The sequence below is a fragment of the Daldinia loculata genome (assembly GCF_022478755.1).
Source record: "Daldinia loculata strain CBS 113971 unplaced genomic scaffold F4817scaffold_64, whole genome shotgun sequence".
In the NCBI taxonomy this organism is placed as follows: Eukaryota; Fungi; Ascomycota; class Sordariomycetes; order Xylariales; family Hypoxylaceae; genus Daldinia; species Daldinia loculata.
In genome coordinates, this window is record NW_026054918.1 from 1 (window position 1) to 61312 (window position 61312).

The window sequence follows — 61312 nt, forward strand, 5'->3', positions numbered from 1 at the left end:
AAAATAATAAAAAATTATTTATAATAAAAGTTATAAAAGGTTTAAAATATAATTAAAATTATTAATAATTTTTTAAAGTTTTAAAATCTTTAATTCTTTTTTTTTTTAAAAAAAAAAATCTTAACTTATTTATAAATAATTTAAAATACGTATCTTTCGGTTTAACCAAATTTTTATCGATATATTAACTCCGTTTACATATAATTACATAGTTTTATAATATTTTTTATCTAATAAATCTTAAAATAATTATCTTATATTTTTTATTAATTATTTTCTTTAACCAATAATTTCTTGGCATTATTATCCGTATGACAAATATACCGTAAGCAGATTTTGCTTTATTTAGCTCCATCTTAAAGATGCTGTTTAGTATATCTTCGTACATGCCATAAATTTCTTCCAGTGGATTGTAGGCCTTTTCTTCTAGAGTATTAAAATGCCCTAATCTGACATACGAATGGGGGTTATTAGGGACACAAAAAGGATATAAGGGCGGTCAAACTGTAACACTATCTTTACCAGTAGAACACAGATGGCTGATTAAGACACTCGTTAATATAACCCGTTTCCTTTAGGTATTCGGTTAAAAGATAGCCAATGTCGTTCTATAATTTCGTTAGTGTTCCGGTACCTTAAGTAGTTTATCTACTGTTAGTTAGTCCATTATAAAACTACCTCCTAGTATACGAGCACTTGGCTGCCCAATAATTCTTGCTAGGTTAGGTTAGGTAGTCATCTCAAATTGAGCAGTTCCTAGGTTCATCTATATCTCCTAATTTTACAATTCTGATTCATGTAAGCTTGATCATAGTCTTCTCTTAGATAAGGATTACTAGGTAACTAGATTAGGTACCTAAGTCAGATGATTCTTAATTTCCCTCAAATTTCTACGCCCTTGGCACTTAACAGCTTTACCCTACGTCAAAATAACATTTTCTGACAGGCTAGGAAATTTTATAATAAATGTTGAAACTGCGCCCAGGGTTAGTAGAGCCGGGGAACCGTTACATTGCATGTGAATGTATGGGTCTACGTCTTAAATTGTCAATATCGGTACCGGGTTAGCTTACACTACGAGGAAATCCATATGCCCAACTAATTATCTCGTTACAACATCATTCTACCGCGCCACGGTTGCTATTTTAATGTCTAGAACTTCTAGCTTGTTCCTTTTGTCGGGCCCAAAAGGTCACTTTGAAAACAACCGATATCGTATGCTAGAAGACTATAAGAGCGTATTCACGCTTATGGATGCACATATTTCAGGGTCCTCTTATGCCGAAATACGCTGCGGACTCCACTATGGCCTAGCCCTGTCTGATATTGCTATTCCGTAGACGTCCAGTGCTAGGATCGATCGCCCTCGGGAAATTCCATCGAAAGTACATATCCTTGCTTGGCGATGATACCCTACGGTATTGAAACATGGGTAAGGTCTTGGTCCCTTGATTAGACCAGCCATACCTCGAGCCATCCTTCTCGTCGAGAAAGGTCAAGAATCCGATGATCTACGGCATGGGGCTGGGACAAATCCCGGATTGGATGAGAGCAGACCACGTCTCAAACCATATGCCGCGTATGCATATGAACGAACTCCTCCTAGTTCGAGACATATACGAACCTCGAACTCTTCAACTGTTGTCTGGACCTACCCTGGCAGCCCTAGCGAAGACGTGCCGGCGCGGCAGAGTTGTCTTCTATCCGCATATCCTTTATATCCCTGCTCATTGACTCCCGAAAGGGAATACCCTGGGAAAGGGGACTTTACAATCGGATGGGCTTACTAAGGAAACCGAGTTACCGAGTGGTAAGAAGAATGATCCATGCTCTCTTCTTAATTGTGGTCTATTCCCTAAAATAATATTTCCAACTTTCCTATTCCAAGGTTCATATTGAATAATTACCTCATAGGGTTATATATAGCTCACCGCTCCAGTCGAGTGTCCGTATCAACTGGTTCATACCTAACCGAGATGACACCACGTCCGTCGGCAGCAGCCGAAGTCGATAAACGGACCGCCGAAAGCACTTCACCCGAACCCGTTCCGACTACAACCGGCCCGTTATCGTCAAGCCCTTCGGCTACGGACACCGACTCATATTGGACATTTTCACAGGCACGACACCCATCTAAGACTTCAGGAATCCCATTGTCACTATGTCGGCCAAGAACTTATTAACTCCCGAACTCCAGGAAGACGAGTATGAAGATGATAAAGATTCGTCGCTGGGCGAGGACGAGTAAGTAAACAGCTAAGGCCCTAGGCGACGTTAAAGGCATACCCTTACTTAAAACTGTAAAATAGCTCGAGTTCGACTGCTTCGCTATCAAGCAGCATCTTAGAGTACCGCACGATCCACGGGCGAAGGTATCACAGCAAAAGTTGGGGAGATACCGACTATTGGTATGACCGTTCCTCATTGTGTAACAATACCATAACTTTATATTAACCAACCTAGGACGCCTAACGATGAAATACAAGCAAATTCCATGGACCTTACGTTAGTAGTATCCATCTGGGTCATAAGATACAAGAACCTAGTACTTACGTCTGAACAGCCATCACACGCTCACACTACTACTACACGACAGGATATTCCTAGCCCCCATCGGCGACGACCCTAGGAAAGTCCTAGAAGTCGGATGTGGAACAGGTAAGCCTCTCTACCTTCCCCCCCACAGCTACTATACTAACAAACGGTTGACCCGGTACAGGAATCTGGGCAATGTAAATTCCACCCTTGCCTCTCAACCTACTCACCTTTCTCTTATACTCTTCTTTTCTCCCCTCTCCCCTCCCCCTCTTAACACCATCCAGATTCTAACCCCACCCATCCAGCGACTTCGCAGACGCCTTCCCGCACTGCGAAGTAATCGGCACCGACATATCACCAACCCAACCATCCTGGGTCCCGGGCAACCTGCGTTTCGAAATGGACGACTTCAACCTAACCCCATGGACCTTCCAGCCCGCCTCCTTCGACTTCGTACACATGCGGTATCTCTGCGGGGCAGTCCGAAACTGGGACGCGGTATACGCCGAAGCCTTCCGGGCAGTGCGCCCCGGCACAGGCTGGGTCGAAACCCTAGAACCCGCTCTGCGCATCCGCAGCGACGACGGCAGTGTCTGTGAAGGCGACGGGTCGGCGCTCGCGGCCTGGGGCCCGTTATTCGAGGAGGGCGCTAGGCGGTACGAGAACAGGAACAGGGTCCCGGGGAGTGCGAACTCGGGGCCCTCGAGGCCGATGAATTTCGTCGAAGACGGGACGATGGAGGGCGCGTTCCGGCGCGCGGGGTTCGTCGATATCGTTACGCATACGATCAAGTGTCCGCTTACGCCGAATTCGAATGATCCGCATCTGAGAGAGGTAGGGTTGTATGCGCATGCCACGATGGAGGAGGGCATGGAGGGTATGCGTTCCCTATTTTCCATGTTCAGAATCCTTATACATGTGTATAAGTATAGACACTGACGAAGAATTACCCATTCTATAGGTTTTCTACTTTATCTCTTCACGCAAGGTTTGGGCTGGACCCACGAGCAAGTCATCCTCTATCTAAGCCGCGTACGCAAGGAGCTGCGCGACAGGCGGAAATCGCCATATTCACTAGTCAAGGTCATATACGGCCGGAGGCCCGAGGGTAGTTAATTGATCATTTTCAACTTGAAGATAATATAGGAAAGGAATATGGGCGTATGCATGATATACCTCGGGTTATTCGATGGTAATACAATCCCCTTTGTCCAGCATCTAGCATAGCGTATTTATAAAGACAGATGTATAGTAGAGGCGCCCAGCATATTTAGACGCGGTATGTATAATATAAATCGCAAGGAAATGCGTTCCGTTACATAAAAATCGGAGCAATCTAGCTACGATCTGCACATTATACGGCGAAGTCCTGCTGCAGAATAGTCATAATCCAGTCTTCTCATTTTAATACATCTAGTTAGTACAAAACTATATCACTTTCCTCCCAATTTCAGCGATTAGTCCTCTAGCAAGGTCAGCTCAGCAATGCACTTAATATCCATCAATCCACCCCTTCCATGCCTAAATTATATGCCGTTCGTGTTCATGATGCGTACATACTTTACCCCATGTCATATGGAGTTACTGTGTCGCTCTAGACTAATTATATCCCGGTTTGCTGTCGATCCCAAAAGGGGTCAACGCGTCTGATCACCGAACCCATAAAAAACGCGTATTCCCCAGATGCCCAAGCTCCAAAAACCCCATGATTCTCGTACCAAGAAAATTACCGAACACGGCTTAGTGGCCAACCTATAGCAACAACGTGCCGCCGAGGGTGAAGAGACCAACAATGCCAGTAAGGACGAAAATACTCATATCCATTGGAGGAGCTAGTTGGCCAGCGGCGTTGCCGTTATCACCGGATGCAGTTGCAGTTACAGATCCAGCACCAGGTGAAGCGGTCCCAGTCGAAGTACCTTCGGCATCCTGAGAGCCAGAGCCTTTGAGGCCTGGTCCCTTACCAGCTTTCTCGGTCATGTACTAGAGTATTGTTAGCCCCTTTTTCGATCCAGTGAAAATTGAGGTGAGATGTATACCTTCTCAGCTCCCGGGGGAATTGCGGGAAGTGCACTTGCGTCCCATCCACCAAGATCCCAAACTTTATCGACCGTTGGACACGCAGCAGAAGTGGTGGTGGAAGTGAAACCACCATCGCCAGTCGGAGCTGGATACTTGGACAAAGCTGACGCTAGCTTGTCGAAGTCGGGTTCTTCCTTGACTGAGTCGGACTTTCCAGAGACCTCAACAATGCCGAACCCATTGCCTTCTCTGCTATACTCGTACACGAGACCACCCGAGTAGACAGCAGACATCTGATCGCTCATCAATGCATCTAACTCCCCGAAGTCGCGGTCGCCTTTTATGCAACCCCACTCCGACAGGAAGATAGGCAGACCATATCCGGTGAAGTTCTTCACCTTCTGGTCCCAACCAGATTGCTGGAAGGAGGACGGAGCACACCAAGAATAGTCGTTCTTAGACGGGTTGTTAGTTTCTGATGTCTCGGTTGGCATTAGAAGAGACTTACAAAAGCGAAAAAGTCGCTTCGCTCGTCATCGGTACCGCAATTGAAATACTGCGCAGTCTGCATTCGGTTGTCGCTGACATCGGCAGCCGAGTAACCAACAGGAATCTTGCGGTAGCCGTGAGAGCCGATATACTGCCTCATATCACGAGTAGTAGCCTTAACGTAAGGAGCCGATTTTACGGAATCGGGTTTGTCGTTGATGACTTCATTGCCCGAGAAGAAAGCAAGCGTGTTGTCATATTTTGCGAACTCGTCAATGGTAGCAAAAACACTTTGGAGATAAACATCGTTATACGACTGCCCTGGCTTGTCTCGGTTTATAGAGTATTGAGGGTTGTTGACGTCGAGCACTAGGTAAATCTTTGCGTCGCTCAAAGCTTGCATACACTCATCGTGGTCGGCCGAATTGTCGACGGAGTAAACACGAACTGTGTTCACACCAAGTTCCTTGAACTTAGCGATATCCCTCTTGCAAAGGTCGGTATCAGAAAGAGGATCGATATTAGCGGAAGAACCACCAGGCTGGTAGTCGATACCTCGAATATAGAATCGTTCGTCACCGGCCCAGAAAGCTGTTATCCGTCATTAGTCTCCGGCCATTGCCTGCAAAGCGGATGTGGGTATCATACCATTCCCAGACGCGGTTACCGTAGGCAGAGAATCAGCACGCCTAGGTAACTCCTCTTCAGTGGGAGTAGGCCCTGCGTGAACCATGCTCGCCGCTGCCAGAGCGGACGCGAAGGCGAACGAGCGCATTATGATATCGTTATTGTTCCAGGTGGTCAATTGCTTTTGGTTTAGTCTTGATAGGGTGTTCCGTCAAAAAAAAAAAAGATGAAAACACGTGGTATATCGCAATCCCAAGCGAGTGAGGGACGTTTAAGAACCAGCAGCAGATCCAAGATCAGGGGCGTGAACTATCAAAACGATTGAATTGGAAGACGAGATGCCAACAATAACGAATGAGTTGCCAGAAAGAAAGGGGATGGAGTCAGGAAGTTAAACAACAAGTGAAGGGAGAAAAACTGCGGATGTGGAATGAGAAAAGGAGAGTGGAACGAGGTAAGAAGTCGTTTCCTTGGCTTGGAGATATTTACGCCGCCCAGAAGTCAAGAACCAAGGAAAGGGGGAGTGTAGCAAAAGCAGGCGTGAGCCACCTTGGCTACATAACAGGGAAAGAGGGTGTTATGGTGGACCATTAGTGCAATTGTGCCAAAATCAAAAAAGTTGGTTGGGGCCTTTTAAAAAGGGTAATAATAGCATAATTACGCACCAGCCATATATTTTATAAATTATATATTAATATTTATATATTATATAAATATTTAATTAATTATAGATAAATATAATTGAGGGGTATATTTAAAACATTAAGTTATATTATATATATTAATTGTTTTTATTTATATTTTTTTTTTTTTTTTTATATAATATTTTTATTAAAATAAAAAGAAAACTTATTAATTTTAAACCGTATAAGCGTTAAATTACCGTTTAATTTTACAAAAACTTTATTATTAAATAAATTTTAAATAAATTTAAATGAAAATATTAATAAAAATTATTATGTAAAACGTTAAATTGTATAATAAAAAATTAAAGATTATAAAAGTAATATTATATATAAAAAAATAAATTTATATTAAAAAATTTAAAAAAAAATATTTTTTTATTATTTTATTAATTTAATTTATTTGATTAAAATATATATAATTAATTAAATAATAAAGGGTATAATATTATTTAATAATAGTTTTAATAGATTTGATAAAATTTTAGTTTAAAATGTTGTTTAAAAATAATAACTAAAAAATAAAAAAAAATAAATGTTATAAAAGTTGTTTTAAAAGAAAAGTTTTTTAAATTTAATTGGTTAAGTAAATTAAAACGATAATATATATATAATGGTGTAAAAGATAAAAATGGAAATTATTTTTTTGGTTTATATAAATATTATTATTATTTTTATTTTATTTTAATATTATATAAAAATATATTATATAAAATTTATAAGGAATTTTTTTTTATTGTAATTTATTATTATACGTAATATATTTAAAGGTAAAAAAGAAAGTTTATTATATATAAATTTAATTAAGTTTAAAATATTAACGGTTATAATAAATTTAAATGTTAAGAATTTTATATATATGGTATAATTAATAGTTATTTAAGATTTATTATTTAATATTAAGTTTTTTGGTTTAAAAATATTGTTATTAATATTTTAAAATAATATTTGCGTATTATGCAAAAGTTAAAATATGTATTTTATATAATTTGTGTAAATAAAGGTAAAAAATTATTTTTATTATTAAGTGTTTATTAAACTTTTTTATAAGAAAAATATTTAAATAAAAATGGAATTGTAATAATATTTAACAATTATTTTTATTATAATTAAAGTATAAATAATATTTGCATAAAATTTTAATGGTTATAATTTAAAATATTTTGTTTAATATGTTAAAAGGTAAATTTATATTTAAAAATTAAAATATAAATATTAATAATGTTATAAAGTTTATTTAAACGATTAAAATATTAAAGATTTTAAATTTTTAATAATTTTATTTTTTAAATTATTTTTTTAGTTATGTATATATTAGTTATAAAAAATAAAATTAATATTTTTATTATTAAGTAAAATTAATATAAAATTTACTTATAATAAAATTATAAAAATATTATATAAGGTTGGTTTTAAGAAAATTTTTTTTTTTTAATCTTGATTTTGTTTTATAATAAAGATTTAATATTAATATAAAATTTTTAATTAAAATTAAAATTATTATTAAAAATAATAATATTAATTAATATTTTTTTAAAAATATTTTTAAATGGTGTAAAAATTATCTTATAAAAATTAGTTTAGATTATATAAAAAAAGATAATCATATTTAGTTATTTATTAAAATTTATAATAAATTTTAAATAATAATTTAAATAGAATTTAATAATAAAAATTTTTATGGTTTAAATTTAATATTATTTTTTTTATAAAATGGTTTAATTAAATTAAAAAAAAAGTTGGAAAAGATTTAAAATTTTTTAATTAAAAATGAATTTAATTAAGTTATGTGAAAAATAAATTGGCGTAAAAAATAGGTTTATAAAAAAATAAATTTTTTGGAAATTATATTAAATATAAATATATATAAAGTTAATAAAGATAATGAAAATTATTTAGATTTTAAAAATTAACAACGTTTTTAAAAAAAATTGGATAATGAAAATAATGTAAAAAATAATATGGAAAATAATAATAAAAATGATAATAAAAATAATAATAAAATATAATATAAATAATATAATAAAAGTTATAATAGGATTTAATTATAATTATTAATTTAATTAATTTAATTAATATATAAAAATTGCGGGAATATTTTTTAAGTTATTTAATTAAATTTATTAAATTTGGTTAATTATTTTATTTATTTATTTATTTTTTATTATTTTTTAATATTTTAATAAAAATACGGTATTATTATATGATTGTAATATTATTAAATTGGTTTTTTTTAAATTGATTTAATTTATATAAGTAATTATTATTAAATATATTATTATGGTTAAAAAATATAAAATAAATATTATTATTTATAAATTAATTAATTTTATTTATAAATTATATGTTATTATTTATAAATTATATTTTTTTATTTATAAATTATTTTTATAATAATTTAATTATATACGGTTATATTTTAATAAAATTTATATTAATTAATTTGTTTTAATTATAAAATTTTAAATATATAAAAATATATTATTATATTTATTAATATTGTTAATAAATTTAAATTTTTTATAAAATTAATAAAGTAAAAAGTGATTATATTATTTTATTAGTAATTTTAATAATTAAATATATATATTTATTTTATGGGGTAATTTATATAAAAGGTTTGGTAAAATAATTTATAAATAGTATTATTTTATAAAAATTATTATTTATTTTTTATATAAATTATTTATTAATTTAAATTATTTATATAAATTATTAATTTATTTTATTAAAATAATGTATATTATTATAATTATTTTAAATTATTATTTTTTAAATTAAAGATAAGGTATAATTTTATTTATATAAAAAGAAATTTAAATAAAAGTTGTTTTTTTAAAAGTATTTTTAAAATTATTAAAATTACCATTGAAAATGTTAATAATATTGGTAGGTTTAAAAGTTGGTAATATTATTAGATTTTTTTTAATATTTTTAATTATAAAGTTTATATAATAAATTAATTAAAGAATAGGTAATTTTAATAGTTTAAAAGGTAATAAAAATAAATAACGATATAAAAATCTAATATATTTTAAGGTTAATGGTTATAACGGAAGTGTTGCACAAGGTAATAAACTTAAAATTACTTTAATAAAAATAAATAACTTTTTATTTTTATATATTAATTAAAAAGGTTAAAAAGGTTTAAGGTAATGATTAAAATTAATTAATATAAAAATAAATATTTTATGTTTTTTTCATTATTTTAAATTTATATAAAATGGCCTTCGTTTTAAAGCTTAAATTTAATGGGAAAAAAAAGTCTTTTTATTTTAATTTATATACTATTTTTATCTTTATCTTATAACTTAAGTTTAATAAAAAAGGAAAATCTTTTTATTTTAATGTTAAAAAAAAGTTATTTATTTTTAATAATTTTAAAAATTATTTAAATATTTTAATATATAATAAAAATCTTTTAATATTTTTTACTATTTTATAATTTAATTAGAAAAAAATTATTTTATATTATATAAATATTATTTACTTTTTACATTTTAATATTTAAATTAATAAAATTTTTATTAATAAAAATTTTATAAAAAGTAAAAAAATATTTTTTATCCAAATCTTTTTTACGTTTAAAATTTTAATTGGTAAGTTTTTTTTATTAATTATTAATATTAATAACTTATTTTAATTATATAATAATATTATAATTATAAAATATTTTTAAAAAATTAAAAATAAAAAAAGGTAAAAAAAAATTATTGTTTTTATTTAAAATTTATTTAATAAAGTATATATTAATATTAAAATAATATTATATATAAATTATAAAAAGATTTTTTTTTATTAATTTATTTTACATAATATTAAAATATCTTGTTACTTTTAAAAAAAAATTAATAATTAACCGTTTAACTATTTTAAATAAAATAAATATTTATATTATAAAAGTAAAAATATATTTATTTTTTAATATAAAAAGATAAGGAATAAAGTATTAATAAATAAAAATATTTTAATTAGTTAAAGTAAAATTATTAGAATTTTTATATAATTTAAAATTAAAAATCTTTTTAATTAACTTTTTTAAAAAAATAATAATAATATTATTATTATTATTAATAATAATAATAGTTTAATTTATAAATAAGGTTTAAAAATGTTTTATATAAAAAAGATTAATATTATAAAATTAATAAAATCTTATATTAATTTATAATATATTAATATAAAAAATACTATATATTTTTAAAAAAAGATAAATATTAATTATTTTATTAAAATAATAAATATATATATTGTTTATAATTAAAATAAAAAAGGAAAAAAAAAGGAAAGGAAATTATAACCAAAATTATAATAATATATTAACATTTTTTTCCTACCTTTCTTTTTTATTTTAAATATTTTTTTTAAAAATTTTAAATCTTTTAAACAGTTAAAGTAAAAAAAAAATAACAAATAAATTTTGTATTTAAAAACTATAAAATAATAATAAATTAAATAAATTGATTAATAGTTTAATTTAATTTAAAATATATATAATTTATTTAACTTAAATAAGTTATTTTATAAGATATTTATTTAATTTAAATAATAATTTTATTTTTTTTATTTAATAATTAAGTAAAAATAAAAATATATATATAAATATATATTTATATATTTATTTTATTAGTGTAAATTTTATAAAATTATTATTATTATTATTATTTATTAAAATAATAAAATTTTAAAAAAAAAAGGAAAAACGGTAAAAATAAATTTTAATAATTATAATAAATAAGTTTTTATTTTATTTAATAATTTTTATATTTAAATATTTATTTAAAAAAATTTTATTTATATATTTTATTTTAATATTTTTTTTATTAATATAAAATTTAGATTAATTATATGTTAATTTATATGGCTTATATATGTAAATATATTAATATATTTAAAGTTTTAAAAATGTAATTTTAAATATATATATTTATAAATTATAAAATTATTAAAATTTATAATTTAATATTAAAATTTATTAATAAATTTAATAATAATATTAATAAGTTGGTTATAACGTTATATATAATATATTGTAATATATTATAATATTAATAAATATTTACTTTATAATTATAATTTTATTTTTAATTATAATTTTATTATAATATTTAATGTAATATAAATTATATTATTAAAATTATTAAATTTTTTTTATTTTTTTAATATATATTATATTTAATTAAAAATTATTAAAATTATATAATAAAGATAATTTTAAAACGTTAAAAAAGATATTTTAAAATATTATATTTTTAAAATTAAAAATATAATTAATAATATTATTTAATAATATATAATTTAAACGTATCTTTTATTTAATAAAATTTATATTATTAAATAGTTTTAAAAAAGATAATTTTAATATAATATTTTATTTATTTTTTATATTTAAATTAATTTAATAAATATAATATATTTAATATTATATTATTTTTAATTTTATTAATTTTATAACGTTATGGCTTATAATATTTAATATTTTTTTTTACTGTTTTTAAATATAAGAATCTTTATATAATTTATATATAATAATTTATAATTTTAAATAATTTTTAAAAGATAATAATATTATTTTTAATTAAATAAAATAAAGGTTCTTTTTTTTTTTATATTTAATTATATTTCCAATCTTTTTATCCTTTAAAATATTATTAATAAAGCTTTTATTAAAATTTTAAATAAAATATTTAAAATAAAAAAACTATTTAATATATATAAATAATAAATTTTTATAAGTAATTTAAAATTTTTTATAAAATAATAAAGTTATTTTTATATTATTTTATTTTATTTTATAATAATTTTCGAATTAATTAAATTTAATATTTATTTAAAATAAAATTTAAAATAAAACCTTTAAAATAAAACCTTTAAAATAAAACTTAAAATAAAACCATAATAAATTTAAATATTTTATAACTTATTATAAAATAAAATTATTACAGTTAAAAATTATATAATTATTTGGTTTTATTAAATATTTATATAATTTAATCTTAAATTAAACATTTTAATTATATATATATATATAAGTTTTATAGTTTATTATAAAGTTTTTAATATTTTAAATTTTTTAAAAAATTATTATCTTTTTTACCAATCTTTTAATTTTATAATAATAGGTAAAAGTAACTTTATATTAAATTACATTTATTAATTATTTTTTAATTTACGTTAATTTATGTAATTTACATATATATATATATTTATTAATTTTTAATAAATATATTATATTAATATATAAAAGAATTTTTTTATAAATATATTTAATTAATTTAAATTTTAAATTAATATATAAAAAAAAAAAATATATTTTAAATAATATAATTAATAAATGGCAATAAGTTTACAATAAGAAATTTAATATAATTAATATAATTAAATGTAATTTTATAAGATTTTTTAAACTAGTTTAATAATATGGCTATATATAATAAACTTTAAAAATTAATATATTTAATTTAATTTATAAATAATTAAATTTTATATAATTATTTAATTTTATTTAATTTATAAAATTTATTAAATTATTATATAATAATAATATAATATATTATAATTAATTTTTATAAATATAATATTTATTTATTATTAAAATTCCATAAATTTTATTTTAATATAATTTAATAATTTTTTTAAAAATTATTTAAAGGATTTATTAAATAAAAATATATTTATTTATTTATTTAATTTACTTTATTTTATAATATTAATTAATATATATTAATATTTTATAAATATATAATATTATATTTAATATATTATATCGGAATTTAAAAGATTTCTTTTTAATAATATTTTAAATTTATTTGCTTTTATTTATACCTTTTAAAATATTTTTATTTTAAATTTTTTTTTAAATCCTTCCAAAATAAATTTATTATATTTTCTAATAAATATTTTATTAATTTTTTTTATTAAACTTATATTTTTTAATATTATATAACTTTTTTATTGTTTATATAAAAGGTTATATATTTCCGATCTTTATTTTCTTTAATATATTTACATTTATTATTTATATTATCTTTTTATAACCAATTATAACTTAATATTATAATTTCCAATAATAAATAATAATATATAATATTTAATAATATATTATATTTATTATATTTTAATAAACAATTTTATAAAAAATAATAAAAATAAAGATTTTATAAATTTAAATAACCTTTTCTTATTTAAAACCACAAATATAAAAGATTATATTACCATACTTAATAATAATATTTTCAAAATTAAAATTTATTTTTTTATTATTTTTTTAATTTTGTTTTTATCTTTGCCAATTTATGGAAAATATTATATTATTACTTTAATTTTTAATAATTAAATATTATTTAAAAATATACTATTATTTTAGCGTTAAATAAAAATTTTTATAAATCCAAATAATTTAATATCTGTTAAAACTTAAAAAATTAAACTATATTATATTTTAAATAATTTAAATAACGTTAAATTAATTTATATTATTTTAAAATAAAAAATATTTTAAGTAAAATAAAATAAAATAAATAATATTTTTATTAATATAAATAAAAATATCTTTAATAATTAAAAAAATAAAATTTTATTTTAAAACAATTTCTATTATTTATAAAATTATAATTTTTTAATTTTTTTTTTAAATTTATTACTTATATTTTATTTAAAATATATTAATTTATAATATATGTTAATTATATAAACTTTAATAATAATAAAGTTTATAAAATTATTATAAAATATTAAAATATTAAAATTAAAAATTTATAAAATATTTCTGTTAAATATTTATTTATTTATTTTATATAATTAATCTTTAATAAAAATATTATATATTTTTTCTTAAAGAAATTTTAATATAAAATTAAGATTTTAATTTTAAATAAAAATAGTAAAATTAATAAAAAATACAAAAAGATATTTAATTTAAATATATTTAAATGTTAACTTAATTTTTCGCGTATTTATTTACCTTAATTTAATAAAAGTATTAATTTTAATAATAAAAAATTGCGTTTAAATAATAATAATAATAAAAATAAAAATTACCTTTTATCTTATAAAATTAAAGATGGTAAATATTTTTTATTTAATAAAATTAAAAATAAAAAATATTTATTTTTAATAGATTTTTTTTTTTTTATATACCGTATATAATTAAACTTTTAATAAAATTTTAAAATATAATAATATAAATAAAACCTTTAACCTAAATATTATAAATTTTTATTTTAATAAAAAAGCTTATAACCAACTTTAAATTAAAAAAATTAAATTTAATATCTTTAACATTTATTCCTTAATTAAAAAATAATAATTATTTACCTTTAATATTAATATTAAAAATTTTACCGGTATAACTTTTAAATTTACATATATAAAAAATAATAATTTTTTATTTAACTTAAAATATAAACGTATATCCAATTTATTTAAATTTATTAAAATAATAAAAATAAATAAAAACGTTATAAAAAATGCAAATAATTATTTACAATTAAACCTTAAACCTTTATTACCAACCATTTAAAATAAAATTTATAATTTAATACATTTATTTAAAAAAAATAAACATTTCCATCTTTTTTTAAATTATTAATATATTATCAATTTTTAAAAAAAAAACTATTTAATTAATAAAATATTATATAAAATAAATAAATTATAATTTATTAATTAAAGTTAATATTTTTAAAATTTTTAAAATTAAATTAAATATATTAATTAATAATATTATAACTTTTTTATTTATATCATTTTTATTTTTATTAAAAATAATAGGATAAATATAATATGTTTTATATTACAATTAATTATTAATATATATAAATTTAAAATTACTTTTTAAATATTATAAAAGTTTAAATTTATTATTATAACTATATAAATTATACATTTATTTATTTATAATTATAATAAAAAGATTAAATATTACTATTATAACCTAAAATTAATTTAAATAATCAAAAAATATTATTATAAATAATAATATTATTTATCAACCAATTTAAATACTTAAATATTATAATAACTTTTTTTAATCTTTTTTAAAAAAACCTTTAAAAAAGAAAATTAATTTTAAACCACTTTTAAAAAAATATAATAAAATATAATAATCTTTAATTTAATAATATAAATAATAAGATTTAAATAATAATCCTTAAATTTATTATATTTTATATTTTAAAATTAAAATAAACAAGTTTTAATCCAAAAAAAAAAATTAATTAAAAATTTATCCCTTTTTAATTTTCCTTTTTTTAAATATATTATTAATTTTATTACAATTAAATATTATAATATATTTAACATTATATAATTTTATATATATTTTTTATTTTATAATAAATTATATATAAGAAAAAAAAAAAGATAAAAATAAAATTATTTCGAAAATAAATTATTATTTAAATTTAAAAAGTATTAAATATATACCAAAATTATTATTTAAAAATTAAATAACTTAATTAATAAACGTTTACTTTATAAATTAAAATATTAATTATTTACTTATTTAATTTTAAAAAATATATACTTTAATAAATAATTATAATTATAATATTTAACTATTATATTTATATATATAATATAATTTTTTTTTTTTTTAATAATATTATTTATAAATTACTCCATAAAATAAATACATATACTTACCCACCAAATTTATTAATATAATAATATAACCACTTTTTATTTTATTAATTTTATAAAAAATCTAATTTTATAAACAACTATAATAATTATATTAAAATCTTTTTACATATATAAAATTACTTAATTAAATTTAATTAATTAATATCTTTTTTATTAAAATATAACCGTATATATTTAAATTAACTATTATAAAAATAATTTATAAAATTTAAATTTTTTTTAAACAATATATTATTTTATATAATAAATATATACCAATTATTAAAAAATATTTATTTAAATTATATAAAACGTAAATATTTATTATTAATTTTTAAAATATATAAATTTTAATAACTATAATATACTTAATTATATTAAACATAATACAACCGACTTTTTTGATTTTAACACAGTTGCACTAATGGTCCACCATAGGTATATCTGCAACATATTAGATCTTGCAGTTTTGTGGTGGCATAGTTACAAAGTACATTAGTAGTTACCGTCGAATACGAATATTGAAACTAAATAGCACACTAAGCACGTATACGCATATGTATAGTATATGTATCCCTCAGGTCTTAAGCCGAGACATTGCGAGAGGGCTATGCATTCTGTAGCGTGCATTGTGTAAATTACCTAGGTTACCTTTGTGCAATAGAAATCTGAAAACTGTTCAATATAACTATTATAATTTATAAATATCCATATCTGGCTCATAGGAAGAAGTATTCGAATTATATAATTTTCATATACAAGCATAGAGAAAATCTAAGTAAGCGTCTTCATCTGTCTACATGCGCATACCCGCGGACGCCTCCGTTGCACGTAGGTATGTGTTGAGAAAATGAGGAAGCATCAAGTAAGATAGGTAGTGGGTTGATCTTGGCTTGATTGGCCGACGTCACCGCCAAACCCGCCAATGCTGCATTTTCTCCGGGAAAGGATCCACCCTGTTTTACAGGTCCACTTTCTTAAATGGACGCCCGAAGAAAAAGAATGGCGATGCGAAGAGCGCGTGCATGTACGAGGTAATGGTGTGTCTGTATAGCATTATTGTTCTTGTCATTTTTCAATCTTGAAAGCTTGTCACACCACCCGGCAGGTCCGTGATCCACGTGGGATTCGTATCCGAAATTGGCTAGTTCGTGATGGTTCTGCTGCCTGAGTGAAGACCGTAATTTCTACGTATCAAATCGGAGTCCCGTAAATATATATCAAAAGACGTTGCAGCACCAGACACTTTATTTCGGAAAATGAATGCAAACCAACTTCCAAATGTAAAACGTCCCAGGTTGGCATTATGTAGCGTTCGATTTTAGCTCTCGGGCTACTGCATCAGGGTGGGTTCATGCCGTCATCTTGGTCAGCCACTACCGGCAGGCCAAGTTTAAGCTCAGCTACTTGGCTAGATGAAACAAAGCCAGTATTAAGCGAATACATGTTTTAGATGCCGATCGTTATATAGTCAGGATATTGTTGCCTTAGATCACCTATCCGGGTGGGGGGGGTCCCAGGACAGTATGACTCTAGAATGTTGAAATATACTATAATGTCAATTCGGGGAAAGCCTGTTAACAGAGCTGTACTATAATTGTATGAAAAAATGCTAACGTTGCTTCCGATCCTTTCCGTAAGAATACAAATTCTTATTAGCCACGCATTCTCGCACGGGCCCCCCTTACAAGAATAATACGTTGATCAAAATAGCCTCAATATCGTCAACTTTATACTATTGCAGTAGGTGCTACTGTAGCCTTGAAATTAAAATAGGAAAGAGACTCTAGTGAAGGAGACAATGCTTGCAAAGATAAAACACTGTTATCCTCGATAGAAGGCGCTCTTGCCAATATAATAAGGCTTGTCAGTACGGCTATTAAACCTACCTCGTTACGTTGATTTTAATTTAATATAGTCAATATAATAGGGCTTGTCAGTACGGCTATTGCACCTGCCTTAGTACGTTGAATTTATATAAGGCTAGCCAGTCTAATAGGATCATATGCCTTGCCATCTCAATAGTAAATAGGCCTCATCAATATAATAGCCCCTGAAAGCCTGAAGCACCTTGGCTGACCTGGAAGGAGTAGGTGCCCTAGTATACCTTATATAAGGTAATAGGTCACCTTCCCACACGCGTACGTAATGTAATATAATATAATGCCTCGTAGTCAATTTGAATAGCCCGTAAACTTGTAACCTGACTTCTAATCTGACTTGTAATCTGACTTGTAATCTAACTTGTAATCATTCGAATCCTATCGTAACTTAGTAAAAAAATGAACGATCTCAAGCACCTTAAAATAAGAGGTGTTTAAGATAGCCTCTTTTTAATTTTTATTCAATATATATATATATATCCCTTGGTGCACAATACTTATTAAATGAATATATAGTGATGCCACTAGCATTATATCAAGGTATACATCACATTAGTGTCCCTATTATAAGCATAACATGATTATATACCATATACACTCTGTTCGTGTAACCCCAGAATTGTACAGCCAAAACACTGTTGGAGACACAATAATGGTGGGGGGATAATACTGACCTAGCCTTACCAGACTATTATTTTTATTATTATATTTAAATTAAATCTACAACCTTAGGGATATCCTTATTAAAATAATCAGAATCTCCAGGTCGAATAATGTCCGATACAAAACGTATGAGTCTCTATTGTTTAAATAAATTATGGTATATAATTTAAAGTATGTTGACAGATTGGTATCAGTCTGTCCTAGGACCCCCCCCACCCGGGTAGGCAGGTACGGGCTCTGTACCTGTGGGTAAGTAAATTGGATAAATGATATTTTCACTTTCTTTAATCATTCTTTCAGGACCCAGGTTAGGTAACCAGGTATGAACCAGCCGCCGGTATACAGCTTACTCGCCTCGTTAAGAGATAGATACAAAGGTATATAGTTGGAATAGTCGGTTCTTACCCTACGTTCAGCCTTTTTTATTGATCACAGTGATTGACTCTCCTATCTGTGTAAAGTGCACAAAGCCCAAACTATACCCCCAAATCGACGAGGTTACATATATTTCACGTGTTTCTAATAATAGACCTCCTTATCTTTCACACAATGCAAGAAACTATTTCATTAAACAAAGACGATACGTATGTTCACTCCAAATTGGAGCATGCAGATCTATGTACATATACCATATGACTACCAGTCTTCTCCGGACTCTATAAAAAACAAGATCCCGGGCTATCCCAATAGACATATTACCAAGCATTCTCCTTTTTTTATTCCTCTACCGGCCTCCAGTCGGACGTCCATAGCGCCTGTCGATGTTGTCTATTTTTGTTTCTGCTGCGGTGATCCGCATGCCGTGATCATAATCCTCATTCGTTCTTCCAGGTCGTCGAAGTACTGCTGTGGAGGCTCGTAAGGACAGCTCAGAATTAGCCCCTGGAGGGTGACACATGCCGTAGCGGCGTATTTCATTATGGTAGCGATGGCAGAGATATAGGCGAATTGTGCAGGTAAGTGGCAAGCTGCCAATCGTGACGTTCCTCTTCCGGTTTCGATATGATCCACCCAAACGTCTAGATCATCGTACATGTCGTCGACGACATTAAGAGTGCTACTAGCATCGTTAAAGAGCTTGCCCCAACGGCGTTGCTCTTTGTCCGGGGTGTTGAACGGCGTCGAATGGAAGCCCGTCGAGAGGTACTGGATTTCCTTGGCTATGGCCTCGAGATCACTATAGAGCGACCTCATGTCAACTCTGATACGCATAGCAGTTAAGCGGTCTGCAAGATTGACAGAGGGCGGCGGCGGGCCTCTTGGGTCATGGGCCCTATATTGGTATGCGCCGGGAGCTGGTTGTGGATCCGGCGTCGTACCGGGCCGCTCGGAGGGGGACGGCATGCCGTATGAGGTTGAAGAGTATGTATATGTATTAGATCGTCGTCTGGCCCCATGCGCTCTAGATCTATGGGTCTCATCCGGACCGTTAGGCTTATCATGCCCCCATTCCTCGAAGTAAGGCTTCCCGCGATGATTAGGCTTCGCTTCGTAGCTACCTGGATGTCTGTTAGAAGAACCGTCTCTGGAATATTTGCTCTGTTCGGACTTACCGCTGCGTTCCTTCCGACTACGACGTTTGGAACCTGTATCACTGTCATGACCAAGATCCTCGGCGCTTTCACGATGAATATCGTACTCACGTCTTAGAACCTCGTCACGGAGAATCTCCCACGCCTCCGAAACCTGCTGGAACCGCGCGTTGTTCTCCGGCGTGTTTCCACCTTCTGCTTTGTCTGGGTGAACCTTCCGTGCGAGTTCTCGATAGGCCTTCTTGATGTCCTCTAAACTAGCGTTACTCTCAACGCCGAGGACCTTATATAGGTCGTGGTTAGGGAAGCTAATTTGAGCCATGCTGAAAAACGTCGGTGTAGATGATGGGAATGCCGGTTTGTCTTCTGCGTAATATCGTAATACTATTGTGCGAATGTTGCTTGAAAGTTTAGTTTTCGGAATGACTTGGAAGAATTCGTACACATATTCACCAGTCGTGCCGGTTTATTATGTAGTGTCTCCAGCCAGCTGAGCAATTTGAATACACGTGAATAAGATCGTCGGCATTCTTCGTGGATATTGTTTTGGCACAAACTTCAAATCTGCCGACAAAGGACAAAACAAGGCTCATGCTTATTATATCCTCTGCTCTTCTCTCCCTAGCCATTTTCGCAAGGCTATACACGTGGGACTTCACTGTTAATACACGACTTCTTACGTGGTGTCTAATCGCAATTTGGCATTCTCAAATATCCGCTATGGCGCCAAGAGTCAAACGTCACCCACGAGGATATGCCAATTACCCCATGCATACATGCCGGTATTTGCTCATGTGCCAGTGAGAGGAATTAGCTAGGTGGTAGATCCATAGGCATTGTAACCCATTGAATCGAATTCTGATCGTAGCTCATGGGTATCTGAACATCCTGCATAGTGTCTTTTGCGGCTGAAGGTTGATAAAGGGGATCAAATATTAATTCTATTAATAACAAAAACTCATATTGGGTGTGCCTAGGTTGGGAACAACACACATGCCGAATCTGTAACACTTATAAGGTCTAGCCGCAAAATCAGAGGTAACTATTGCGAGGGCAGCGGGGGTTCAACCATTTAGAGAAACACTATGGATTGTGAGGTGTGGGCTAGAATTGAAACAGGAAGGCTTACTTTGTTACTATTGGATATCCAGTTAGTTTCGATTACCTATGGCTCCTCTTAACAGGGCAGGCTGATCTAGCGAGTTCGACAATTGGACGACGAGAATTTATTTCCTATTATCGTGGCACGCTAGAGCCCCGGAAGAAGGCATCTTTAAAGCCAAAGATACTGAAAGATTCTCGGAGCTGCTGTTAGGCTCTTATTTTGCTATCTCGGATGAGAATCATCAAGGCCTAACGGTAGCATGCGACGTATCCGGGGTTAGGGATGGGCTGCCGAGATGGTAATTTTGATTGCTTTTGGCATCACGGTGTCACATGCCGATGATCCCCTGTATCCACATCAATGCCCTTATATACACAAATAGGGTGCCATCCGGTCTATATCCGCAAAAAGTGTCCCTCCGAAAATCTAGGTAGACCAGAAATCTGGTTGTTCAAAGCGTCGCCGCTGCTTCAACTGCACCTGAAGCTTTAAATGCCGTTTTATTCGTCCATTTGATCTCAACATTATGCATCCATTCCATATATCGTGCCCAACCTATTTAGACAAGTGTCAGCCCAGGACCATTTACTAGAAGTGATTTGGAATCATACTCCAGTAGGCAAACTTGCGGCCGAGATATTTTCCAGCAAATGGCACCAAGACCATAGTTAAGAGTAGTTGTAACTGTTCTAAGCTCTGCTCCCATTCCCTTTGCGCATCGAAATCGTCATCATCGGTTGTGAAGCTTTCGGTAGAGGTGGAAGGAAGGGAATCGATATCGTCATTATCGGAGCCCGGTGTATCGGGCATAGCGAAGGAACCGGAGAGCGACATGATTCGAAGGTGAAGTGAAAGATCGAAGGTTGTCTATGCGTCGTTAAGGCTCGCGAGAAAGCGGCGGGACTAGGCGCTATTGCTAACAGATCTGATGCATTGGCAGGATTGGGTTCCACCAGCTGGGGGGCGGCTAGCTTATCCCCAATACACAATCAATACACAATCAAAGTTGAAAGGTAGCGAATGCTGTGGAATAAGGTGTAAGTTGCTGTAGTAAGTGACGCTGCTTCTGTTTGTGGTAGTTGATAAGTTGGACGTAAGCTACTAAGCTTTTATTTGGTGTTAGCTCCGAAATACGTACCTTCTTTGGGGCCAATCAAATACGTGGAACACTTGCCGACCAAGGTCAACTTGTTATTGGCGAGCTTGCTTTTTAGTGGGGGAATGATGAGATGCTGTAACGTGGGGTGGTAAGACAATTAAACTGCTGAGTCATAGCCTGCCTAAGTATTCTGCCTATCAGCCCTGGGGACTCCCTACCTATTTGGGGTTGGATGAGATTCAGAAGTACCCCAATGAGGCGGTAGAGAAAGTTGAAGGCAACAAATTGGTATGCATTTCTCTCCATCGTAGGGCTCAAACGTCATAGGATCTTCCTGCGCTCCTAATTTTTTCTTTTTCGATCTATCCAACTTCAACAACCTCAACTTCTGTCATTTCCAAAAATCATCCGAGTTGAGCTAAAATTAAGAGGAAGCTTCCTACCATCAATTCTAGTGTCAGCCCACCATCACTATCTTGATCGCCACAGCTATCGTCCTACAACATTAATACTGTTTCTCGGGCGTCGACAATCATTGTGACACAACCTGATTTTTATTTATTAACAAAAGGCTGAACAAAGCAAGGTCAAATACAGAAAGACAGCAAGGATGGACGCAACAGATGCAGCAGATACTGTAAGTTTAACTTCACTTATCTCATGATTCTCACATCCTCTCCATTTAGATCGCGGGTGCTGGATACAATTTGCCTGATCATTTTTGATTTCACTTATCGATCGGGACCGGTGTTTGCAGCCGCACTGTCGCCACCCTTCCTGGGTCTCCCCTCTATTCTCTATCCTTTGGTACTTCCTGCATGTACTCGGTTTATGGTACCCCCCCTCCCCCCACTAGCAGCAACGAGGGGATCCGATAAGACCAATATTTTTGCCCCTCCAATTCCATAGGATACAATTGTGGACCCCACTACTTTATACATTGGAGCCACATTGAAAATTCCGAGACACAAGCCACCGCTCAGAGTCATACCTTCCCACATCCAACGTTCAACACTCCTGGACCATCGGATTTCACTTCGGCACCAACCAACCTTAAATCTCCTCCGACCGGCAGATTCTTATTTACTTTATTTCTTTACCTCGTTAGGACCGGTTAAGACATTCTTCATTGACATAACTGTAACTAGCAGGAACAACGTCCCTCACTCCCCGACCGTAAACAGCGAAAATCCGTCGTTTTTAATTCCGAAGCTCTCGTAGTTGAGCCCGACGGCAAGATAGTCACCATGGCTTCCGAAGATACAAAGGACACTGCCCTATCCCATACCCCTCGTACGCCGCCGCTCTCAGCCGCTCTTGAGGCTTTTACTGATGCGCGAGAAGCTGCCGTCGAGGACGCTGCCCCTCCTACCGAAGAAGGCGGTCTTGATCTTCTCAAGAAGAAGAAGAAGAAGCCTAAGAAGACCGAGGATGCCGAGGGAGAAGAGGCAAGCGGTGCTGCCGACGGAGCTGCCGATGCCGGCGGCTTAGACTTAACCCTTAAGAAAAAGAAGAAGAAGAAGGCACCCAAAGCCGACGAAGGCGACGAATTCGCTGCCAAGCTCGCGGCGCTCGACCTCGACAAGGAGGGCGGCGCGGAGGGTGCTACTGACACGAAAGGCGACGAGCAAAGCGGAGATATGGAGAAAGGCACCGGTATCTGGAGTCACGATGAGACTAAGCCGATCAGTTACGATTTGCTCCTCAACCGTTTTTTCAGCCTGTTGGCTCAGAAGAACCCGGATCACGCCTCCAGCGGCACGCGAAGCTACAAGATCCCGCCTCCTCAGTGCCTACGTGAAGGTAACAAGAAGACAATCTTCGCCAACATCCAGGAAATTACCAAGAGAATGAAGCGAAGCGAGGAACACGTCACCGCCTACCTCTTCGCCGAGTTGGGTACAAACGGTTCCGTCGACGGTAGCAGACGATTAGTCATCAAGGGTCGATTCCAACAGAAGCAGATTGAGAACGTCCTGCGAAAATACATCAGTAAGCCTCCTCTTCTTGTCCTTTTATATCGTATGTGTTTTTGTCTGCGACATTCTAACTAGGTTATAGTCGAGTATGTTACCTGCAAGACGTGTCGATCTCCCGACACAGAACTCAACAAGGGAGAGAACCGTCTATACTTCATCACGTGCAACTCGTGTGGATCCCGTCGGTCCGTCACCGCTATCAAGACCGGTTTCTCGGCCCAGGTCGGCAAGAGAAGGAAGATGCAGGGTTAAGCTACACCCCTCGTTCCCGCAGAATGGTCTCTATTGCTCTGTCAAGAGCATGTTTTCGTATGGGCTCTGCTTTTTTTAACCGTGCCATAGCGTATTGCAAGGGACCCTTATTAGTTTAGTTTAGGGGCTAGGCAGGAAAATGGCAAAAAGCATTCACGTATATACAATTAATACTGTTTTGTTTTGTTTCGTGATCGTGTGGGTGAGGTGCCTATTTTGATTAGGTATTACGTTGTATGCCCCATGCAATAATAGTGGTTTGATTCGCTCGCCATTCCATAACTTACTTTAAGAATGTTGGAAATACACCCCTAGACTTTTGTAAGGATGTATACAGTACTGAGTGACAGGTACCTAGACACTCAGGAACAACGTCGTCATACATAATCTCTACCTATCCCATGCTATTATTATACGATTGCCATTCGTGTATATAGGTAAATAATTCTTATGTTAACACATTTCTAAAAAAGTAAATAGTCGAAGCACGGAGTATGTTCTTACTCGTATATATCAACAGCTTTTTATTCAAGGTATGTAGCAAAAGGGGGTATGGAACTTATGTAGGAGAGCCCATTTCGTCCAAGTAATTTAAGGACCTAGGGAGGCGGGATATATGATGGAAAGTAAAGGGGGACGGAGAAGAGGGCATTGCTCATCAGTCATCTTATCCGAGCTAGCCCTCTCCGAACCATTCTCGAGACCTTGTCTCGCCTCCTCTCGCCTCCTCTCGCCTAGGTTCGTCTAAGCGTATCTCGTTCCATTTGTGCTTGTCTGAGTTTGTCTTGGTCTGTCTGGACTCTCCTGAGCTCGTCTCGTCCCTTCTCGTCTTACGCCATCCGGTATCATCCCCCCAAGTGTATCCATCCCCCAGCCGCATATTCTCATAATCCACTTTCCCTTTCCAATCCGGAACAAAATACAGTTGGTTTAGCTGAGGCTGGATTATAATATTTACTATATCGACGGGCTGCTCGGGATCACCCCCAATATATATCCGCTCCGTGGCGATACGCACTCTGGGCCCATACCTACTTCCTGCAATTGCCCACCGTTGGGGAAAGCCCATTGTTTGCCCGCCAGGTAGGCTATCCCAATTATTCCATAAATATTCTAAATCCTCATATGTGTAGCTGTACCGAGATTCTGTAAATACCAGCTTTCTTGTTTCTGCATCTCCTTGATATCTATCTTCTTTAGAATTTTCTGTAGCAGCAGTGCCATCTATGTGCAGCACGGCGAAATGTAGCTTAACCGTACCGTTATGGCGCTCTCCCACACGACTTATACATATCGCCAAACCCATGGTGAAATCATACTGAAATAGAAAGGCCACGATACGACCCTGTGTCGGACGTATCTCCTTCAAGATAGAATTGAGTTGCTGCTTCTCGATGGTCTCAGTGGTACAAAAAGTCTTAAAGTTCATAGAAGATACAAGTCTCCTCACGACTATATCTCTAGTATGCGGCTGATAACACGGCTGACGTTCGACGATCATTTTGATGCAATTGTCGCGCAGCATTGACCTGGGAAACTTTTTAAGCGTAGTAGATTCGTTGATAACAATCTGTTGCGTACGTCCATAGCTACCCGAACAGGTAATGAGAGGAATTGCAATTATCATAAATTCTTTCTCATCGTAATAACCACATGTTAGTATCGCAATTCTGACTTCCCGCTGCCGCCCCACGGGTAGCCCATCACTAAAAGAGCAATAATTATGGGTTTCATTCGGCTGAGTAAACTCGGTAAGTTCAAACATGGGTAGTTCTACATGGATTGAGGAACCAACAACGGTTGGCACCATTCGTGGACTATATAATAACTTGAGTAAGCAGTTGTTTCTTTTAAGTCGAGGGGAGTTGGACGTCATCAAGAAGATCTCACAAGCGAGATAGGAGAAAAAAGTGACGAAGCTGACTTGGACTTTACATACGATCTCCAGCTACGGAAATACAATTGGTAATCCCAATGGCGTACAAACTTTCCTGAACTCTTGAAGTCAGCTGGGCTCTTAGCTAGAAGCCCAAGGAGTGACCCATCATCTTCGGGCTTGTAATCAATAGGCTCGTAACCTAGTATTTGGGCGTCCGTCAGTGTGGACCTAGAAAACCGCCGAACAACCGTTCCCCAAGCAAATAGTGTGTGGTCGTCCGGATAAGCCTTCACCAACGCTTCCTGCAATCTTAGGAATGCACGTTCACCTTCGCCGTATAGAAGGGGCATGTTCACATCGAATATACCAAGGAGACAGTATGCTATGTCCTCGTCACGCGTGGTTTTCCTGTTTGCCGCCCAGGACATACGCTGTGCTATACTAGCGTTTTGGGTGTTCGCGCTGTCTAGGTACGTCTCGTCGATACCAGTAATACTAGATATGAGAGCCGAGAGCTGTAACTTTGTCCCAATTTGGCACCAGTCCTCAGAGTAGAAGATCACATTTTCGGATGCTATTAGCTCCTGCAACGTCCATCCGCGCTCGAACCAGCGACTCTCGGCGATCTGACTCTCGATCGTCGATATAGCGCTGTGTTTCACGTCGGCTAGATAGGCATAGCAGACAGATGCTTCCTTATACCATCTGAACATCGAGTTGATAGATTCGGAGAGCTCGGCACTGCTATTTTTATCTATGCAGCATCTGTACCTCAGTCGGTATTTACTCCTAAACATAATATTCTCAATGGCTTTTTAGGGTAGACTCACGTGTCGACCCAAACCCAATCAAGACCGTCTTTGACCGCCTGTTGACAGCAATATTCTATTTTTCGGAAGCCCTTCATCTTTTTAACTTTTCCACGCTCTCCTTGCCAATCCTGAAACGACACTTCTTCCTCCTCCCAGGTATGTGAGAGTATAGCATAAGGAGGGATGCCGGTATGTGAAGGGAAGAATTTCATTTCCCCGCTCGAGGAACTGAGAAGACGCATGATTTATAACGAAGCTTTAACTTGACTAATCCAATAGATATATATGATCTTATATAACTCTTAAAAGGACAGCGATATAAATGTCGGTTTATTTTTTTTTTATTGTTCAGGTACGAGAGCTGGTAGCGAGTTTGTTTTTAAACCATTAGGTAGAGACTGTGGAGTTGTGTTGGATCCATATCTGGCGGTATTAGTTGTAAAATATGAAGCTTTATTATTTATAATTGAAAGGCTAACCTTTTCATAAGCATTAAAAAGAAAATAAGTCAACGTATATTAAACAGTAAAGTGGTTACGTAAGTGTTACACTTACTTAAACCAGATCCTAAGCCACGACATCAGTCTGGTTAGAAAGTCTGCAAAAAGGTAGTGATGGATGATTTAAAAGCAGACCGTAGAGTTAATGTCGTAACTAGGCACCTAGCCTTATCCACCAATATATCCAGGGATTGATTTGGTCGACTTGGTCCCATTCTAGAACAAATCGCAACCACGAACTAGCGGATATCTTGTGGTTCATTGATATATAGGATGATTATTGACCTGACTGCTGACCGAGGAAGAAATTATTTTCGTAGTATTACTTTGAAGAGTTCAAGCGAACTAGGACGACTTATATAAGGTTTCATGGCTTGAGATGTCACGATTTTGGGCTTGTATCTATTTGGATAACACATAGTCAAAATATATATTACTACATAATATTTATTATTCCATCCAGAATGGGGGTTCTAGTTATGTATTATCTAGCAGGGTAGAAGAGTGGTGTTACGTTCATAGACATGCAGGCGAAGGAAGAAATTAGACAACTCACTTAGCAGGTAGCAGATGCTACATGTATCTACGTGCTGCACGCAACCTGTTGAGTTGATTACCTCTAGCTACATAACGTACCCAAAGACAGATAAGAAGGAACCATACCCTGATGGTTGTTGTAGATACATGTATCCGGCTTTGCAGCTTGGACCATGGCAACTACCTCAGCAATTGCTTATCATATAATGTAAGGTCATGTACCTATGTAACCTAAGGTAGGAACTGCATGTGTCATGAGAAGGAAGGTACCGGGGAACTTCAAGGTGGTGACCTCTCCTGCCAGAGTCATTACAGTGAGGTTCCACTTTCGCAGCTCTTTATTGGGTGGATTCGGAGATTACAACTCAAGTTCATGACATTTGTCGTCTTCCAATCTGTTTACAGCCGTCAAGGTCTCTGGCGTACAGCGTTCTTTGGTGACAAACAACGACTGTTTTTTTGGAGTTGTTTTCCTCTTTTTGGACTTTATTGGTTGATTAGCCCAGACCACTAATCACATGGTAGCTGGTTTTCGAGCGAGAGGTCTATCTATAGTCGACAGTGCTCGAGATTTTTCTTCAGCCTACTTTCTTATCTTTCCCACCTCTCGTCCTTGACTCACGAGGTTTCAAATTTTGCCTCGCATCTGGAAAAACAGCAAACTTCAGTGGCTACCGAGCGGTGCCGTCTCCGAGCCTTTCAACTTCTATAAACTGCGACCTCTACCCTCCTCTTCCTCGAGTATTCATCAACCAAGTGACGAAACATTCAACAGCTAGGCTTTGATATCAACTTTCAAGCCATCCTCTTAACAACGCGGAGTACTCTTTACTAGGCACGAACTTCTCTACTGGTACGTTACCGCCTACAAGTTCTGCACATTTGCACCCGATTCTTCGCATCCATTTTCTAGATCTGACACCCTTCCACTCCTCCAACAAGTTTTCCACCCTCTCTCGAATTTTTACACTCCATTTTCTTCCTCAACCAGTTACCTACACTTTACCCTACCCTAATCCTCCCCCCTTAATCATCCCGAACATCTGACAATATTCCAACTATACATCCTCAACTAAACAAAAGCCTGCCCATTGCTTCCACCTAACAATACTCCCCTTTCTTTCTTTTTACAACCAGCATCCACTGTTCAATTCTCTAAATCAACCTTAAGCGCGTTCCCCTCAGTCTACTACCCAATCTCGCAGAATACCCAAGTCACTTTACCACCAGCTAGGACAACTAATAGGGCATGTGCACTTGACTAGTCCGTAACATCACCCTTCTTTTTGCTTCCGCTTCTATTTTCTCCCAATGCCGGGATTTTTTACTCGATTCTACCATCAACTTCATAACTCGAAGGTTAAGCATACTAATAACTTAGTAACAGAAGCAGACACCATACGGCTCTACATACTCCCGCTACCATTACCTTGATTGTAACAACGACACGATTTGACGTAAGTCTGCTAGCTCCTACCTAATCTCACATTAGGTGAAGTAATATGTCATCATTTGCTAACTATGAAATTTTGTCTTCAGTTTAGTAAACATGCGTGCTGCACAGATTCTTAAGGCCAAGAGCAAGGCCAGGGATCGGGCCAGCGCCCTTAAGCTCAGTGTCAAAACTGATCTTCACATGGAGGATCCTGCATCGACAATCCCGACCGGGATGGGCTTCACTCAGGTAGCCTCCGCTCCACCCCGGAAAGTCCAATTTGACACAACGAACGAAGTGCCGTCCGTGCCGAAAGCGAGCGAAGCCATGATGAACTCTGATTGGCGAAACAATCGCCGTAACGGAAGCGGTGCTCATTTCGCGGTCCCAGCTACCGCATCCGTGGAGACGACCGAATTCCAAAAGGCCGGTGGCAAGAAACCCAAGAAGCTCACTATTGACACGGCTCTTGCTAATGAGGTGACTGTTCGCCGGTACCGAGATACTCCTATTGACCCAGATTTCATCCATTCTGCTCCCATAACCAAGAAAGATTATGAGACGGCAGACAACGACACCAGGCCTGATAGCTCCGAGGATGTCCAATATTCTAGCAACGATACAACTCTCTCTGTTGTTTCACCTACTACCAACATGTCCACGATTCGACTTGAGTCCCTAACTCCCATCACTAGCGAAGGTTTCCGACAGTTTAACATCATGTGTAACTATGGTCTAGATGAAGAGTCAAAATTTAGAAGCAGTGATGATGCCTATGGCGACAAGCATGGTCAAAATGACATGACAGTGAGAGCAATCCCTATCGTTTCCCCGCACAACAAGAAGATAGAAGACCCTATCTTCCCAATAGCCGCAGTGAAGGCCATCAAGCATTCCAAGAGATTCGCCCATGCTGGATGGGACAGCATCGATCAGGAGTTCGAGAAGAATTGGGCTATGCTTCAAGGCCCACGTACGGCTGGCCTTCCAGTCGAGAAGCTTAGAGAAGAGTACGAGTCTACTTGCTCCTCCGAGGCTGAGGTTGCAAAGAACCAAGCACGTTTCGATGCTCTCATCAGCAAACTCCAAAAGTCATCCGCCAATCGTATCAACGCGCAGTCAGTCATTGATATTAAGCCCTCTAATTCTCCCAAGAGGCTAGAAGAGAATGTACCTCTGAGTAAATCAGTCTCACACGACTCTGGAATCAGCGGCGTTAGTACAAAGACATTGCAGAGCCAGGGTACTACATTGAACCCAAAAGCTTCCGAGTTCCAAATTTCGTCTAGTCCCGGTATTAATTGCCAGCCAGATCTTCGCAAGTATCCGCTAGACCATAGCCACAATGTACCTTTCGAACAGAATGGCTATAAAGTCACATCATCAACGGATAGCGGCTCAAGTAGAACTCGCTCTGCGACTGCCGAGGACATAGAAAAGATTTATGCATTCATGGACGATTTGAAAGCACAAATGACACGGATTGAGGCAGGGGCTCAGCAGCGCCTGACAATGATGGAGACAAGTCCTATGGCTCAACTAAGTCATATTCAGAACATAGCCAGCCAACTTGGCTTGAGTCCTGTCCTTCAAGGGCCATCTCGAGATACTCAAAGCATTCATAGCTTTGGATCCGGGCCTGGTCCATGGTCAGGAGTTCAGACAATACCAAATTCTCAATCCCATCACAACGGTAATGGCGCATTCATACCCCCCTCGCATGTGCATGACACACAGGCGCCTTCATTACAGATGGGACCGCCTCCAATGTCGTACGGCCCAGGCCTCAGTTCACCACCAACTATGGGATGCCAAGGCTTCACGGGTCCCGTAAATCCTAGCCCTCTACCCCTTCACGCTCAGGCCCAGATCGTGTATGGTCCTCGACCCGTGAGAAAGCCTAGAGGACCCCAACGCCCCGGTGATCCAATCTTCACTCAGCAGCAGCTAAGTTATGAAGAATACTTGGAGAACAAACGGGCCTCAGACCGTGCCTATGCTATGCAATGCCGCGATCGCCAGGCGAGACGTTTCCACCGACAGAGAGCTCAGCCCTCAGCCGGCTCCCAAATGACAGCGCCCCCCAATGCAGCGATGGTCCCTCAAGTGATGCCAATCCCTCAAGCAACTACAACTGGTGCGGCTCAGGGATGTTAATCACTTACCCAATATCTTCTATTGAGTGTCAACCCCGGAAAGGGGGGAGATAAGAAGATAGATGAAGCTGTCTTTAGCTGGATTCTGTCTACTATAAGAACAAACCGTTTCTTATTGTACTGCGGAAATATCTTCATTCACGGTTGCAACCCTTTTCTTTGACGGTATCATATCCTTGGACGGGCCTGCGATTGAGGGAAGATGATCTCTACCAACTACTACAGTGTCAGATTAGCGGCACAATTTTACATGTTCGGTAGTGATAATTTCCGTATTGCGACGGTTCATTCGTCTTTACTTCAACTTCACTACGTGTTCTACCTCTGGTTTACTTAGTCTGGCAGTCTTGCGGTTGGTTTTACACGTTATGCCCAGGCTTTTCTTTTTCGGACTTTTTATGATCACATTTTCACTAGCAACGTTCAACTATCGCCTAAGAAGGATACCCCGGTGACGCTGCTTTCACCGCATCGAATGCATGGTGCTCACACCCCTATTCTACATCCGCATGTTGTCCAAAGGAGGGAGAGTGGCCGGGCTAGGGACATTGAATAGGATCTCCCTATCCAGTATGCGGTACTTTACTTGGCATATTGAGGCAAACTTCGCATTATTTTAGTGAAGTCTCAAAGGAGTTGACTTTTTTTTTACTCCAAAGTAAGTTGCCAGTCATTCTATCATTGCACTTTCGGTTCGCTAATATGTTTTAGTCGGATCATAACTTTTTACATGCCCTAATTTCCAATAGGCGGGAAATACTGGCATTACGTGTATAAAGAAGGTCCCGTTCGATACGGTTTCCTCAACTCTCAGTCGATCTCCAAGTCCAAGCCATTAGCAACAGGCTTGTCAGACAGCGATATAGATACGTTAAGCGGACGAACGAGAACTAAACAACAGGCTGGCACCACATGGAATCAGTAGAGGGCGGAGATATCATCATCTGGCCCCAACTCAGCGCGTCTAGTTCAAGAACATTCTTTTAGGTTCTCTTGTTTATACTAGGTTACTCTCAAGGCAAGCGGCATACACATTGACGATCCTGAATTAAGTGTCGCTCATGGCCAACCAACTTACAACTTTGGCCATGGCATCCCGGGGGAAGGAAAAGGGGGTAGGAGTTGAATGTGATTTTGACGAGGCACAGAAATGGTGGCTTGGATGTTCCATCAAGCCGGTCTTGAGTTACAGCTGACATCAGGATTCGGAAGCGTTATGTGGTTGATTGCCAGGATAAATCATGATACCCTCTAAGGAAATATATACTTAGGTAGAGGCTTGCTTTTTGCTGTCCAATTAAGTTGGCCAATGATTTTATTTATTTATTACAAAACGGTTGACATGCCATTTGCAGAATTGTGACATTTATCTGTGCCACGATATGATTCATACAAGTTGTGAATAATGTTGCAAACCGTGAATGTATGCTACATAGATGCGTATCTAGGTAGTCTATGCGGCTGAACTGTCGATCTTGAAGTTCGTAGGAGTCTGACGAATCGGATCTTTAGAGACTTTACCAAGTATTTTCAATTGGTGGCTTACATAAGGCAGAATGTATGCGGGTCTATGAAGACTAGCGCGTCTGCTACCTAGCTCTTGCGCGTCAAGCTTACAGCATCCCCCCACTACAATGGGAACCACAATAGGAAGCCTTTCATAAGCTTGTGAGCTTAGAGAATTAACCTTTATCTTTAACACATTTAACACATGGAACGGTGGTAAATCTCAACCTACTTTCCCAGCTATCTTTCTCCAGGTTACTTTTAGGGTAATACTCGGAATCAAAGGAAAATACGGTTAATTGATAATATTCGAGAATGCGCTTCGCTCGTCTCGTACACGATTTTATTTTATTTTTTGGTCGCTAGTACATTTCTATGATTCCCTTCTCACTTACTTCGATTGTATTAGTCTGATATAATCTCTTCTCTTTCCTCATCTTTACGAACTTATTAATCAGTCGCCCCAAATACTGTCGCAGTTGCCGTCCTCCTCCCGTCGCTACCGTCGCAATGTCGACTCCGATGCGCCACGGCCCTTCCCAGCAGGGTCGTACGCCCTCCCAACATCCAGCCGCGGCTCCTACGCCTCAAGCCTCAACACCCTTCTCGACTTCCCAAAACGCCGCGGTTTTCTCTCCTCGTGGGCCTAAGTCGTCGCCGCAGCAGTTTAAGAAATCTCCGGCAACTGGGACCTCGGGTACTATGATCGGTACTGCTAGTTCAACAGCAAACTTCGATAGTCCATCCGCTGCTGCTGCTTATAACACTTTAGGAATGGCCATAAACGATCTCAACTTAGATAATATCAGCGTTGGAGGACTAGTTGCTGCTGCGGGACGAACGGACGAAGAGGATCGAAAAAAGAGAATGGAGGCTGTCATTGCGGCCCTTTGGGTAGGTGATAGTTGATACTATCAGGATCGGAACTGGGGGCTAACCATAATATAGGCCCAGAATAGCAGCAGAGTGAGCAACCAGGGACTAGAGAGGTTGGCTATTCACCTTAATCTCGAGTGTCTATGGGAAGATATCAAAGGTGCCGGCGAGAATGCCAAGACTCTGATCATAGCAGGACAGACAGTGGCTGTCGAAGTCGGTATTACTAATCACATCGTACACCAGGCCGCTTTGGTGTATACAGACTCTATACCAATCGTTGACAAGCACGTTGACAAGGCGTCGGCTATCCTTCTGAAAGATCTCTCGCTCGCCCCTGGCCAGAGTCCCTTGACCAAGAGACTTACACAATTCCGAGCAAATCTTGAGCGCCTAGCTAACTTAGATAAGCTGAGCGTCTCTCCAGGTCTTAACTGCCACGAAGCTATAGCAGGCATCTGGGAGAGCCTAGAGAGACTTCACCGATGGGATGTACAGAAGCTTCGCGAGGATCCATCCCTGAGTGATATATCCGACGAAAACCTAAGAGTTTATGCTCTTTGCCTTCGCCATGGATGTCCCCTCATGCATACTCGGGGTCGGATCGGCTTAAGCCTCGACTACTGGAAAGAGAGAAGAAAACTCAAGTCTACAACAATAGATAGCGAAGACGCCCAAACGTGGGGGATTTTGATCGAGTGTGCAGCTTCCAATAGCATGGTCTATAACAGCCCGATACGGGTGTCTGACAAATGGATTGGAGACGGAATCGAGAAATCCAACCTCACGGACGAGGAAATGATATCAGCTACTGGTCCAGTTTTGGATTGGATAGAGCCGCCTAACACCCTTTTACCGTCCTCGGAAGAGTCAAAGGAACATGGGCTTGAAGGTCCTGTAGGCCTATCCGGTCTTAAGCCACCTGATGTCGTATTTATGGCGACCTTTGACCCACCGGTGGTAGTCTCGCATGCTGTTGCATTAGAGATTTATAAGATTTCGGCAACCAATGCACCCCTATCAAACATGACATTTGACGCACTGATATTTCCCATCGTTAACGGCAGCTCCTACGACCCTAGCGAACCGCGCGAGGTGGTATTCACACAGACAGTTCCCACATTTATCAACAATATCCATGGCGAGTCTCAGCTAGAGCCTGTATTAAAAGCGCACCGTAACACACTATTCATATATAAGCCAGTCTACGGGCAAGTCCTCAGCCAAATTCCGTTCTCGCATCCGAAGGATCTAGTCATGCTGCTCCCTGTGCTCCGCCAATATTCCTTCCTCTCCCTCCTCCTAGCCAACAGCTTTAAATCCAAGGGCGACAAGCCCACCGCAAAAGAAGCAGACGAGGACAATGACGCTCGCTTGTCGCGTACCAAGCACAACGAGTTCAACGACTTCATGGCGCGACCTGATACGAAGAGCTCCGCTGATAAGGCCCTTAAAGTCGATATTACTCTCACGGCTCACCCCGTCCCCCGCCTCGCGCTCGTGTTCCCATTTAAAGCGCACACAGCCCACATCCTTATCGAGATCCAGCTCGGGGGCCGTGTACACATCGTTACGGATAATATCTTCGACGGTGACATGGGACATATCGGGGGGAATATCGGTAATAGGAAGAGGCTGAAGAGCGATTGGGAGCATGCACTGGAGACGATGGAGGATTTGGGGGCGTGGATTGAGGTTATTAGACATACGCTTGAGTAAGGGGAAGATAGGGGGATGTGCGAGTAGGAAAGAAGATGGGATTAATAGGATAGGATAGGTGGGTTTAGTAGGATAGGATGGATGAGGCGTGGGTGGATTGTAATAATAGGATGGGGATGGAGGTGAAGTTTAGTTACGACGGAGAAAGAGGAGGAGGAGGATTATGAGTGCATGTATGGTTATGATACCCCCTTTTCTTACATACGTCCCTGGCAGAGCAGAGCAGAGCAGAGCAGAGCAGAGCAGAGCAGGGTTAGGTACCTGAGTGAAAAACTGCCTCGTAGGGCCGGGACGGCGGTAGGAAGGAATTACGAAAATGGATAATGCGTTTGCCTACCTAACCTAATACATGCTATGCTGTTTTATTCATTCCAGTTCACCGATCGTGCTTCTATCTTTGGCTAGCCATGATCAATGTAAAGGTTAAGATTTGACTCTCGCTTTTAAATTTAAGAACGGGGTGAAATACCAATTGTAGTCTACCTGGCTACCGTCATAACCTGAGCTGATATCAGACTTCAATAAACATGCCAAACGAAACAGCACCATGAGTAAACCCATTCCTTCTAAACGCTAGTCTAGCATTCATTCGCACATACTATATACATACAGGCATCTAGATGACAAAACGGGCGCGCAACAGCAGCCTACTTTATATACCTACCTACTCATGATATATAAAAACAGGGCAAATAGTAACGGCAGTAGCAATTATATTCGCGCGTTACGCACCCCTTAGTAGGTCCGTGTCTCTGTCCCTGGCTGCTTCATGGTACATTGTATTAAGGCTTATCTACTGCTGCTTTCGTAGGTAATGCTATACCATGCGATCCGCGTCAAGCCAAGTTTTCGCTCAGTCTCCGTCATCGTCTTTGGGACAACAGACACGCAAGATCCCATCGTCTTTCCTCGCCGCACACCTTGATAACCGTTGCCCGAGACTATGCTCTATTCCTCCTCCTCCTGCTTCACCCTACCGATTCATGGGTTATTGGTTGGGGTAACACTAACTTTATATTACCTGGTCGTAGGATCCATATCTTGCTTTCGTTCGTATAACTGAGGTATCGATGAGGGGGATATTTGGGGGAATAATTAAGAAAAAAAAAATGGACGAGACACGCTAAAGGGAAGAAAAAGTTATATGTAAGTCTGGGCCCCCGGCTCTGCTCCTGGCCCTTACTAAGGAACCTCTAGCTGATAAGAATAGCTGGCTTGCTTATCGTTCAACGAAGAAGTATATAATGCCGTAGTTCGAGGCGAGAAGTGACACGATAGTCTGGTTGCTCCTGGAAAAGGAGAGCCAAATAACAAACGCTGTGGATCAAACGATGAACCGCTAAGCGCTCTGAGGAGAAGTTAAGATGGCTACACCATCGCTCTTCTCACTGTCGAATGTCGACTGCTTAGTTGTCGTGCTATCAATTTTCGAAAGCCCTAACTTCTCGAGACCGGAGACTGCACTATCAACCTCTCCAAACGAAATGCCCAGGCCATTCTTTTTCTCGTCATCGCCGTCCTTCGCACCTTCCTCGACCTTCTCGTCAAGATTCATTAGAGCGGGTGGTCGGTGGCGCATTGCACGTGCTTTGGTAAGCGATATTGTCTTCTGCTGGTATGTTGTTGTCATCGGCTGGGTATCGTCACGGTCAATGGTGGCCTTTACAAGAGCTGCCATCCATGTCCGTCCTTGCTGCAGATTTGGAACAGCAAAATAATGTATGGTTGGCTTGGTAAAATTGACTGCCTTGGAAAGCCCAGCTCGAGGAGGCATGAGCTTGAATATGAACATCGAATCTGTACCTTTCTCGGCAGGCGAAACGGCAACATTATCTGCAAGAGTTGGGAGGTTACTGTCGGCCGGCATGATTGGGGTGTTACTAGCTCCCGTCAATGTGGCGTGTAGCCCGGTGAGTCGTTCGTTATCGGCTGGCAACACGCGATGGAACGAGATGTCGATCAACCCTTTCTCCTCGGTATCGTCTTCCGAGTAATAATACGCTAGACGTCTTCCCTTGAGGACAAAGAGCCGCGGTTTCCATGTTGTCATTAGGTGTGAGCTTTTCTTCTTCATCCACCCACTATAATCTGCATCCTTAATTGCTTCGCGTGGGCCAATCTTCAGTAGGCCGCGGAGATAAGCACTTGTTTCCTGTTTCGTCTTTTTCCCGCTCTTGCGACTGGTGGTAGTAGCCACCGAGTATGGACTTTTTCCTGTGTCAGGGGAATCAATCTCGAAACTCGGGCCACCCGAAGGCGTACTCGAGCCGGCCCTAGATGGAGATCTCAAAGGCGAAGCCTGGGTAGAGGTATCGGTTGGCGACCCGACCTTCGTATTACCAATCATGGCATCGGAAATCGCCCTCAAGCCACTAAACTTACTACTGGCGTTGGACATCCAATCGCCATGAACGGCCTGTTGATTCGACGTCGAGGTAGGCGAGCCACCATCAAGCTTAGTGACTGTTGGGTTAGGAACATCCTTAGCAGGGGGGATAGGCCGCACAGATTCGGTAGTATTAGTAGAGGCTGTCCGTCTATGATCCCCAGATAGACTGTAATACATTTGCGCGGCGCTCGGAGGTGTCGAATCTCTAGTTGAATCAATACTTCCGAACCTGGAACGCCTGGCAATAGCTGTTGCGCTTCTAACGCGTTGCTGTTCTGTATAACTTGACTTGTGAGCATGTGCAGTGTTGCTTTCGCGCTTCTTAAGCACGTTGCGTTTTCGACCATCAACTTCAGTACCAGAGAAATAGCCACGATCAAGGTCAAGCGCCGGATTAGGTGCGACCTCTGTATCGGATATATTCACGGCGTCGCCTAATTCGGTTGATGATAATGGCCTTGGAGGGTTAGGAGAAGAAGCTGCACCCATAGTCCAGTTGCGGTCGAACGACGGTTGTTTCTTATGTGAAGACTCGGTCCGCGGAAAGGTACCTGAAGATGTAAGTTTCGGTGTTCCAGCATTGACTGGAGGGGCAAGTCTAAAATCGGTAGAGGAGTGCCGTCGCGAATGGTGTAGTTCTCGGACGGAGGCTGCCGAGGGTCTGTGGTGGTGCGACGGTCTTGTTGGGCTGTCTTGGGCGCCTCTGGGAGATCTGGGAGATCTGGGAGTTAGAGGCGCCATCGATTCCATTTTTGGTGTTTGAGAAAGACGTCTTGCATGAACTGAGCCTGGTCGACTCTCGGACGAAACCACTCTCTGCGAGTTTGTCAAGGTGTTTGACCTGCTCCTCACTCTTCCACCAACCTTGAAGTCCTCCGACCCCGCCTCACTACCATAGGTTTGCGTGGTTCGTCTCGTAAGAGTGCCAATCCCACTCACTTCATCCTGCAAATTTTTAATCTTTTGCCATGTCTTTAGTCGTCTCCCAACAGACCCAAGGTCGAACGCCTTAAGAAATAACGACGATTGATCCATGCCTAAAAGTACCTCGCCTGATATTTCCTGGTCCTGAAATACTTCACAATGCTTCTTCTCTACACCGAGAGTAAACAAATATTCTGCCACATCATCGGCAGTCCAAGCTTCGACTTCGTCACGAGTATGCAGGACTTCTTCCTCCTCGTCGGTCTCCTCGCCCTGGATATAAGAGAGTCGATCCGGTAGATGAGAACTATATTCGCTCCCGGAATCTGTTGTATGATGGAGTGCGCCGTTCTGCGGGGTCGAGTGCAGGTCTGTGATGTGCTCGTCGATAACTGTCAAAGTCTCATGCAACACTGGATTCTCCTGGCTCTGCGCATTGAGACGACCTAACCCTTCGCTGCTGCTACTACCGTATGCAAAGCTTTTGCTTATGAGAGGCGCTATAGGTGCAGGTGCCGTTTTCCCATCGGATTTGGTGGAATTTAGCGGTAGGGTTACGGGAGCAGCCTTTGGTGAAACAGATGGAGCGGCTTGCGGGGTCGAATTGCGATCCTGAGTCGGTGTAGTGGTCGATGCCGGTTGGCTGGGTACGGATGATGTTCCATTGGTGGATGAGAGCGAACTCGCGATCGGTCTGGGACCGGTAGGTGAAGCCGCGACACCCCTTGGTGCCGGTCGCGTATATACTACAGAGGACCGATCAGTTGCGATTCTGTCGCAAGTTGTACGCAGTCTTCCCTGCGGTAACACTGCTTACCTTCTGGAAACAAGCCACTATTACCATTCACCATATGGCGACCCAAAAACCACCCATCACCGAACTCGTCATCGCGTTCGATTAATTCAACACGATCGCCCTTTGCTAGACTCAATTCGTCGGAGCTTCTAGCCTGGAAGTCATCTAAAGATTTACCCCGTTAAATGGAGTTCTTTCATTTGCGCAAAACATGGTATTGGGATTTTCCCATATCTTTTGTAATCAAATTGCAGATACGAATGTCTCAAATAATGAAAGGAGACCAAACTTACGGATGACCACCAAAATATCACCAGCGTCTGGTCTCGCCATGATGTCTACGACGGGATTGCGCGTGGTGAGGACTCGAAGATTACGTCGGACTCAGGGGAGTGGCATTGAACAACGGCCGTGTAAACACCTAGGGCTGAAAGAAAAGGTGGCGATCCTGATCCGGCTCCTGATTCCGAATGGACTGCGGAGTCTATCGAAGACCTGACTCGAACAATGTTTCAATGGTGACGAAATGCATCGATAAAAGCGGCCTTTGATATGGAGAAGAAGAAAAAAAGACTACTACAAAATAATATATACGAGAAAGGGTCGGGTGGGAGTACAATCGTCTCGTGTTATTTTGGCTGTGGATCTATGTCGCCTCTACCGTCGCCTTCAGCCCTTCGGATTTGGGACTTCGAGTTTTGGCTAGAACCTGAGGACCGTTGTCCAATTGGGTGTTCCCTCCTTTTTACCGTCCTAGTCGCACCAAACTCGCAAGCACAAGAAAAAACAACCCAGACTAGGGGAAATGAATGGACGAGGCACAGGCCTACGTCGCTCGGTAAATGCACATAGGAGTAAAGAGGGGGGAGGAAGAAAAAAGGGATGTAACCAATATCTATCTCTTGAAGGAAAACGCAGACGATGATGTAGTGTTTTCTTGAGGACTGAATTGAAGGATATGGAGGGTATAGATTTGGTGAGGAACCTATTGTAGGATTTGAGCGCGGATGGATGGGATCATGGATGGGATGAGAGAAACCAACCCGTTTGGATGGGTTTTAGTGGACGGATCACGGAGTGAGCTGTGAGGGGTCTTTTTCTTACTAGGGTCTTATGGATCCACATGTATGTATGTAGTTATCCGTTAAACATGTAAGCTCCCTAACCAAAACCGGGCCATGTATGTAGGTACCTACCTATGTTATGTTGTATGGAAGGACGTACCGCGGCGCCTTAATTACCAGGTAAGAGGTAGTCACACCTATTACAGCTCTTAGTATAACATATAAGTTTTCAATATGCCTCCTTTCTTAAGAGTATTAAATGCTCGGTTATTTATTTCTCTTTTTGGTGTTAACCCCGATCTCCTTTTAGTTGACTAATTTTATGTATATGTGTGTAATGTAATGTTTAGCTTTTTTCCACCCAGTTGTTAGCTTAATATCATAGTTAACTACCTGTTAAATACTAGTTGGATACTTTATATCCCCGAATCTTCGGCGCCCGAGGTAGTTGACTAAGTTGAATCTAAGAAATATAAAATGAGATGAGCATTTTTGACAAGTACGCAATTACATCAAAACGCATCCGACATCTACTAAAGGTCTAAACCTGCTCAAAGCAAAGATAAGAATGATGCATGAACAAAATAAAGTGAAAACATTGATCGGGAATTCAGACCTCTTCTTAAAGATGTGCCTTGAGTACCGAGATATCCACCACTGGTTTGTTTTCGGGGCCATGCAGGGCAAGGCCCGATTTCTAAGATCGCCAAGGGCCGGCCTTGTAATCCAGTCCCGAGACCATTCCGACTACTGAAAGTAAAGTACCTACCTGATGATGTAGTCTCGGCAATTGAAAATTAGTCTACCCGGTTGTTTTAGGTATTTATAACGCCGTTTTAAGAGGGTTAACATAAGGCTTATATACATATGATCAAATATCAAACCTATACGAGGTAGGTATTATATACTTGGGTATGTATAGGACATTGGCTGAAGCAAGGGAGTTGATGAGTTGAATTAGGTACTGTCATGTTGTGATCGTAAATATGTTGGTTAGGCTTTATGTACCTTCAACAATCGGGCAGGCTTTACATGTAGGTACCTACAAGTAGATAAGTGCAACTTTCATCGTTTTTCATGCATGCTAATAAGGAAACTACTCCGCAGAAGTGCCTTATCCTTGGAGTAAATAGCACGTAATACCTACATGTATGTATGTACATGTGTACCAGGGGTAACTTCCACGACTTGGTTGTTTCCTTCAGGACCTCACCTCACACTAGTACACACTAGAGATCTAAACGTCGATCCGTACCATGTATGTAGGCCTTGGACCCAGCTGTCACATCCTTGCACGGCAGTAGCTGCCAGGGCTGCCAAATTGTTTGTAGCCGCCTACAACCGCCGTGAACTTGACCCTTGAACTTGAATTTGAACTTCCACTATCTACATTCACCCACCCACCGCCGCGCCGACGTTTGACAACTCAACCATTTGTATATGGACATCTTCAATAGCCGAACACGTAGCCTCCATTCCGATCTATCGTTGTCCTTATATACTCTTATCATTTCCTATATTACTTATGGTGCGTTTGTTCCTCTAACTAGCTGAATAGTGCTTTCTTCTTGTGTTTATCTTTTATAGCTTTAGATTAGACTCGCCTGTAATTATTTTATATTGACATATGATTTCCCAACTATAGTATTCCGCACTTAGACATTCACGATACCGAGGGGGACACCAAGGTCAAGTTGTAAAGAAATTACTAGAAATCACGAATGACTGATGGCGCCAACTGGGGGGCAACGATCAGGAACGGAGACCGGGACGAGATCAAATATAAACTCGAATGTGTCGTCGGACAGACAAGTTGCAGCATCAAATTCTACTCTAAATGCCTGGGTCGGTCGTCGACAACCTTCATGGCTTACCAACGCAAAACCCGTGAAGCCTTCTCCCCGTCCTCCACAACCGCCTAAGCAACCTATTACCACGGAGACTGTGCGCCCCATTGTCGAGACAACCCAGCCCGTCTCAGTCCCAATCTCTGATATCCCGGTGACGACGACTACTCCTACCCCACTTCGACAACCTCGTCGTCCTCAACCTCCGCCTGAACCTCCGCTATTACAAACACAAACACAAATACAACAACCGCAAACATCGTAAGCTATATTCTAATACTATCACCGCCCACGCGTCGCGACCCTTTCTAGATGCCCACCTAAATCACCTCCCCAACTCTCAGGATAAGCCACCCACCGCCTGTTTTATAGTTACTAACCACTACATCCTATGACGCGATAGAACTTCGGCTACGCGTACCGTACTTCCGTCGCCTGCCCCTAGTGACGAGCCTAGTCCAGGCGCCACCAAACCTCCAAGTGTGCCTGCAGTAGCCGGACCTCAACTCATCCTTAATACCACTTTGGATGACGAGCAACAAGCTCGAACCCGGGTCCCTACACCCCGTCTACAGACAATATTGCAACAAAACAGAGAGATATCAGTGTCCCCGAGGGCATCCACCCCTGCTAGCATGTCCCTCAATACGCCTCCTACACCGAATTTGTCATTACCCAATAGTAACTTGGTACTCTTAGAGGACCCACCTGCTAAGAGGCAGCGTCTTGGGTATGTATGAAGCCTAGCTATCTTGCAACAATCGTGGTTAACGATATTGGAGAGTTTGATAACTAATAGTATTTGCTATTTTAGCCACCCTACGCTCCAGTTCCTCGCCGAGTGTGGAGCAGTTAGAGTGCTCAACAACCGTCTTCAATCTATAGGGGGGGTACAGAGTCTAGACCCGGCAGTTGAGCGGCCCCGATATCAACTCTTACTAGACTCTTCTGAATCGGGTGACCTCTTCTTCATCGTATTGCACCAGGTCTTTTGTATCTGGTCTAGAAACCGAGCGCAAGCTCGTGATATTTGCAAGAATTATGCGCGCGACCCAGGAGAGATGGACAAGGGGTTCAGCAACCTGGAAATGATTATTAAGAGCAACACCAAACTAAATCCAGACCACATCAATTTCTTAGCTGAGTTTCCAGCTCCGCTAGATGAATTACTGATCAAGGCTAGGTATAAGGCCACTCTGGGGCGAGTACTTAATTTCCTCCACCGAATGGCTCTTAATTGGCACAGAGTATTCAAAGATCACCGAGCAAAGGGCTACCCTTTTCTCCTGGGCGAGCTCCTTGATGAATTTCTACTATACTCCCCCATACTCCAGGGAATAATGTTTCGCGCCTCGAGGAGGAGCATAGGGGCCGGAGATGGACCTACTGCAAAGCGTATGGAGATGATATTCAAGTCAGACCAGGACTATCATCTTAATTATCCTAACGACTTCGCTATAAAGCCCCAACCCCTAAGGTACCAAGCGCACAACGAAAGTCTCATCACCGCGTATATGTCTATCCTTGTTTCCGCGTACCAGTCACAGGGCTATCTAGTGGGCCAACAATCCCATCCGACTGGACCGCCTAATATCCAGCAATCAAACCAATACCCTTACCCGAATATTCAGATGGGTTCTCAGACCAATTCCCAATTCATTTCCCACGCGAATCCTCAGATGGGTGGCCAGATAAACCCTCAGTTTGACCCTCAGGCGAACTACATGGCGAATCCCCAGATCAGTCTTCAGATGAACACTCAACTCAACCGACAAGTAGATCCCCGGGTGAATTCCCAGGTGGGTTATCAGATGAATCCTCAAATGCGGCAGAATTTCTATCAGGGTCCCCTACGAGCACCTCAGGTTACCGATCCTGCTCTTATTCAAGGTACGATGCCGGTTGCGATACCGCCTTCGTACATACTATCTTCAAACGCCAATCCAGCCAATAGTTTAACAGCGACAACACCGTTACAGCCAAATCCTGATTATCAGAGGATATGTACACCCATACAGTCTGTTCAATTTAGTCACATACAGCATCAAACAGTGAGGAGACTCTCTCAACCGGATTCTTATATGGCGCCGGCATCTCCACGACCTACTACTCCTGCTTTGACAGGTGCGTACGGCGGTCAACCTCGTCAGGTTCATGTCGCTAGACAACGAACACAGAGCCTACATAGACTCAACAGTCAGTCCGGGCTCTTTCTTCCTAGTCACCTAAATTCTGGATCCCAAAATCCAGACTGCGGCAATTACAATTCCGCACCAAATACACCGACGACTCCGCAGCTAAGGTATTCCACGAATCAGCTTCAAGGAAATCAACTCCAGGGGCCTAATTATAGTCAATCACTTTCGGATCCCCGGTTGCAACACAAAACACCATTCGTCGATTATGACCGTAGCCTTGACCGTCTAATTCCGGCGCCCGGTGTGACCATCGATCGGCGAGACTATCCTTATAATCAGTATGACAGGAATTCTGTTGCGATGTCTCTTCATCAGGTTCATCTGAGAAGCCCGAAGCGAATGCCACAAGAACATGACCCGGCAAAGTTAGGAAGGTATTATCAAGCAGTCAAAGAGTTCGCGCTCCCCCCAGTCGCGATCCCGCCTCAGTCATATCTGCATGAGTTCGATTTTGACATCCCGGGGCATCAGTTTATTCAGCTGGTAAGGGAAGAGGCTAAACAAGGCGAATACTTGCCTGTATGTTTATTCTCCAGTGGATCTCTACGTCTCCGCGTTCGATGCTGTCACATGAAGAAGACGCATACCTCTCTCGGCGACGCTTGGATTACTACCGAAACAACTTGGCCGCAACACATTTTTATGGAACTGAACAATAAGACACTCAGTATCCCTCGGAAGTCGCATTTTTCTAAGGATTTACCGATTGAGGCTTCCTCGGCCGCTATCGCAAACAAGAACATACTCAAAGTCTCTGTTCCAAAGACTGGTGAAGACAAAGAAGAACCCAGACCCAAACCCGGTTGGGAATTTTATATTGCAATCGAGCTCATTGAAATTCTCAGTCACCGTGATGTGCTTCAGATGGTTGGAATGTCTGGAGGAGTACCAGCAGATACGACACGAGAGGTGATCAGGACCCGCCTTGTGGGAGCAAATGGGTCCTCCCAAAAATTTGCGGACGAAGATGAACTTGTGATGCTGAACGAATTATCTATCGATCTCATAGATCCTTTCTCCAGGGTCATGATCAAAGTTCCCGTTCGTGGGAAGTCATGCACGCACCTCGAGTGCTTTGATCTCGAAACCTGGTTAAATTCTCGGTTGGGTAAGAAATCGTGCAACTGGTGTAACAACGCTCCCGGGGGCTGTTCGAAATGTCCCAACGAACCGTCTTTCGTGGACAAATGGAAGTGTCCACTTTGCCTCGCTGATGCGCGACCCTACAACCTCGTCATCGATGAGTTTCTTGTCGAAGTACGCTCGCAGCTGGAGCATCTGAATCTATTACAGACGAAGTCAATCCTTGTTTCCCCAGATGGGACGTGGAAACCGAAGGAGCAACCAGCGGACGACGATGGAGACGTTGATAGTGAGGACGATGGTAACGTATCAACCGGAAGACTATCCAGAACACACCAGCGCATGGAATCTGGAATTGAGGTTATCGAAATTGATTGATTCAAGTCCCATACAGAGGAAATTAGAGGATATCGAGAAGAGGGTGCGTTCCCAGCAATAGATCGTCAGCTTTAGATCCAGCCCGGGCAATGAAGCAACCACAATAACATGAGACCAGGATGTGTCTGAAATTTCACCTTGTATTTTGTTTCTTTTGACCATTTCTTTTGCTCGGATATGGATTCACTACGGCAATCGTTCGTTCGAACTGATACCCCTCTGCATACCCCATGTTTTGCGACGCGGAGTTTTTCGACGATAACGATTTTCTTTTCCCGGTCATGCGTCTACATAGTGTTGATCACCGTTATGCAAAAGAGCGAAGAGGACATGTCTAGGTCATCGGACACTAGCAATGGAAAGGGGAACAGGACGAGCCGGTTAGGAAAAGGGGAAAGGCGTATACGTCTGTATTTGTGCAAGTACGTCTACGGACTACTTACGTTGAGTTTGCGGTCTATTACATAGGTACGTAGCGGGGACATCTCGTCTAGGGAGTCGTCAGCTAAGTCAACAGCGAGCGTCTACTTGACTATACACAATACGCACTTTCTAAGTGGCAACGTTTATGAATAGGAGGTCGGTTTTGTCGGCGTTTTGAGTCAACGATACGAAAATAGGAGCGGATAGTATGTGATGTTAGGGACTACTAGCATTTGCTCTGGCGATGATGTGTCTTTATTCTTGTGGCACCTCACGGGTGTCCTGAGGCGTATAGCTTCTTACTCGTGTATCCCCGTTCATATTAAAGGTTGCCTTTTTCTTTTACAAGGAAGACATCAGTGCGTTTCAGACAGACAGACGCGGCTTTCTGTAGTAGGCAAGACCGCAATGGCGAAAGATATTTATCTACTCTGATAATTGCGGCGGTATGATGTAGAAGGTCTAATTGTAGATTGTTAATGTAGGGTAACGATACAACACTTATCCTAGCTAGAAAGCTCACTCGGGTGGGCGTTTTAGCATCACGGTGGCTCCTTTCTGTAGATTTTATTGCTATGCGATGGGATTTTTAACACTGGGATGGTCCCCAAGATCACGATGTCTTATCCTCATTTCGCATAGCCCTATAAACTAGATCAATGCGTGTTGACCCAAGCTAATTTACCCGATACCTAATGCTAATATAGTATGCGTAAGGAATAAAATAGTCTTACCTTCCTAGTTAGTCTAGATACAAAAAGACACCATCATCTTAACCAACTACAACCTCAGGCCATTCTTGCAAATAGTTTTTGGCGGGGCGTGGTATACGAAGCAAGTGATTCGACCATAACAGACCCACGACACGACGAGCCCCTCTTCGTATTTGCGACTAGCTTTAATCGCACGTAGCCGCGTCATTCTTTACGACGACGACCCGTAGTCTAATAGTCTAAGAGAGCTTTTGGTTTTGGGCTTGTGTACGGAATAGAGGGGAGGGGAGGAATGGGTTGAGAATATTTCTTGGGGAATGTTGTTAGCTCGAGATCCTGTGGTGTGAACAATACGGTAAACCTCAGGTCCATCTACGAAATTAACCATACTTACACTCACACACAGTAATCAGGTAGGTACCTTTTAAATAAATCACAGACTCCTACTCAACACCTAAATCTACGAGCCCAAGTAATTTTCATTTTCGATTTTATTCTTTCCGCGACCCAACCCAACCCTACGCCTATAAGAACCAAAGCCCAAGCCCGCTATAATAGTAGATAGTTACAACCGCGGAGGCGTAAAAAAAAAAGATAGGACAAGACAAGACAAGACAAGACAAGCAAACGCTTCCGTTTTCCTATCTTAACCCCCTTTTACCATTGTGCCAAAAAGTACCCGGGGGCTCTACACGTGCGCCAAAGAGAAATATGCCCGCCTGTGCTTCATACCGGTCGATCTACAAGGACTCTAGCTCCTACTTGACGATTGGCCAGCGTTGGGGCCGGGTTTCCGGGTAGTCCTCTCCGGCTCCGAGTCGTCCTCGTCCTCGTCTTCGCTTTCGCTATCGCTTGCGTTTCCCACGCTATAATGCTTTTCCTTACCCGCACCTGCGTCTCTGGGTGTTGTGATATGTAAATCGTCTAACTCTCCTTCGTCAAAATCGCCCGTCTCCAAATCGCGATTGTTTGCTGCCCTCCGGGTACGGAAGCCCTCCAGCCCGGTGGCGCGCGGGAGGTCGGATAGTATAGGCAGACCTGAGTACCCGACGGTTCGGCGGCGACCGCGCCAGATCATGTAGCCCCAGATAGTAGCGCCGACAACTACGATGACTAGGACGACTTCGCCTGATCTCTGGTAAGCGGCCCACTTGGCGTCGCTGACCTCCTTGTCCTTAGCCGCCTGGTCGGACTCGGTGTGGTTGGTAGCACCGCCTACAGTAGTATCAGGTAGTTTCTCGCCATCGAGGAAACTCTTCGAGGGTATACCCCCGATTTTGCTGATGTCGACTCCCATGAACCGGTCAAGCATATCGCGGGTTCGGCGCGGATAGTCGAAAGGTACCATATGCGACGAGTTGTACAACAGTACATAGGTTAAGTTACGAGCTTCCTGCCAGAAGCCGGCCGGCTCACCCTCAAAGGTCCAATCGCGTCGCGGAGCCCAGTTTCCGGGGGATAATTCAAACCCTTTCCCACCGTTCCACTGCATGTTGCTTATAAAGGCTTCCGTACCCAGATGGTTGCATATAAGGTCTTCCGCACCCGAAAAGAGAAGCACATTTACTTCCTTTATGAGGTCCGGTAGAAATTCGATAGACGGCTTTCCGGCATTTCCCCTGAGCGCATTGCCAACAAGACCGTTACACTCGGCCCATCCCGTAGCTTTATTCTGGTCAATGTGTAGTGCACTGACCACTTCTGGCTTTCGAAGGTAGGGCGTAACGAATCCTAGGTCCGGGGGCCAGTTCATACCACAGCTCGGATACACATCCTTGAGTCGGACGTCGTACATGTTGAAACATTCGTTATTACCCCCTGAACCTTTTGTTTGGGTTAGGCGGAGAATTTCCTGGAGCACCTTTTCGCAAGTATCGACATCCACACGATGAGCACCAGATGAAGCCAAATCCTTTTTACACTCACGGTATTGAGCCTCAATCCCGGCCGCTAAGTCGGAACCCTTCGTGACAATGTTCTTTTCGTATGCGAATGATAGGTATGCTTCGTACTGCTCCGGAGGGGAGATCCAGCCATTTCCGATCAACAGGCCTTTGAGATTCCACGGAGTTTGGGTTTGAGGTAGCTTGTTTCGCTCGAGGATCGCCTTTGCGATGTAGGGGATGTGCTGTCCGGCGAACGATTCACCCGCGATGTAAAGCTAGAGAATTAGTTAATATATTGCAATAGAGGGGAATTGTGGATTTTTACATCATCGTGCTCGTATTCCGGGAAGAGATTGTACCATTTTTCGAGGAAGGTAACGAATTGGCTCGCCATATCATCGAGGTTTTGTACGAAGCTGTTGGTATCGACATAACTGTATCCAGTTCCCACGGGGTTATCGACGAAAAGCAGATTCGCAAATTCATTCCAGCTGCCATTGTTATACTGTAAGGTGTTCTCGTCCTTCAAGCGATAGGGACCGATCTCCATCAATGCGCCATCTTCAGAACTGCAGCCGGGTCCTCCGTTTAGCCATATGACGGTGCGCTGTCGATTTGCAATGTGCTGGTTCTGAAAATGCCAGAAGAAAATGTTCCCGTTGTGCTCTGGTGTGATCTCGACGTGTCTATGCGCGAAGGGTGAGAGTCAGTAAGGCAAGTTGGTAATATATAGTATAGAACGCTGATGGGTGTCAGGGGTCTTCACTCACCCAGCATGCATCTTAATCATGTCCCCCTCGGGTATACCTGGTAACGAGTGGACATAATAGTCTCCAGCACTCTTTTCGGCGTTGGTTATCGATGTCCAGCAGGCCAGTCCGAGAAGTGCGCCGGCGGCAACGCGCACCGAGCTCCAGAGCGAAGCTGGAGGAGGCATAATCGCAAACGCCGAAAAGGATTCTCGGGTTCTCACTATGACGTTGACATCCGTTATCTATCTAATACATCCATCAAACTGCTCGACTGGTTGTTTTTTCGAACAGATTGAAGTTATAGAAAAAGGTAACAAATGTAAGGTTAGTAGCTAAAAGTGATTACGATTGAGAGTACGAAATACAGCGCACTCAATCTATGATTTTAGGATAAGGAAGGCGAAGGTGGCCTCTGTAATCCGTACAAGACGGGCTAAGCCAGGTTTTTTAGGGATGTATCCTTCTTACGATAGCGGCTAATAAGGGTCGTACGGATCAATGCGGCAGTGGCAGTTGCAACTTGCGGCTCGATGTGGATGCAAAAGCAGGGGCGGCTTACGTGGTTAGTCTTTTGATCTTCTTACAGCCAATCAATTTCAATATTAAGCAAAACACCTCGATAAAAGAATACTAAGGTAAATATGAGATATCTTAGTACCAAAATGCATTAAATTTCGAGCATGCGAGCTCATTCCTAATTGTCTCATATCATAACAACATAATACTGATATCACAAGGTGAACGGGCCAGGCAAGTGCAAGGTGAGAGAGACTGACCAAACCCGCGTTGGCGCCGGACTGCATAAACCAAAACCAAAACCAAAACCAAAGCCAAAACCAAAGCCAAAACCTTCACCTTTTTTCTTTTTACAACACTTACTTACCTACCTCGGGTAATCAACCTCTACACATAGGTCTTCATACGCATCGCACAAGCTTCTCTACACATGATACTATAGCAGCAGTGCCATTATCACCAGTTCTGCGGCTTTGAAGAAGACTCGTGTTGTCTTGCTTCATTTCCGGTGGAGGTGGCAACAATTCTCATTTATATCACTCCAACCTATATTTCACTATTTCTCCTTTCCAAACAATGCTTCGGCTGCGCGATATTCAGACTTTCGGTTAGATAATTTCCAAGGAATCGGTTGATATCGCCGCATTAGGGCATGGCGGCAATGATATCAACCTCAGAAATCTCACACCCCGAAGCAGTACAGTCCCTACCTCGGCCATTGCGCCATTTCTCGAAAGCTATTCTCGCATCATCGTGCAGGCGAGGTACGGTATGATACCAAATGCCATACTAACCAAACATATTCCCAGCTGTGTATTGTACGGAAGACAGACATCTCGAGAGTCGCAAACTAATATCGCATGATTTCCTAAACGCCTTCGCCTTTGTTATACGGATGAGGTTGGGGTATATTCCTATATATACCGTACACTCCCAAGCCCCCATCAAAAACCCAGAACTGAAATGACGTGAAACACGACTCATGCACCCTATATGTCTTTTTCTTCCAACTTGAACCCTTATGAAAACTTCATACGGTTCATTACACCATTACGACGCCCTTCCGCTGAAGGCTGCTTGTTTCGTTTGCCTAAAGGGTGAGACTAAGGAAAGCCGAAGTATCTTATGACGGTAGATACTTATTCTGACTAGACATGATATCCAGCGCACCGGTGAGCGAAGCAGTTTTCGCTAAGTGTATCGGGCGAGGGAGACACCCTTAACCTTCGCGCTCGAAGTCAGAGTGATATAAACCGTCAGGGGTCACTCTCGAAACGTATGCTATGATCATGTCAGCGTGTATCGAACCAGGTTGCAGACAACAGGATAGTGACGCTACCTGAAGAAGTCCATCAAAGAAGGCTATTAAGCCAGATGGCCCAGGTAGATTGACTAACCCCTATTTCCTCCGCCTTTTTCTCAGCATGATAGCAATTCTGTATACTCGCCGAGGAATACAGACTAATCTGCTGTCTTATACTATCTTCACTATTCCCACGGCGCCCGAGCGATATAGTTGACCATTCCGTTCAACGCATTATCGCCTTCTTCCTCGGTAATAAGTTTTGCGTCTTGAAGCGTCGTCAAAACGTCTCCAACCCAGCTCTGGCAGTTCCAATCCAGCTCGGTATTGTTCACGTGAGTCCCAAGAATTGCGTCGCGTAGCCGCGTATCGGGCTCCGAACTAGTCTCAACTGTCGCAACTGCAAGTCGCCGATAGAAATGCGGCCTCGTTCGCGGGTGAGCTTGGTTCCATACTTCATTCACACTATAGTGAGGGTAGCTGCCCTGGATTCGGATGGTGAGGTTTTTATTCTCGTTATCGTCGAAGACTATACACAGCTCGGTGACTCGGGTAGACTGGATATCGCGAGGATAACCCCGGAATATTAGGATCCAGAGCGTTTGCGAGTGGCCGACGGCATTTGGATTCCCCTGATCACCATCCCGTTGAGTCTGCTGGTTTCTGTCCTTGCCGTTGTTTCCGTCCCGGCGTCCGGCCGTGCTTGAGACGATACCCATTGGAGCCTTGAGCATTAGAGGAGTACTAGAACTACCTGGGTAGGCCCTGGCGTCCGGTGGTTCTTTCGCAAAGCTTACTATGGCCGACGAGTGTTTTGTCTCTTTAAGGGTCAGACCGTGTAGATCATATCCTGGGTCGAATACGGCGATGGACGACCGGCCTTTGTCGTGACAAGTTCTAATTGTTGCAACGCGAACGGGTAGTTGTCTTTGTCTTGTCGTTATCGATGGGAGGCTTTCAGGAACAGCAGAAATCTGGCCCACCCCCAAAAGGATGTGCGGGTGGTGGTAGTGGCCTTTACAGACACACCCACTCTGCCTACCTACCTACCTAGGTACAAAAGGCAGAGCAGCCAGTAGACTATCTTACATAGGTACTCACACAGCCCGAGCTTGCAGACAACCCCGGTAAAGCGATGACAATCACACCGCAAAGTTATTCTCCGATGTACAGGAAATCATCTAATTACACAGATCAAAACGATATATGCATACGATCACCGTGACTTGGCAGAATTTGGCCCCTCTCGAACCCACAAATTGGTACACTTGGAGACACCGAAGTTTGCCTGGTACAGAAGTCTACCGACAGGCACATTCAAAGAAACGGTGGAGTCTCCTACCTAGACATACATCAAGGTAACTTGTAACCCCGTTGTCTCCTCTAGACAAAGATTGCAGATGTGGCTAGAATGGCTTGCATGGATTATGCAGCCCGGCCCCATCGAGCGTTCTAGACTCAGGGATCGTTTCGGGTGAATAAGGTGACAAACGGGAAAGGATTGTAAGACCACCAGCGCTATACGATTTTGCGCTTCTTCCGACACCATTGTGTTCCTACTGTTTTACAGCTGACAGTCTAAACAATAGAATTGCCTCCGTTTCAGCTTAATTTGGCGCGAAAAAAAAAGTCTGCAAATTTTTTTAGCAGATGGAAGAGGACACGAGGTTCAAGGCGCAAAGAAAGGGCCAATAGAGGCGTACGCGCATATCATTCCTCCCTTAGGAGATGCACTTTCGCATCCAACTATGGGCCTAGCAGGAAAGATGGATGTCAGCTGTCGATCACTCATACGATTTGATCTCACATTCCTGCAGCTGTCCGATTGAGTACTATTAGACCGACTACCATATTTGTTGTCCGGCTTTCAAAACTGATGGTCGAAAGAATACCTATTATAATCCCTGAATTAGGTATTTTGGGGGGAAGCTTTATGCTCGTCGCCACATACTAACAAACCGTTACTAGCATAACCCGTCGAATAAGGCCGAGGACGACCGCCGGTTTCGCGTGCCCATTAGGCAAGTCAAAATCGCAGGCGCCCCTTTATTAGCAACAGGAAATGCATTTTTTTCCACTATAACGAGCTATTTGAACACCGAATAAGAGACCACGTCTAAGTGAGAAGAAAGAGGATATCACCATTGCCCCGGCTTCGTTGTGTCCATGTGGTATATTATTATGCATGAGGACTAATGCGCGAGTTTATTAGAATTTGGCGAATCCGCACATATCGACGATCTCTCCGCGTGTACGGCCCAGGGAGGTCGGGGATGCTTGACTACCTACTAGGTACAATGCCTGTAGCGGCCAGGGTAAATAATCAGCGTATCTCGTGACGGGTACTCCCACCTTACGCGTGTCTGTTCACCTTGAGAGCCTCTTTGAACCGCACTTGAATTGGGCACTCGAGCACATGACACCACGGCTGATTTTAGAGACACTGCGCGCTATCATGGTACGAGTTTAGGCGAATGACTAGCCAGCTCCCAAGAGGAAAGCTAGATTCGACGCGTGCTGAATATGTCTACTACAACCGCGCCTATCTCGTCCTGAGCATTCATCACTCAACAAGTGGGCGATACCGCAGCCCACTATAGCCTGGCGCCATTCCTAAGACCATATCAACCAACGATAGTATGCGGCATATGCGATTGGGCCGTTGATTCGCAATAGATTTACACCCTGAGCACTGTACGGCCCTCTCCGGCTACACGCCCGACGGGTCACGCCAAAGAGTATCGTAGGTCTCTCCTGTCTTTGAGGTTGCGATTCGGTAGAGAAAAGGACTTAACTGGATAGATGATCTGATCGCATTATTTTCCCGGCCTACTGGCTTGATTAAAAAGCCACCTAGCATGCTTGGTATTTTGCATAGCACACGCGGGCTGAGGTCCTGAGGGGCAACTCGCTTGGTGTCCATATCATATCTCAGAATGCACCCAGACTTTGATATCCACACTGTAAGTGCTTTCTACCATGATAAATATTTGGAGAAACTTGGGACGGTAGGATAAGACTTTTAGGAGCACCAAATACTGAGTTTCGAGGTCGTCAAACAAAATGCCATATTACTCCCTCAACTCGCGTCTCCGGATATTCACCGTAAGTTAAAATCATTGCTCCTGAACGTATGTAAGCCCTCGTCTTGGCCGCAGACTATCATACACCACATCAAACAGCCGCCTAGCAGCCTTGATACGGGCCGACTGGCCTAGCTATGTATCAGGTGGTCTGAAAGGGGTGTGCGTGCCTCGCATTTGATACCGTCTTTACAGGACTCTTACAAGCTGATTTTCACAAATATCTATATAAATCATAAGCCGTGATGAGAAAATTTATAGTATCCACGTGTCGTGCATAAAGACGCCGGTGGTGTATGATTACACATTCGGCCGTGCAAGGCCAGAAGTGTTTCAAGACTATTGTATCAGTGACTGATCACATTCCAGCTACACGTATCATAGGATGCCAGGCGACACTGGACCTACATACCGAGCTTAATAGAAGAAGTACTAATGATGTCGCTTTCGCTCTCACCGCCAGCATCCAATTAAATCTAGCTACCTGGAGTTCCCGAAAGATAGCCTACACCTCTTCTTCAGCGGCTGGATGGACGGTTCCAGAAGCATCCTGCCTATCAGGGGAACCTCCAAAACCACGTGAATTTCATCGCTGATTTCGCTTTAACGATACGGTATCCCGTCTGCCAACCCACCAGACAGGCCCAGAACAGTAACCGAGCCGAGATGCGGGAGGACGTCCCGCCCCCCTACCACCGAGGAAATCCGCTAGGCTAGATTGGGGTTGAGGCTATTCGTATTTCGTCTCCCACGCCTCGGGTGGTGATTCGACAGTCCAAACCTACCATACCATCGGGTGCGTTACATGTATAATACCTCCGCTGCCGCATAGCTGGGGTGCGGAACCCCTATCTAGCTACGGCAGGTAAGTCGGTACCTATATATGTAAGTAGGGAGGTAAGTCAGTGGACGAACAAGACATGCAAGTTGAGTTGCACAACTACGTTCACACTTACACAGAGGCTGATTCAACAGCCGGAAATACTTTGCGCTCGTGTGTGGGAAATAGCTTTATACCCGACGCTGGTGTGTAGCGTACACATGTGCACATGCATCTTAGCCTATAGGTGAGCACGGTTGGGTAAGTAGCGAGAGGTACCGTACCGACGCGAAGATCTGTGGGACCACGAGATCTAAGAGTATACAAGGATGACTACCTATACGCTGGTATGTTTTCTCTTAGAAAGCCGTTTTCGGATCGCTTGCGATCGAGCAAGCGTAGTACAGGCCAGGAGACCTTATCTTATTTTCGATGGCAACGAGCCAAGTGATGATACTAGCGACTCGTATCGAAAATAATTCATGGTTGAAGGTTTATTTATGTCAGATATCATTTTCGCGGGGCTAAGGTGATTGTCTGCTCGAATATATTGAGATATCTTACATACGGGGACTAGGTACTTGCATTTAATGTAGCGCTCACTCAACCCCAACCCTCTTCCGTTACCTCTCTTTCCCCCACGGGAGTATTTTCTATCCAGAAAGCCACAAAAGAATAATATATCTTCGAATACTCCATAGTCGACCCGAGATAAAACCCCGAGCCCGTCTCATCTACGCCGGGGCCAAGGGCACGGGACGGTTGGCCTAGCTTAACTTACAGGTCATATTTATTTCCTCCCCATTGTTTATCGCCACCAAGCAAGCCAGACCCTCGATCGAACCGACCTCGCACAGACGTCCTCGTGCGCCCTCATGCAAGCTGTCTAGGCGCGTTTCGTATAAATTGGGAAGGTTTCCACCGCCGCTTATTTTTGGCTCCTAAAGCTATCGCTCGCCCGGTAGATAATATCTGGGTACGAGATTTGTTCGAATCAGCCGGTTCGAGAAGAGGTAACTGTACCTACTTCATGCGTATATATATGTAGATAGGTGGGTAAGTAAGTATCGCCAGGTATTGGGATCAGGGCACGACACGTGGCTCGTGTTTGCTTTTCATACGTCTACGCCCAGTTGGTGGTGGCCGTTGAGGCTTAGCCACGAATCCTGAGGATGACATAACAGACCTAGTCTGATATCGTGATAGGTATGGGCTTCGTGAGAGCAGGTATACTACTTGAGATACGTGTCGCAACCGCTCGTCGTCTTGATGTGTTACTGTTTTGCCGCCTGTGTTCCACGAGATATGGGACACTGTCTCGCGCCTTCACGATCATACAATTCTAGCTCATAGGAGAGTACATAGAAGTACCTAACTTAAAAGAGTAGGCTCTGTTATGCCACGTAAAGCCAGGAAGTGAACAATCTGGCGGGTCATGTCCAATCAGTTAGGACATCTCGATTCATCACAAACAAATAGAAAAGCAAATATCAAAACCAATGAGGGTTTGGCTTTAAAAGCCATTTGCGTATATATGTTCATGCGCTATGTCTAATCCTCTATCAAGTAAATGACAGAGAATTATCTAAAAGTGCGAGTTGATAGGTAGACACAACCAGCGCACTGTCCTGAGACCCAACTTATACCTATCATCATACCAATACCGTAACCCTCACCTTATAGTATCGAAATAAATAGGATACCAACCAACGCTTGTTTCTCGTGAACACGTATCCCATAGAACGCTATAGCACTCTGAAAAGCGTCCCTAGGACGCTGCGCTCACAATACTAGATCAATCTCAGCGCATTGTTTTACTCCTGCGTGACACCAGCACCAGACCGCTGGATGCGGAATAGGAGATCGACTCTGTCGAGCGGTAGCTCGGGGTAGCACTCCTTAATACGCGATAAAATGGCGCGTTTGCACGAGGGGCACCGATTGCCATCCATAATGTTGACGAATACTTGTAGGACGGGCACGAGGTCCGGGGAGGCGTTGAGGAGCGGAAGTGACAGATGCGGCGCGTAGGCTAGCTGGTGCATGAGCCACACCCACGAATATAGGATCTCGTCTGGGCGAGAGCAGAGCCCCGCGATATCGTACCGGCGGTTGTACCGGGTCCCTCCGATGAGGGTGGTGCAGTTGTACTTCTTCCATGCCACGGGGCCGTGCTCGAAAGAGTGGCGCAGAAACCGGGGCACGTGGCCGATGGTGATGCGGGAGCCGAAGACCCATTCTTCGAGGGACGAGGAACGGATAGCGAAGGAATCTTGCAACGTAGGGTCATGTGGATATACGTTGGGGGTGGCTCTTTTGCGCATTACCATGCATAGACGGCGGGAACCCATGTCGTATAGGAACTTCTCCCGGTTAATCTGGAAGGCGTCGGCTAACCACGCTCTCATCCCTATTGAGCGCTCTATCCGCGCAAGCCGACCGATGGGGCCATGCGTATCGTCCTTCAGGACACGGCGTTCTTCCAAAAGCGTGAGGATACTGACATCGATAATGTCGTGAATGGAAATATAACTGCAAATTATATGGCTGGGACTCGTAAAAGGCCTCGATAATGGGACGAGATTTTGCAGGGCGATCATTCTACTCTGGCGACAGACTTTGAGAGCCACGATGCCCGGCGGATATATTGGGACGTCTTCGAGATCAGGGGTACTGCCGCAAGGGTGTCCTTCGGGTGGCTGTGGGATCTCGATTACGGGACAACGGGTTTCACCCACGCGGATCATCGTGATGGGTAGAGTGAACTTCCATATCATCCATTGAATCTCCGTTGGTAGGAATCTGAATAAAGGAAATTCTTTTAACGTCTCCGGTTTACAAATTTCGTTGGCCATAGGTACTGGATGTCCTACATATATAGGGTAATATATAGGCTGTTGTCTTGTTAGAGAATTATTTTGGTTTGGCGTTAGGGATGAACCTCTAATGGTCAAGGACCACCCCAGGACCTGGACGACTATATACAACTACCTGAAATATAGAGTATTGGTATTAACTTTCGGTTGTTGGGAGAAAATTATTCCGACCAACTCTATAACCAGGAAACTTCGCGTAAGGATATAAAGCTCTTAATCTAGACTTCGGAACTATAAGTCCTCTTTTGAGAGCATATCAACTATATCAAGATAAAATGCTACAGCGTTGAAACTTTTTAGCAATTAGCGGGGATATCGGCACGAGAAAGCTCAAACTTACTTTGGTCCGTGACCCATCCACCTTGATAAGGTCCATCTTAGGTGGTTTGTCCAGTTGATTAAATCAAGGTGACTGACACCTACTAGAGTTCCCTTGTATGAACCCCACTTCGAACTTGATACACTGACGAGACCATCATTAGGTCCCTCTACATTACTAATGATATTATGGGAATGACGGAAAGGGGAAAGAAGAGGAGGCCGATCCATCATGGCCCCGTACGAGAAGTAGCGAACGCTTGGGTCATCTGGGGTCCGTGGGTTGAAACTTTCTGTCATATATGCTGGTGTGAGTTGCTCGAATGCGCCTGTATCCATGCCTACGCCTTGAACAAGTTGATATATGCTTGGAAGTCTGTCGGCGCCGATCTCTTTGAATACATGATCCGCAAAAGCGCTCCCTCGGTGAGGAGTAGCGACGGTGACTAGAGATTTCACATCTACATTCTTAGGTTGGAGGTGAGAAATCATGTATCTGGCATCGAGTCCGCCCATAGAGTGAGCAATAATATTCACGCTCCTATCCCGCGCAACATCGGCAATACTATGAGCTAGCTTCTCAGCTCTTTGCTCGATACTTCCGGATGGAGGCACAGTTGCCGTTATGACTTCAACCCCATTAGCTCTCAATGCGTCTGTGATGCCGCGCCAATAATGAATGCCAGGGAGCCATCCTCCAGCAAGCCGAAGTTCGGCGAAGCCTAGTAAGCCATGCGCGAGGACTACCGGGTATTTAGGAGTAGCTAAGGACTATGTCAGTCATAAAGTCTATGATCTCAGGGGGATGGGGTCATCTTGTACCGTAATGTTCTCTTATGGTGGCATAGTCATCATATATCTGTTTTCCAAGGTCTTTCAGCCTCGGATCGTCATCATGCTGGGAAGAATAAGCCCTTGAGCTCCTCGGCGGTAACAACAACCGAGTATGCCGGGCTAAATTATCAGATGCACCATCGAATGAGCGAAGAGATACGGGGTATTTGAGGCAGTGGCTTATAGCGCATCGCGATGGACTCATTTCTATAACCTCAACCTCAAGAAATGGCTGGTTGTTTAGGGTTTAAGTTACAGTTTTGTTATAGTTAGTTAGTTATGTTGATCGAAAGTAAAAGTTAATAAGATCAATGACCCCACGTAATACGTCATGCATTAAACCAAGCGCGATGCACGTAAGCGAAAACGCGTTAAAGTATTGACCAGGGCTGCCTTTTACCTAAACCTACCTGGTAATTGAAGTTTAGATTTATGTAACAATTTCTTTCATACATCAGCCATATATAATTGTTAACACGTATTAAAAGATATACTTTAATAAAATAAGCTTAAATCATTTTATATATACCTAGTGCAAACTCAAATTATAGGTACAAAAACAAACGCCAACAGCGGCTGGTAGTAAGAACTTTAAACCGGTCCTAAGCCTTTTTAGTCCTTCCTCTTTCGGGGGCTCCCGTAGGGCGTAGTACTCGCCCATCAGTTAGCGTGGCGAAATCTCTTGGCGGTATCTCTTAAGCACGAAATTAGCGTCAGTAAAGCCGAACGGCTCGACCACTAAAATTCAACTCCTCCACGGGTCGCATAAACGGTCGCATATGTTGAACCTCAGCTAACACTCCCTTCTTCGCTATTACTATGGTACTATTCAAAACATAGCCACCAACACCAGCCAACATGCATAACATCCTTACTCCATTCACGTGAAATCTGACTCGTTTCTACCTTTTGTCGTATTTGTTTTTTCCGTCGGTTAAATAGGTAAGGTGAGTTTTGCGGACCCGTAACTACTTGAAGCGCAACGTTGCGGTTCTCGCGTCTGTGAAGATGCAGCGTGTTACATTCGGCGTGTTTATTACCAACACTCGAGCAAACAAGACTACATTATTGTCCAATCAAGTACGTCCGGGCGTCAATTACATTCGGCCGACACACTATACTTGCTCTGCTTCTTGTCCGACCATATGTTATAGTACATGATTACTACAAGATGGCCCCCGAACATCCAAGCT

At 40.2% G+C, this 61312-nt stretch overlaps 14 protein-coding genes across 14 annotated transcripts; 5 read left to right on the forward strand and 9 right to left on the reverse strand.

Moving 5' to 3' along the window:
* The first annotated feature begins 1979 nt into the window (after positions 1-1979).
* F4817DRAFT_249387 (S-adenosyl-L-methionine-dependent methyltransferase) lies at positions 1980-3839 on the forward strand. Its single transcript, XM_049299142.1, has 7 exons — positions 1980-2244; positions 2310-2408; positions 2464-2505; positions 2564-2658; positions 2708-2732; positions 2844-3415; positions 3500-3839. Exons 1-7 carry the CDS (start codon positions 2162-2164, stop codon positions 3652-3654), a joined length of 1071 nt encoding a protein of 356 aa, XP_049155271.1. The 5' UTR covers positions 1980-2161; the 3' UTR covers positions 3655-3839.
* A 451-nt stretch (positions 3840-4290) lies between these two features.
* Positions 4291-5782, reverse strand: F4817DRAFT_319646 (glycoside hydrolase family 72 protein; the record flags this gene model as incomplete). Its single annotated transcript, XM_049301089.1, has 4 exons — positions 4291-4521; positions 4578-5015; positions 5069-5640; positions 5698-5782. 4 exons carry the CDS (start codon positions 5780-5782, stop codon positions 4291-4293), a joined length of 1326 nt encoding a protein of 441 aa, XP_049155272.1.
* Positions 5783-19297: 13515 nt separating this feature from the next.
* Positions 19298-20383, reverse strand: F4817DRAFT_319648 (DnaJ-domain-containing protein; the record flags this gene model as incomplete). Its single annotated transcript, XM_049301090.1, has 2 exons — positions 19298-20028; positions 20083-20383. The coding sequence occupies 2 exons, from the start codon at positions 20381-20383 to the stop codon at positions 19298-19300; spliced, it is 1032 nt and encodes a 343-aa protein (XP_049155273.1).
* An 834-nt stretch (positions 20384-21217) lies between these two features.
* F4817DRAFT_249504 (uncharacterized protein) lies at positions 21218-22215 on the reverse strand. The gene is made up of 3 exons (XM_049299143.1): positions 22088-22215; positions 21778-22033; positions 21218-21721 (listed from the first exon to the last, which is right to left on the reverse strand). Exons 2-3 carry the CDS (start codon positions 21998-22000, stop codon positions 21618-21620), a joined length of 327 nt encoding a protein of 108 aa, XP_049155274.1. The 5' UTR covers positions 22001-22033; positions 22088-22215; the 3' UTR covers positions 21218-21617.
* Positions 22216-22904: 689 nt separating this feature from the next.
* F4817DRAFT_349319 (domain found in IF2B/IF5-domain-containing protein) lies at positions 22905-24919 on the forward strand. Its single transcript, XM_049304816.1, has 2 exons — positions 22905-24257; positions 24327-24919. The coding sequence occupies exons 1-2, from the start codon at positions 23513-23515 to the stop codon at positions 24494-24496; spliced, it is 915 nt and encodes a 304-aa protein (XP_049155275.1). The 5' UTR covers positions 22905-23512; the 3' UTR covers positions 24497-24919.
* A 253-nt stretch (positions 24920-25172) lies between these two features.
* Positions 25173-27429, reverse strand: F4817DRAFT_319651 (HET-domain-containing protein; the record flags this gene model as incomplete). Its single annotated transcript, XM_049301091.1, has 3 exons — positions 25173-26313; positions 26436-27119; positions 27206-27429. The coding sequence occupies 3 exons, from the start codon at positions 27427-27429 to the stop codon at positions 25173-25175; spliced, it is 2049 nt and encodes a 682-aa protein (XP_049155276.1).
* Positions 27430-29773: 2344 nt separating this feature from the next.
* F4817DRAFT_319652 (uncharacterized protein) lies at positions 29774-31816 on the forward strand (the record flags this gene model as incomplete). The annotated part of the gene is made up of 1 exon (XM_049301092.1): positions 29774-31816. The coding sequence occupies one exon, from the start codon at positions 29774-29776 to the stop codon at positions 31814-31816; it is 2043 nt and encodes a 680-aa protein (XP_049155277.1).
* Positions 31817-33438: 1622 nt separating this feature from the next.
* On the forward strand, positions 33439-36281 carry F4817DRAFT_349324 (mediator of RNA polymerase II transcription subunit 1-domain-containing protein). Its single transcript, XM_049304817.1, is given in 3 exon segments — positions 33439-34215; positions 34270-36140; positions 36156-36281. The coding sequence occupies 2 exon segments, from the start codon at positions 33832-33834 to the stop codon at positions 35914-35916; spliced, it is 2031 nt and encodes a 676-aa protein (XP_049155278.1). The 5' UTR covers positions 33439-33831; the 3' UTR covers positions 35917-36140; positions 36156-36281.
* An 806-nt stretch (positions 36282-37087) lies between these two features.
* Positions 37088-40467, reverse strand: F4817DRAFT_249576 (uncharacterized protein). The gene is made up of 3 exons (XM_049299144.1): positions 40319-40467; positions 40047-40190; positions 37088-39975 (listed from the first exon to the last, which is right to left on the reverse strand). Exons 1-3 carry the CDS (start codon positions 40356-40358, stop codon positions 37256-37258), a joined length of 2904 nt encoding a protein of 967 aa, XP_049155279.1. The 5' UTR covers positions 40359-40467; the 3' UTR covers positions 37088-37255.
* A 2168-nt stretch (positions 40468-42635) lies between these two features.
* F4817DRAFT_249620 (uncharacterized protein) lies at positions 42636-46684 on the forward strand. Its single transcript, XM_049299145.1, has 3 exons — positions 42636-43197; positions 43340-43666; positions 43751-46684. The coding sequence occupies exons 1-3, from the start codon at positions 42818-42820 to the stop codon at positions 46593-46595; spliced, it is 3552 nt and encodes a 1183-aa protein (XP_049155280.1). The 5' UTR covers positions 42636-42817; the 3' UTR covers positions 46596-46684.
* A 1487-nt stretch (positions 46685-48171) lies between these two features.
* On the reverse strand, positions 48172-50893 carry F4817DRAFT_349329 (alpha/beta-hydrolase). The gene is made up of 3 exons (XM_049304818.1): positions 50388-50893; positions 49943-50303; positions 48172-49892 (listed from the first exon to the last, which is right to left on the reverse strand). The coding sequence occupies exons 1-3, from the start codon at positions 50552-50554 to the stop codon at positions 48483-48485; spliced, it is 1938 nt and encodes a 645-aa protein (XP_049155281.1). The 5' UTR covers positions 50555-50893; the 3' UTR covers positions 48172-48482.
* Positions 50894-52373: 1480 nt separating this feature from the next.
* Positions 52374-52907, reverse strand: F4817DRAFT_361401 (uncharacterized protein; the record flags this gene model as incomplete). The annotated part of the gene is made up of 1 exon (XM_049306399.1): positions 52374-52907. The coding sequence occupies one exon, from the start codon at positions 52905-52907 to the stop codon at positions 52374-52376; it is 534 nt and encodes a 177-aa protein (XP_049155282.1).
* A 4658-nt stretch (positions 52908-57565) lies between these two features.
* On the reverse strand, positions 57566-59262 carry F4817DRAFT_249651 (uncharacterized protein). Its single transcript, XM_049299146.1, has one exon. The coding sequence runs from the start codon at positions 58944-58946 to the stop codon at positions 57906-57908; it is 1041 nt and encodes a 346-aa protein (XP_049155283.1). The 5' UTR covers positions 58947-59262; the 3' UTR covers positions 57566-57905.
* F4817DRAFT_249716 (putative triacylglycerol lipase) lies at positions 59073-60503 on the reverse strand. Its single transcript, XM_049299147.1, has 3 exons — positions 60108-60503; positions 59308-60049; positions 59073-59259 (listed from the first exon to the last, which is right to left on the reverse strand). The coding sequence occupies exons 1-3, from the start codon at positions 60322-60324 to the stop codon at positions 59199-59201; spliced, it is 1020 nt and encodes a 339-aa protein (XP_049155284.1). The 5' UTR covers positions 60325-60503; the 3' UTR covers positions 59073-59198.
* Between the last annotated feature and the right edge of the window lie 809 nt (positions 60504-61312).

Bases quoted from the DNA above. Each gene is read 5' to 3' on its own strand.
- F4817DRAFT_249387 (XM_049299142.1), top strand. From the start codon at position 2,162: ATGTCGGCCAAGAACTTATTAACTCCCGAACTCCAGGAAGACGAGTAT. The intron at 2,245-2,309 runs GTAAGTAAACAG...ACTGTAAAATAG, and splicing joins TCGTCGCTGGGCGAGGACGA to CTCGAGTTCGACTGCTTCGC. The intron at 2,506-2,563 runs GTTAGTAGTATC...ACGTCTGAACAG, and splicing joins GCAAATTCCATGGACCTTAC to CCATCACACGCTCACACTAC.
- F4817DRAFT_249504 (XM_049299143.1), bottom strand. From the start codon at position 22,000: ATGTCGCTCTCCGGTTCCTTCGCTATGCCCGATACACCGGGCTCCGAT. The intron at 21,722-21,777 runs GTATGATTCCAA...TTGTCTAAATAG, and splicing joins CCGCAAGTTTGCCTACTGGA to GTTGGGCACGATATATGGAA.
- F4817DRAFT_349319 (XM_049304816.1), top strand. From the start codon at position 23,513: ATGGCTTCCGAAGATACAAAGGACACTGCCCTATCCCATACCCCTCGT. The intron at 24,258-24,326 runs GTAAGCCTCCTC...ACTAGGTTATAG, and splicing joins CGTCCTGCGAAAATACATCA to TCGAGTATGTTACCTGCAAG.
- F4817DRAFT_349324 (XM_049304817.1), top strand. From the start codon at position 33,832: ATGTCGACTCCGATGCGCCACGGCCCTTCCCAGCAGGGTCGTACGCCC. The intron at 34,216-34,269 runs GTAGGTGATAGT...ACCATAATATAG, and splicing joins CTGTCATTGCGGCCCTTTGG to GCCCAGAATAGCAGCAGAGT.
- F4817DRAFT_249576 (XM_049299144.1), bottom strand. From the start codon at position 40,358: ATGGCGAGACCAGACGCTGGTGATATTTTGGTGGTCATCC. The intron at 40,191-40,318 runs GTAAGTTTGGTC...GTAAATCTTTAG, and splicing joins TGATATTTTGGTGGTCATCC to ATGACTTCCAGGCTAGAAGC. The intron at 39,976-40,046 runs GTAAGCAGTGTT...GGTCCTCTGTAG, and splicing joins TAGTGGCTTGTTTCCAGAAG to TATATACGCGACCGGCACCA.
- F4817DRAFT_249620 (XM_049299145.1), top strand. From the start codon at position 42,818: ATGGCGCCAACTGGGGGGCAACGATCAGGAACGGAGACCGGGACGAGA. The intron at 43,198-43,339 runs GTAAGCTATATT...ATGACGCGATAG, and splicing joins ATACAACAACCGCAAACATC to AACTTCGGCTACGCGTACCG. The intron at 43,667-43,750 runs GTATGTATGAAG...TTGCTATTTTAG, and splicing joins GCTAAGAGGCAGCGTCTTGG to CCACCCTACGCTCCAGTTCC.
- F4817DRAFT_349329 (XM_049304818.1), bottom strand. From the start codon at position 50,554: ATGCCTCCTCCAGCTTCGCTCTGGAGCTCGGTGCGCGTTGCCGCCGGC. The intron at 50,304-50,387 runs GTGAGTGAAGAC...CTTCGCGCATAG, and splicing joins ATGATTAAGATGCATGCTGG to ACACGTCGAGATCACACCAG. The intron at 49,893-49,942 runs GTAAAAATCCAC...CTAATTCTCTAG, and splicing joins CGGAATACGAGCACGATGAT to CTTTACATCGCGGGTGAATC.
- F4817DRAFT_249651 (XM_049299146.1), bottom strand. From the start codon at position 58,946: ATGGCCAACGAAATTTGTAAACCGGAGACGTTAAAAGAATTTCCTTTA.
- F4817DRAFT_249716 (XM_049299147.1), bottom strand. From the start codon at position 60,324: ATGAGTCCATCGCGATGCGCTATAAGCCACTGCCTCAAATACCCCGTA. The intron at 60,050-60,107 runs GTACAAGATGAC...CATAGTCCTTAG, and splicing joins CACCATAAGAGAACATTACG to CTACTCCTAAATACCCGGTA. The intron at 59,260-59,307 runs GTAAGTTTGAGC...ATTGCTAAAAAG, and splicing joins TGGATGGGTCACGGACCAAA to TTTCAACGCTGTAGCATTTT.